Consider the following 71,943-nt stretch of genomic DNA (forward strand, 5'->3'; position numbering starts at 1 on the left):
AAGACTCTACACCGTCTTCCTTGTTGTTCAAAACTCAATACTAAAAATTATCTAGACTTTAGAGAAACCAAATATGCAAACCAAATTAGCAAGCTCTATGTGTTTCTTCATTAATGGGTGCAAAGTATATGATGCAAGAGCTTAAACATGAGCACAACAATTGCCAAGTATCAAATTATTCAAGACATTTTAGAATTACTACATGTAGCATTTTCCAATTCCAACCATATACAATTTAACGAATAAGAAACTTCGCCATGAATACTATGAGTAAAGCCTAAGGACATACTTGTCCATATGCTACAGCGGAGCGTGTCTCTCTCCCATACAGTGAATGCTAGGATCCATTTTATTCAAACAAAACAAAAAACAAAAACAAACGGACGCTCCAAGCAAAGCACGTAAGATGTGACGGAATAAAAATATAGTTTCAGGGGAGGAACCTGATAATGTTGTCGATGAAGAAGGGGATGCCTTAGGCATCCCCAAGCTTAGACGCTTGAGTCTTCTTAGAATATGCAGGGGTGAACCACCGGGGCATCCCCAAGCTTAGAGCTTTCACTCTCCTTGATCATATTGTATCATACTCCTCTCTTGATCCTTGAAAACTTCCTCCACACCAAACTCGAAACAACTCATTAGAGGGTTAGTGCACAATAAAAATTAACATGTTCAGAGGTGACATAATCATTCTTAACACTTCTGGACATTGCATAAAGCTACTTGGACATTAATGGATCAAAGAAATTCATCCAACATAGCAAAAGAGGCAATGCGAAATAAAAGGCAGAATCTGTCAAAACAGAACAGTCCATAAAGATGGATTTTATTGAGGCACCAGACTTGCTCAAATGAAAATGCCCAAATTGAATGAAAGTTGCGTACATATCTGAGGATCACTCACGTAAATTGGCTTAATTTTCTGAGTTACCTACAGAGAATTAGACCCAGATTCGTGACAGCAAAGAAATCTGTTTCTACGCAGTAATCCAAATGTAGTATTCACTTTACTATCAAAGACTTTACTTGGCACAACAAAACACAAAACTAAGATAAGGAGAGGTTGCTACAGTAGTAAACAACTTCCAAGACTCAAATATAAAACAAAAATACTGTAGTAAAAACATGGGTTGTCTCCCATAAGCGCTTTTCTTTAACGCCTTTCAGCTAGGCGCAGAAAGTGTATATCAAGTATTATCAAGAGATGATGAATCTTCAGTGGGGTTTGGAGTTTTCCCAACCATGCATAGTATATTAGATACATAAGTTTCAGCGGCTCCCTTTTCATTAGTCTTGGGCTTGCTACTCTCATCAAACAAATTTTCAGGAACAAGCCAAACATAGTTATTTTCTAGCGCTTCATTCATTGCTAGGAGCTTACATGGTATTGGTGCTTTGATCTCCCCACCATCATTAATATTATTAGTGTACCTTACTCTCTCCATGTCCATCTTTTCAAGGATACTAGCAAAATTAGTATAAGAACCAAGCATCTTATATTTACTAAAGACCTTTCTAGCCTCTCTTGCTAAACCACCAAATTCTCTAAGAAGGGTTTCTAAAACAAAATCTTTCTTTTCCCCTTCTTCCATATCACCAAGTGTAAGAAACATGTGTTGGATTATAGGATTGAGATTAACAAATTTAGTTTCCAACATGCGAACTAAAGCAGCGAGCAGCAATTTCATAAGTAGGAGCAAGTTCTACCAAGTGTCTATCTTCAAAATATTCAACGGTACTAACATGATTGAAAAATTCTTCTATATTGTTTCTCCCAACTATAGACCCACGTCCTACCGGTATGTCTTTTACGGTAAAATTAAAAGGAAACATGTTGAAATGACTAAAGCAAATGCAAGTAACTAATTTTTTTGTGTTTTTGATATAGAGTGCAAGACAGTAAATAAAGTAAAGCTAGCAACTAATTTTTTTGTGTTTTAATATAATGCAGCAAACAAAGTAGTAAATAAAATAAAGCAAGACAAAAACAAAGTAAAGAGATTGGGAAGTGGAGACTCCCCTTGCAGCGTGTCTTGATCTCCCCGACAACGGCGCCTGAAATTTATTGCTGGCGTGTAGTTGACGTGGGAGTTAGAAATCTTTGTGGTGTAACTTTTCTTCGGTTCCCCGGCAACGGCGCCGGAAATTTGCTTGATGCGTGTAGTTGACACGTCCGTTGGGAACCCCAAGAGGAAGGTGTGATGCGCACAGCGGCAAGTTTCCTCGATAAGAAACCAAGGTTTAATCGAACCGAGTAGGAGTCAAGAAGCACGTTGAAGGTTGATGGCGGCGGGATGTAGTGCGGCGCAACACCAGAGATTCCGGTGCCAACGTGGAACCTGCACAACACAACCAAAGTACTTTGCCCCAACGAAACAGTGAGGTTGTCAATCTCACCGGCTTGCTGTAACAAAGGATTAACCGTATTGTGTGGAAGATGATTGTTTGCAAGAAAACGATAAAACAAGTATTGCAGCAGATTTGTATTTCGAGTATAAAAGAATGGACCGGGGTCCACAGTTCACTAGAGGTGTCTCTCCCATAAGATAAAAGCATGTTGGGTGAACAAATTACGGTCGGGCAATTGACAAATAGAGAGGGCATAACAATGCACATACATGTCATGATAAATATAGTGAGATTTAATTGGGCATTACGACAAAGTACATAGACCGCCATCCAGCATGCATCTATGCCTAAAAAGTCCACCTTCAGGTTATCATCCGAACCCCTTCCAGGTATTAAGTTGCAAAACAACGGACAATTGCATTAAGTATGGTGCGTAATGTAATCAATAACTACATCCTTAGACATAGCATCAATGTTTTATCCCTAGTGGCAACAAGACATCCATAACCTTAGAGGTTTCTGTCACTCCTCCAGATTCACGGAGACATGAACCCACTATCGAGCATAAATACTCCCTCTTGGAGTTAAGAGCGAAAACTTGGCCGAGCCTCTACTAATAACGGAGAGCATGCAAGATCATAAACAACACATAGGTAATAACTTGATAATTAACATAACATAGTATTCTCTATCCATCGGATCCCGACAAACACAACATATAGTATTACGGATAGATGATCTTGATCATGTTAGGCAGCTCACAAGATCCAACAATGAAGCACAATGAGGAGAAGACAACCATCTAGCTACTGCTATGGACCCATAGTCCAGGGGTGAACTACTCACTCATCACTCCGGAGGCGACTATGGCGGTGAAGAGTCCTCCGGGAGATGAATCCCCTCTCCGGCAGGGTGCCGGAGGAGATCTCCAGAATCCCCCGAGATGGGATTGGCGGCGGCGGCGTCTCAGTAAGGTTTTCCGTATCGTGGCTCTCGGTACTGGGGGTTTCGCGACGGAGGCTATTTGTAGGCGGAAGGGCAGGTAAAGAGGCGGCACGAGGGGCCCAGACGACAGGCCGGCGCGGCCAGGGCCTGGGCCGCGCCGCCCTGGTGTCTGGCCACCTCGTGGCCCCACTTCGACTCTCCTTCGGTCTTCGGAAGCTTCGTGGCAAAATAGGACCCTGGGCGTTGATTTCGTCCAATTCGAGAATATTTCGTTACTAGGATTTCCGAAACCAAAAACAGCAGAAAACAGACAATCGGCTCTTCGGCATCTTGTTAATAGGTTAGTTCCAGAAAATGCACGAATATGACATAAAGTGTGCATGAAACATGTAGATATCATCAATAATGTGGCATGGAACATAAGAAATTATCGATACGTCGGAGACGTATCACACGCCGACGGACGGGATGAGGAAGAAGAAAGCGGCAGCGCAATGCACTGGAAACAGGTAGTCGCGTATGCGTCTGGTGGTGGCGGCTAGGGTTGCGCAGAGTTTTATGTAGTGCGGTTCGGGAAGGTTGTGGGATGCAGCCCACGTCCGAGTCGGCACAGCCACGATCCAGAAAAACCGGAAGGCAAAACGGCTGAGTAAACAACAAAAAGATAAGCTCGGCTCGGCGAGATTCCCGCAACCCGCGGCGCGGTGCGGCGCGTCGCGTCATGACGAGGCGGGCGGCGGAGGAGGAGGAGTGCGCGAGGGCTCTCTCTTCTCACTCACTTACTAGGACTAGAACAGCCCACCTTATATACCACTCCAACTCTCTCCCAACTAGCAATGTGGGACTAAACTTTAGCCCCCACTAGTGCTGCCACGATTTTTGGAATGGGCCATGTGAGTTTCAAAATTTGATAATCGGCCATGGGCCAAAGGCCATGCGCAAAAATTCCAGCAGAAACATACATCAGTCACTTTGTACTGAATCAGGTTTCAAATGTATCAAATTTCTACTTTTCTATAGGAGTTTCATATATGAAAGAAGAATTCGGCCCACTTAGAGACTTCTATAGGAGTTTCTATCGTCGCCATTTGAGAAACTTCTGCCTACTTAGGGACTTCTAAGTGAATCGTCAGTTTTTAGTACCTTAATAATAATACACAATATTGGCTATCATAAAAGGCAACCATTTCCATCACTTTCCTTAGGTTTTTTCAGTACGTATTTTAAAGCTTTAATTGCAAAGTGCTGCTAACTTAATTACGTATGAGTGATAGTACCCTTTCTTTGTTGGACTTGAGAAGTTTATTTGTATTCCATCCCCATAAATGTTGAGTCTCACCACGATTTCTTGATGTGTTTAATTCCTCTTTGTGAAGATGATTCAAGGGTGGAAGCCGACACTGAGTATCTTCTTAGCAGGGAAACTATAATTGGATTTCTGAATCTGTTGCTTAGAAATTTATTTTCGCAAAGCAATGAAATTGGGTAAAAAAAAACAGAACTGGGGCCATCTCGGATTTTGTTTTCTAACTTTCCTGAAAATACCAATAACTGGTTGTCGATTGTTCTTGCATAACTGAAACTTTTCTCCGTGATTTGTGTGAATCCGAAAAAACATTTTGAAAAAAAAATGGATGTATATGTTTCTGTTCAGATTCAGGTTTTCCAGCTATTTTTTCCCTAGGGTACCCACGTATTTTTTTAATTTGTATTTACTTGGCTATATTTATTTGACCCATTTGGGGCAGCATTAACAGATGGATATATATGCGTGTTCTTTGTGTGACAGTGAGGACGAGCACCAGAAGATGGACCCTCGAGATGCCACCAATTTCTAACACCCCAACACTGTTAGTAACTGCAAACTTATTCATTGTCAGATCAGTACAGGTGCTAACAAAAGAAGTGTATATGCTCCTGGTTGGTGACATATTTCATTCAAGATTTTTTTTGTTAAATGGTCTAGGTTGGATTCCACTGGAGTCAGTGTCTTAGGGTCAAGTAAGGACCCTTTTAGACTAAATATGCCTCCTGACAGTTTTTTTCATTTCTTAAATTTACTTATTAGCTTAGAGCATGTCCAACGGGTGCGGCAAATGTTTACAGCGCGTCGGAAGAGAGGTATAGCGCGCCGAAATTTTGCGCGCCTGTTGGAGATGCTCTTACTTACATGCTTGCAAAGAGGGGTATAAATAGTGACATGATAAATGCGCATTCTGGTCATCGGGTGTACTACATAAAAGACATTCCTATACCAGCCTGTTTGGTTGAAGGGAAATAGATCTAGGGAATGAGAATTAGAGAGGTATGAGACTTAAATTCCCATGGGAATTGAGGAAGGGGAAAGGGAATTAATGGAGGCAACTCCCGCGTATCTATATTCACTACAAGGGGGCTGGTAATTAAACGGGGAATGGGAATTGAATGTAAGACTAGTCATAGTGGAGAGTAACTTAGAGTAGTAACATGCACATGTTACTACTCTATGTTACTACCTTCATAGTGGAGAGTAACATTTGTGTGGTGTCATGCAAATTAATATTTATTATGTTGTAGACTCATATTGCCTTGGAAAGTGTGATGTTATGGTATAACATAGCTAGTTACCATATCATTCTCTTTCATCATTTATTATCATGCCATGTCACCAAAATACCTTGAGATGTGTGATGTTACTACCTATGTTACTCCCACTATGAGTAGTCTAAAAGAAAAAACGCTCCACTGAACACACGTTGATCCAGATCTATTATTCACGTTTCTATTTTTTTCTTCAGTCGCAGGTTCATGCATTGTTTGATCGATGCATAGAGACATAGAGTTGCACCTCTCGTGTCTTGGTAGCTGGTACTGGATTGATGCTGCTGCCGGCTGGCCGGCGGTGGCCAGCCTGAACGGCGACTCCCACCTGTACGATATAGTACAATATCACTTTAATGGTGTTTAATTAGGATAGATATTATAACTATTTATGTGCCTACAATCACGCAACAACCAGGAGCAAATAACTCCCTCTCGAGTTCCCTCTAGCAATTTTCATCAACACCAAACAGGTGAATGGGATCAACCATCAATTTCCCACATGTAATCCTCCTAGAAACTCCCACCACTTAACTCCCCTTTCCCTTCCCTGATGTTGCCAAACGCGCCATGTTTTGAAATGGATATTGTTCTCTCTTTGATCAGGGATTTTTATATGAAAAGAAGTGAAGTTTGAAAAAGGGAACGTAATGCTCAAACCGGAACTGCTAGAGGAACTAATTTTCAGTAGCACAAATAAGGGAAACATGTAAACCACTATGCACATGTTGTTATTCTGTTTCTTATTTGTTACTTGAGAGCAAAGCAGTGTATTATATCTCCTAAATGCACCTGATGTTGTACTCTAAATCTGACAGGAAGCATATGAATAAATAATATGTGGTAAATTCCTTCTCAGCTGTAGTAAGAAACTGCGTTGAATGCGAGTAACCTAGATTGTGGCTTCATGAGAGTTCTTTTAATATCTTACAGACTTTTTTAGCTACCCGAGTATATGCAGTGTCATTCTGCTGTTGAACTGCCAACTTCTTTCTTCATGTTTTGTTGTATAGTATATATTTACTAGAAAAGAAAAATGCATCGGTACTGCTGATAACTCGCACGGCATTGTCAAGCTCCAAAAACTAGCATGTATTATCATTGTGTTATTCCATTACAGAACTGGACTGCATAATGCACTGCATGTACAATCAGCAATTGCGCTCCTCTTGATACCCAAGTGTTCTGGTGGAGTGTCACTACCATCTCTCTTTCTGGCTCCTCTTGATACTTAAGTGTTCTGGTGCATAATGTACGCATGTAATTTGTGGCTCGAGATTTGGTAGGCATTAACAGATGAATTAGATAGACAGTACATGTATCACATGCAGTTCCATCCTGTTCAAAATGCAGCTCTTCATTTGTACTGAATTGGAGCCAGTACATAATTCCTTTATTCATAATAGACTAGTAGTGCACACTGAACCACAATACTTACCACAAGTCTTCATGATGTTTCCAAAGCTTCTGGATTGCTTGCCAAGTAGTCGTTGTTTAGCATATTACTTCGGTACCTCTTTAGATCTTTATTTTAGAATCTATGTTCGCTACTTAAGGCTTTAGGTCAATATTTTTTTGTTGCAGCTCTGCTTGGCAAATTAAATTTCCAATGAGATCAGAACATCTACATTGTTATATTGTACATGGTTTGTTTTCTTTCTGAAGTATAGGTCCATCAAAATACATTGTCATTTGGTGTTGTTTCAGATCAGGGACAATGTTAAAATATTTTGTACGAACATAGTACTTTTTTCTGCTAAATAGTTTTACATGTTAGAGAATCAATAACTCGGGTTTGCTCATTCTTTGCTTTGTCTTGCTGGATTTTACTCAGTTAGGTGTCCACCCCAGATTGATAAACTGAAATTATATATGTTTCTTTCTATACATAAGTATGGTATGCTCCATCTTCTATCCTGAGGTATGGATTGTTGAGTAGGCTGTGACAAATCTACAAACAGTTAAAATCTGGTGATATGGCTGATCCAGTAAATGCTATTGTTGAGTATATTGTTACAATCGATCTGGTAATGGCTGATTCAGTAGTACATGCTATTTACTTTTGTAGGATCACTAAACGTGGATTGAAGAAATTTCTATCATCTAGGATTTGGATTCAAGGTACACAGGAAAGCTTTAGAAAGGTCTGGAGCTCTCTCGCTCCTTGTTCATCCCTCTCTTATCTTTAACAGTGAGGATTTTTTTCTTTTACATTTTACACCCTCTACTATTTACTAAACTACACCTAAGTACACATACACATACAAACACAACTCTACACTCCCCCTCAAGATGGGGCGAAAACATCAAAAAGTCCTCTTTATTCGAGGCATGCCGCAAAGAGAAGCTTGTATGTGACGTGTGTGAATTAGCTAAACACACACGAACTAATTACCCTAGTAGTTGCGAGAGGAGCAAAGTACCTTTTGAAGTCGTGCATTCAGATGTTTGGGGTCCTTCAAGCGTAACTTCTCTTTTAGGAGAGCGGTGGTATGTAACTTTTATTGATGGATTTAGCAGGTGTACTTGGTTATATCTGCTGAAGCACAAGTCTGAAGTGTTGTGTGAATTAGCTAAACACACGCGAACTAATTACCTTAAGGACTGGGATGAGGGTGCCCAAGTCTACAGTGTAGAAGAAGTAACTCATCTTTAGACGTGGCATACTTCGTGTTAAGTGCAAGTGGAGCTGGAGCATTATCGAGGTAGTACAAGCCATCATGTTCAGTTCCAGTTCGAAGAACTCTTCCCGACTCCAGATCCTGAAACATACACCATGTAGGTTCAAACCAAGCTCCACAGTTTAGAGACTTACTAATTGAGCTAACCGACAATAAATTCACAGGAAAACTGGGAACATGTAGCACATGACTTAATGGCATGGATGGTGTACATCTGATGGTTCCACTACCCATAATAGGAGCAGAGGTTCCATCAGCAATACGAACTTTTTCCCTCCCAGAACATGGTGTATAAGATGAGAATTTTCTTGGTGAGCCAGTCATGTGATTTGTAGCCCCTGAATCAATTATCCATGAGAGGGGCGGATAATTCTCACCTTCTGTACTCCCAGTATTCGAAATTTCATTTGAACCTTCAGCAGAGGCAGCCATTAATTTTGCCTTGAATTCCTTTAAGGCTTGGGCAATTACCATGGGTGGTTGTCGCTCGGCAGATGAAAAGTGGACAATGTCTTGTTTCTTCTCTTGATTATGGTTAGCATAAGACTTGTTCTGTTGCCTCCGCTGCCAACTAGGAGGAAAGCCGATCAGTTCGAAACAAATTTTCTTAATGTGACCAGGCTTGTTACACTGATCGCATATCACTCTACTCTTTCGTTTGTAACCAATATTCGTGGTGTTCGCCTGATCGTTCTTCTGGCCACCATATGGACGAGATTGACTGAATGAGGACAAAGCAGCACGTGTCTCTGCATTAACTTGTTGTGCTAGGCGTGTTTCTTCCTCCAGGATACTTGCAACAGCCTCCTCCAAGGTAGGCCATTCTGGTATAGCCATTATCAGCTGGGAGCGTAAATGGAACTCTGGATTCAGGCCATCAAGAAAGCTTTGAACAAGTAATGGTTCAAACCATTCTCGGAGTAAAGGCAAGTCCCTTGGATCAAATGGCTTAAATGGCCTGAAGAACTCCAAGTCTCTGTACAATTTTTTGAGTTCACCCGCATACTCGGTTACTGACATTTGTCCCTGCCTAATACGTCTCATCTCCTGTAGAATTTTGGAGACCTGCATTTTGTTGGACTTCCCTGAAAATTGCTTCTCGATGTCCTTCCATACTTCAGCTGCAGACGTGAGATTTTCCACTTGTTCTCTCACTATCTTGTTCATAGACCCGAGTAACCAAACCATGACCCGTTTCTGATTTTGTTCCCACTGTTCGTGTGACACATCTCCTATCTTCTCATTTTCCTCCAGTAAATTTTGTAGACCATGTGCTCCAAGAATCGAAGTGGCATTTCTATTTTCTGGCCCAGCTAAAGTAATCACCTGGACCAGTTAACTTGACTGGATTTGGTTCCAGAGTAATTTCCAAAGTATCCAACATACTACTTGGCTTTGTTTGTGTCTGTTCCATTAACTGAGCAAGCATGCGCTGCATACTCTCACAAAATTGCTCAATCCCAGAATCAAAATTCTTGTCACCCATGGCTCTCAGATCAGTATGCACAAGAAACAAATTACTAGAGTACCGGAGCTACCCTAGCTTCCACACACAAGCAGAACGGGATGAACTGCAACTGGACTGAAAGAACTCCTCTTCACGAACCCTCACGAACCAGGACAACTGACCTCACTGAAGCTGCACGAAGGCGGGGCTGGATTCGCTGGATAGACCTCAGCTTGATGGAGAAACAACAGCCTGAAGATGGCCCTCCTCAATGGTGGAGCCGTACGAAACAACGACGGCGGCGCAGCTCACATATGATGAACCTCCGCCGTGGCACCGGTCGATTCGATGCGATTCCGCACAGGAATTCACTCCGGATCAGAGTGCTCTGATAGGATCACTAAACATGGATTGAAGAAATTTCTATCATCTAGGATTTGGATTCAAGGTACACAGGAAAGCTTTGGAAAGGTCTGGAGCTCTCTCGCTCCTTGTTCATTACTCTCTTATCTTTAGGGACTGTCTAATCATCATCTAGATGAAAATACAATTCGGTTCAAGTCAGATTTCCCCTACCCCATTTAATCCCACGTTCAGTTAGTCAGTCTTTCCCGTCAGTCGATGCCCTCCCGAAAAAAACAGCTGGCAACGATCAGTCCCACCGCCAAAAAGACCAGTCCGGTTTTTTTCTGGCTTTTATTCCTAGGCCTCTAGGCTTTTATTCCTGGGCCTCTAGGCTTTTAGACAAGCACGTGAGAACCAGTCCTTCCAGGCCTAATCTAACCACTACATCCACGTCACCACGTCTTCTTCTTCCTCCTCACAAAAACCCCCTGGCACACCAGCGACGGCAAGAAGAACGAGTACACAGTTCAGAAAAAAAAGAAGAGGGGGAAGAGATCTAGAATATAGATCCACAAAACCGATGGAGGGTAATGAGAAAACTTACAGCAATGTCGATGCAGCTGGGCAAGGATTTGCCCCTCCTTCCTCGTCAGCACAGGCATGTGAGCCCTCTCCTCATCCTGCTACTTTTCAGATTTCCACTATCTCTCATAACCAGCCTCTCACTAGATCTCAGTTTCTTGACCACAAATCATGTACCTCTCCAACACATTGTCTTGATCTGCATAATTCTTGATGGTCTTAACACAGTGACATGCATAATGTTGAAAGGAGTAGAATAGCATGTTTCAGAGAAAAACAGTAGAATAACTCATGGATATAAATGTGACAGACATGCATATCCATTTAACTAAATTACTAAGAATTTCATAGACTATGTAACTGAGAACTTCTCCGTTCCAGTAGACTCATGGATTATCTTTTCATAGACTATGTTGAAAAAGAGATTTACTAGAAAATACTGAGAAGAATAAGTCAAGTAGAGTCACTGACATAAACCAGCAGGTAAACATTTACTAGACATTAACATGCAATTTTGTGTTATATGCAAACTTCTAGTCACTACATTGCATAACTGTTTCAGAAAGCCTCTCTTTCCTCCTCAACCTGATAAGGTGGTCAGCAACTCATGGAATTATGTTCTAGTGCCCATGGTAACAAACAGCAAAAGCATCTACTAAGATAATCCAATATGTGCGTAACAACAACTGGATAATATCGAGACTTTACTTTCCGTAACAAGCAACTCATCGAAATGGCTAATTGCACAAAGGGAAGAAAGCCGCAGGTACTAAACAACATCAAACTAACTGGGTATCAACTAATGAAATAGAAGTAAGATACCACTGATTAAACAAGACAGCAAAAAAAAGCTATGAAACTGTGCTGACATAGAGCAATACTAAAATGGTCCACACATTCGACAACATGTCTAGCCAAAACTTCAACAGGTTCTCAGAATACATGAACAGTTTCAAGTTGCCAACATAAAATAGATTCACCATAAAATGACGTTTTCATCCCATGACAAAATAGAAATAAGTAAGCATTACTGGTCCTAGCTCAACAAAACCTGCAATTGAGATCTTACACACTGACAACAGCGAGAAACACAGTGACATGCCAAATAATCCTACACAAGCAACAAACTAACATGGAGATCTTACCTAAGAGACCTAGAGTCAAAGAGAAAAACTCACACGCCGAGGCACATGCATCCATGGTCTCTGAATATTTCCGTTGCTGTTGTTGTTTGATCCTCAGGCCAATGCTGCAAAAAAGATAAAACAATAATAGCTGAGAAAAACCTGTGGATCATACACGCATAAATACCGAAGGAGGTGATGCAGGGCAATGTGTAAGGAATAAAAGGAGAAGCAGATGGGAAAAATGAGTGAAAAGAATAAAGAGAGATGGAGAATAGATACTTAGGACTGAGCAAATGGTAAACACGTCATTGGGAAGCTTGCTTAGCATGTCCCCGTTTGCCGCTCCTTCTTCCTTTATCTGCATTTTAATTACCAGGGGAGAAGAAAAAAGGGTCAATGGGCACATATCAGTTGGGGAATAAACAAGAATAAACAAGGATAGTGCCTGGGACTACTCCTTCTGCCACTGATCTAAAAATATGTGAATGATATTATCATTACAACATTTTACACCGAAAAGTTCCCACCCAAGTAAGATCACACATGGAAATGAACAATCCCTTATTGTCTAGAATTCTTGGGTCCCTTGCGATCAGCTCCTAGAATGGAGGTTGCAGAAAACCTATCTTAGAAGAGCACTAAGCTCCCAGGGTCGCGCGCGTTCCTGGGAGAGCCGCAGGTCACTTTCGTGGGTCCTACCTCGCGTGCTGCCGTGTCGTTGCGAGTCGGCGTTTGGAGTGGTTCGGCGTCACGTGTACGAGCGAGAGAACCCTCGCTCAGAAGTCGGTTTCTTTTCCTTTGACTGGGCCTTCCGTCGTCCTCTACTTCTTCTTTTCTTCGGCCTCGCGGCGACTTGGACTCGCTCGGTTTCTTCTTTTCGTTCTTGGAGCTGCGGCGTTGTGTGCGGGCGGGGGTTGCGGAGGTGCCTGGCCTCTGGTGGTGCGTCGGCTTGGGTTGCACCGCGGTGGCCGCCCGCATCTTCCGTGGAGGCTGTTTCTTCTCGCTGGTATGTTTCTCTCTCTGTGATGTTTCTCGATTTAGTGTCCAGTGAGATTCAAGTTTATTCCCTTTGTGTTTTGGATTGGTGATGCGTGGATCCGTTTCTTGGGGATTTCTTGGGGATTGGGCAGGTCTGCGTTCGTTTGGTTCATGCTTGCTGTAGATTCAACGTTTTCGTGCCGCATTTATCTGCCGTTCTTGCCGGTCGCGTTGATTTATTGTGCTCATAGTTGTTTGGTCGCGTTTGTGCATGTTTTCTAAGGATTTGGGTGGGTGGGTTCGGGGTTTGATTGATTGGAGCCGGCGGGCTCTGTTATTGCTTTGCTGTTTCTTCAGTTTCGTGTTCATGCAACTCTGTTTATGCATCCATGGCTGCTTGTGATTTCGCCGGTGCGTACTGTGAGGTCTGATGTAGACTTATTGGTTTAGTTGTTTAGAGTTGGATTTGGAGATGTGCTTAGTTCCGTCTTTTTTATTCTTTGTCGGTAGAGGGATGTTGAAGAATGTTGCTTGTACATGTAGAAAATGAGAATTTAGAGGTAGACTGAGAGAAGAAATACTGAGCAAATAAGCTTATAAGACTGAGAAACTGAAGAAATACAAGAATAATAGATATAACTGAGAAACTGAGATATAACAAGAATAATAGATATAACTGAGAAACTGAAGCACTGAGATATAACTTAGGAAGAAAATGAGAAACTGAGGAATGAGGAAAAAAAGATGACTCATCTCATGCCTTGTAAACTAAACTGAAGACTGAGAAAAATAGATGACTGAGATATTTAACTGACAGAGGACTGAAGAATGACAGTACAAAACTGAGGGACGGAGAATGAGCGATTAACTGAAGAATAATGACTAAAGCTTGAAAGACAGAGATAACTGAATACTGACATGGCGGAGAATGAGTGACGGAGAAGGAGATGTACAATGAGTGACAGAGGCTGAAGAAAGGAATAATGAGGTACTAGCGCTGAAAAACTGAAGATGAATTGAGCTTGATATGAGAGCATTGAGGACTGAAGAATGACAGTACAAAACTGAGGGACGGAGAAAGAGCGATTAACTGAAGAATAATGACTAAAGCTTGAAAGACAGAGATAACTGAATACTGACATGGCGGAGAATGAGTGACAGAGAAGGAGATGTACAATGAGTGACAGAAAAATGATAAAACCAATGACTAAAACTGACAAAAGCACAAGCAGCTGTCCATTAAGAGACGATTATGAATTCACACCTTGAAAATATATGTAACTCCTGTTTCTCCGATTTTCTTCACTGTGTCCATCGTCACATTTCCAGATGCCTGCAGTTAAAAAGACAAAACCAATGCCGGAGAAATTAAAGACAGAGGACAGAGATAAATGAAAAAATAAGGAAGCCCACTATAACTAAGCAGGAAATGAGAGGCCAAAGCTGTGGTGCCTATATAGAGAGTCAATAGTTATAAATTTCCGTTCAGATACAACTGAGGTTATCATGTTATGTTCTGACAATTTAACATGTTGTATTATGCAGGCGGGAACATTCTTATACTCAGGTACCTTGCAAGCACCAAATGATATTGAAGATGAATTCTTCACACATGTATGCATCATTCGTAAAAAAATTAAAATTGACAAAAAAAAATTAGATTACTTACAACTATATTTAATTTGTATTTAATTTGTTGCAGGAAGGGTTCTCATACACAGACTTGCTACTTGGAGGTATAACAAACAAAGAATCAACGCCTACATTCTTTGGACAGGATGATAATCCATGGGATGTAAGTGTGTTTGACAACATGAATCTAGAAAACGTAATGAATAATATTATCGCCTTGTGCAATAAAAATGATGCTTTCCACTATATTAATATTAACATGCTCATACAAAACGTACGCAGGTTCATGCTCATGGGAATAAAAATGAGTTCCAACAAATGAATGAAACACCAGATGAAGGCAAAGAAAAAATGAGCACATCTGAGCCAACCCAGGAGGGCGAACAAATCAACTCAAACATTGACAGTGCAAGTACAGCGCAAACAACCCAAGATCCACAGAAAGACATAACTGAAGATGATATAGGAAACTTTCTGTCAAATGAAAAGCTAGCTGAACAGGGGGTACAGATTGAAGAAGATGTAAGCAAAGATAATGATAGCCAGCTCAAACCTGACATTGGAATGGAATTTCAAACAAGAGAAGAAGCTCAGAAGTTCTTCAACTTGTATGCATACATAGTTGGGTTCTCCATAAGTTGTGTTTCATCTTACCGTACTACAAGCAAAAGAAGGAACAATGAGGTCATAAGGTTCACAATGAAATGTAACAAGTACGGAAAAAATAGTGAAGCAGAGACTGAGCAGGTAGTGGCACAGAGGCAAAGCATAGTGATAGCAAAGACAGATTGCAAGTGGAAATGGTAGTCAGTGAAAGAAATGGGATGTGGAGAATTACAGGACTACAACTTATACACAACCATCAACTATGCCCACAGAGCAGATTCTTCAGGTCGCACATATACATGTCCGACGGTGAGAAGGAGATGATACGAACTATGAAACACTGCAATATGCCTACTCGTGACATGGTAGCTGTTTTGGCATATATAAGAGGAGGAATGGCTCAACTGCCATACAACAAAAGAAAAGTGAGCAACTACAGCAATAGCATAAACAGAGAACTGACAAACAATGATATGATGCAAGTCTTGGAATGGTTTACTCAAAAAAAGAATGAAAATCCAGGTTTCTATCAATCAATGGATTTAGATAAAAAAAACAAAGTTCGTAGTGTCTTCTGGGCAGACGCAAGAGCAAGATTGTACTATGATATTTGTGGAGACTGCATCAGCTTTGACACGACATTCCTAACAAACAAGTACAATTTGCCGTTCGCACCATTTGTTGGTGTGTCGCCCCATGGAAACACATACATATTTGCATGTGCATTCATAGTGGATGAAAAAGAGGAGACATTTCTGTGGCTGTTCAACCAATTTGTACATGCAATGGGTGGTAAGCACCCCAAGACAATAATTACTGACCAGGATAGAGCCATGGGGAATGCAATAAAAGAACTTTACAAACAAGCTATACACAGGGGTTGCTTGTTCCATATAAAGAAGAAAATTGATGAAAAAGGTGGTCCACTGTTTCAGGCAAATGAAGGCCTATATGAAGAATTACAGGACATTATTGACAAATATTTGACAGTTAATGAGTTTGAAACGTTGTGGCAGGCAATGATAAATGAGTACAATGTGGGACATGTAGAAATATTGCAAAACTTGTGGAAATCAAGGCACAAATGGGCTCCAGTTTACTTCAAGAAATCCTTTTTCCCATTTATTCAGACAACAGCTAGAAGCGAAGGGACAAATGCACTGTTTAAGAGAAGCGTAGGGGCTCAATTCAGCATCACAAGCTTCCTAAGAGAGTACCAGCGAATAATGGATGATATACATGCAAGAGAGGACGAGTGTGATCACAATGTAATTACCAAAAAAGTTCCTGAGAAGAAATTCCTCACTAAGTACTACATTGAAAGGCAAGCACATGATCTATACAATATTTCAATCTTCAGAAAATTTCAGAACGTACTGAATGATGTTACAAGGTTACAAATAACGGAAGAAGAGAAAGGCAAGAAGTACTGGTTGGTTCAGGCACCTAATTACCCAATCAAAGAACACAAAACACGAAATTACCTTGTTCTGGTGAATGAAGAGAACCATGATTACTCATGCATCTGCTGCAAGTTTGACAAAGATGGCCTCCTTTGCTCACACATCTTGAAAGTTATGCTGCATTTACAGATAGACAAAATACCGGATAAATACATCATAGAAAGGTGGAGGAAGAAGTAAAAAAAGGTGTTAGACCATGTTCTTGCCCCGACACCAAATGAGGATAGCATTGTTTTAAGATTCAATGTTCTATCAAGGTTATTGGGACACACAACATCAAATGGTTCGAAAAACAAAAGAAAATATCAGTATTTGCTACAAGAGATACCAAGGCTAGAAGCAGAGATGGCGAGGATGGACAATGAAACTGAAAAAGACTCAGCTATAGGACAGAACAGTTCAGCAAGAACTGTCGTCAACTTGGACCCTACATCTGAAAGTACATCAAACATACGCGTACTTGATCCAGATGCTGCTGGTACAAAAGGTCGTCCTAGGTTGATGACTATAAAGGAAAGAATCAAAAAGAAAATGTTCTACACCTGCAGCCATTGTGGTTCAACCGAACACACGAAGAAAAAGTGTCAACAGCTGCATTTGGTGTTCAATCTACCAAAAAAGACTAGGAACAGAAAGAAAAAGCACATAGGTATAGAAGCTGATCTATATTGTTATTATGCAGATATTAAAAACAATATATAATGCTAAAATTATATTAACATTTCTTACTGCCAGGTACAACAACTGAACCCCACAAATCAAGAAAAAACAAGACGAAGGCCAGTGGATGCAATGATGACATAAATCAAATGTTCCAGCCAAGTGTATCTTCAGTGACAAGCACGAGGGAAGACTGAAGGACTGAGATCAAATGATGACCAGCAAGTGTTGATCAAATTATTATCAAACACTATGTAGCATCGAATTGTGTACGAGTTGCATACGTGGACTATTTAAGATTTAAATTATTGTGTTATGATACTAGCAAAATACCCTGTTTGATGTTGGCTTTGTGGAATTATTGTGTTTTAAAAAAAGAAAGTGCATGAGAGACGAGAAAAAATGAGCATAGTACATGCATTACAGATAACAGAAAGAGAAGTCCTGAAAAGAAGAAAACATACCAACAATAGCATGATGCTTCATATGCACTTCTTTAACACAAAAAGCTATGTTCACTGAAAAGTGTGAAATGATACTGTCATCTGCTTGCAGATGAGGCAGCTCCTAACAAAAAAAAGCATGCAAGAAAACAGAGATCAAAAATGGCATTTGAAGCCATGGAAACTGAAAATTGATACTTGCATCAGTGAGCTCGCCAAATGATACTTACATCAGTGATCTTGCAGAAGAGACAGCTCATGAAAGAACATGCATCTCCTATTTTCAGACACCGAAATGTGAAAAAATATGATCAGAGTATAATTAACCAGAGTCTAGGATTGCAAATGAAAAAATACAGAGATACGGATGAGCAGTTACCCGTGTCGGAGGCCGTCGTTCTAAGCCAGCAGGGACTCAACTAACTGCTGTACAAAACCAAGTCCTGACACCGCAAAGAATTTAGAATCAGCACCAGTAACTAAGGAAAACTAAAGATGTGAACAGCAGTGACGCAATTGCTAAGGGGGAACTCCAGAGGACCATGTACATCACCTGTTCAAACACCACCATTCGAGGAGCCAGAACTAGAAGAGACACCATCCTTGTGAACCCAACTCATGAAGATGGACCAACCATAACTGAGTAGCTTGTGATAGAATCAGCAGAAGAGAGCAGAAGTGGAGCCACTGAAGGTCAAGAGATGACTCAAAAGCAAAGTTGCTAGGTTGGAAGACCACGAAGCAGAAGAAAAAACGACAGGAACTGAGCCATATATCCTGTAACCAGAACCTGCTAATGAAATGAGATACAGTGAAGCCACTGTACCTCAAAGTATCTCACAACAAAAAGCATTGTTTCAAAAAACTGAAGAGTCTGTCCAAGAAGAAGATGTGACAGCAAGAGAAGCAGTTTCTGATACCAAAAAAGAAGTGCAAATCTGGAGAAAATATCCAACCAAAGCAGTGGAACTATTATTGGAGAGGAAGCTCAAGAGAATTTAGAATCAGCGATAGTAACCGAGGGAACTAGAGATGTGAAAAGCATTGATGCAAATTGCTGAGGAAACTCCAAAGACCGAAAATACTGAGCATGTCGAGCTGCATGACAAATGACCTGCCAGCAGAAGAGGTGAATGATACTCAAGACACAGAGATTGCAGAAAAATCCAGATTGAGTGTGTCGATCTCACTGAAGACATAAAAAAGCAAATGTTCCACCTTGCAGACTAGGCAGCTCCTGACAAGCATGCAAAAGCAATAGAAACAAACTGCTGATATAACACAGGTGCAAGTGCCAGAAAATAGAGGATATCAAGAATAGTGAAAAAAATAGACTGAGATGTATGAATGTATTTGAAAAAGCTATTTGAAAGACGAAAGATGAAAAAGTGTGGCCCCTCCTCCTTAACCCGGGCTTGGAACCGGCTATCCAACTTAAGCATAGCTTAAGAAAAATAAATTGAATAGGCGGAGTTACCCACCCCTCTACTGACTAACCAAAATTAAAGTAAAACCTACTCATTACCCAAAATTTAAAATCATTACAGATAAACAAAAAGTACAATCATTATGGAATTGCAAAAAAAGAATTAGTAAAAGATGCATAGAAAGGATATACAGTTGCAACTAAAACAATTATTTGTTTAATATTCATAAGTTTTGAGATGCTATAGAAAGCATATCAAACAATAGATGTTTTGCTGGGGCATGTACAGGGGATGAGCAAAAATGAGTTCTGGAATGTATAAAATCACTTCCGCCCGAAAATAGAGTGACGCATACAAACACAAATGAACAGACTCAACCAGTTCTCGCCAAAGGGAAAACACATTTGCCTCATTCAAGAAACGACAAAGATGTCGTAGGTTTCCCAAGAAGAAGCATAGGATGATCATAAATCAGCTTGGATGGAGCTGGCGCATGAAATCCTCCTTTACAAAGTGAATAACAAAACAAAAAATGTCAGTATATAATGACCATTTACATTATATTCATAACAGACAGGAGACATAAAAAATGTTTAGATGGACAAACAGATTGTACCTTATCAAAGAAACTTGTAACTACATTCTGATCAACTTTATTGCCTCTGTGGAAGAAAAGGCTATTTGCATACTGAATACGAATATGGCATACATCATTATCAGAGAAAAGTTTGCGGAGATCCTTAGTGGGATCAAAAAGCTCCATAGCTTTCATAGTCATGACACCACAATTATGGCTGCATTACAGAACACCCAAGAAAATCAGCATAACTGAAAAACATACCACCATTAGAGGAACAAGTATACATGATTGAAAAAATAACTTACGCATTTCCCTGTCGTGGCATGTTAGGAAACATCACTTGAAATTTCTTAAAGTCAGGTTCATCAGTATCAAAAATCTTCTTCCATAGAATTGCAAAATTCTTCATCTGTACATATACATGAATGGTTACTAAGTTTGAAAACAAAAGAGCAAGTAGAACTTAAAACAAAAATTGGGATCAAAAAAACGTACTAAAGGTTCTTGTACTGCTAGCTGATATTCAGATTTCGGGCCATAGAATGAATCAAGAAAAGCAAAAAGCTTCCACTTGAAATCAACCACAAATGTAAACCAGTGTTCCAAGTGACATATAGGGAAAAAAAGCTGCATAGTAAGAGCATAAATTCATTCTGATTAAATGGAAAAGAACAAATAGAGCAATAAGAAAAATAGACATTTATATAGTAAAGTGATGCAACATACTCTATCAGACAAATCTAGCCTCTTTCCTTTACTTGCTGAAGCAGCTCCTAAGAATGAAGTGCGAACAATGTTCTCATGCAATGAACTGGAAAAATCAAGTATACTTTCCTGTTGAAAAATAGACTATTAATCATAACAACATACCCCAACATAAGAGAAGAAATTATGACATTCAAGGGGTTCAAGATTAAAAATACCCCAACATAAGAGAAGAAATAATGCCTCCCAGATTTGGTAGGATGCTTATCCTCAAAAAGCTTTCGGCAAAAGCAAGGAATAAGAAAGTTATCAATATGACCATCAGGCATCAGTGTTTGACCCAGTGACACAAAACTGCAGTGAACCCCATGGTATACAAGAGCATAGTTCCTGTTTCAAAGAAAAAAGGAATAAAGCTAGAATGTAAACAAGTGCATTTACCAAAACACATTGGAAAGAATAAGGAGATAATAAATGAGAAAAATGAAGAGAATATTTACTTCTGAATTCGATTAGTATATGCCAAATCCACAATTGCACAATAATGCATGATGTCTTCATCTGATACTGGAAAGCGTGAATTCTCGGGTAATGGAAAGATCAGACTGTTCTTAGGCTGCAGACATATAAACTTATCGTTGGTTGATTGTCTGCCAGTGTTATGAGCAGTCATATCCAAGTTATGGTCACCATCTACTAATGAATCAACAACATCTGGAGCTTCACAGTTGCGCGCTGCATTCTGCCTTGAATAACTGGCATGCTTCATGATGCATGTTGTTGTTGTAAACCTCCTCAACATTCTGCGAAAGAAGATTTTGACGATCTTTGAAGTTTGACACACCAGTGATCTTAACCTCATGTGCTTTCCCAACCTATGAAGAAAAAAACGAACATGAAAATGACACGTGTCAGTCAAAAAAGGATAGAAAGTGAGAATGATAATACATAAAGGACACCAAAAATGATTAAAACAAAAGATAAAAAGAGAGAGTGTGGCAGTACCGATTCTACTTTCGGTGTTCTGTCACCAATGTGGATAGTAGTTTGCTCATTTCCATTTAATATCTTTGAAGATAATTTATTTGTTGCAGGTTTCTGCACAACCTGACCAGCTTCCTGATAGCATAAAATGAAAATTGAAGAACATTTACTAAAACCTAAAAAATAATTGACGAGTTTCAAAAAGAAAAACAGAAGTGGAAAACACAAACCAGAAATGCTTTGGGTGTTGTATCACCAACAGGTATAGGAGTTTCTTTACTACCCAAAGATTTTTTTTGACATAAGTTCGCCATTTCAAACTTCCCTGCTACCTTACTAGTTTCCTGCAAAAGAAGGTATCAAAAAATTAGACGCAAAAAATCGTATATAACGGCAAAAATCACTCCACATAAACTTAAAAACAACAAAAGGGGCAATCCAGCTTACCTTAGCAACATAACACGGTGATAAATTCATACGCCCAATGGGAGATACTAGATCATCTTGGCTTAAGACAGGAATGCAATCCTCAGGCAAATTTATTGTCAATCTCGACTTGACCTTAGCTACAGGATTGTGTCCTGGAGCTGAAATTCAATAAGATCGTCAAAATCCATGAGGGGTTTATGAAAAAAAGAAATCAGGATTTACTGAAGTGGAAATTCATGTAAATCCCACTTGCAAGTCGACATTGGTTTGTGGTCAAGTCGAGAAAATGAAACTGAAGAAGTAACATGGATTTAGGAAAAATCAGAAAAAGTTTAGCAAAGAAAGTAATGATATCCCATTACTGAAAAAATGATACTACATCCGTTCCAAAATAAGTGTCACCAAAGTAACATAGAGATTTTCCCTAGAACACAATTCATATTTTAAAAGTGTAGTCAGAATGAATGAATGAATTATAACCGAAGAAATAAGATGAGACTAAGAAATTAGTTTCTCTTAATTCGGTTGCTGATTGCCTAAACTTAAATTTCCGTTATGGGCACCGGTTGAAGTTAAACTCAAGTGCGGAGTTTTGGCAACAGAAAGATATATGAGCTTCTTTGAAGCAGAGACACTGACTGACACCTCCCATCATACACTTTGTGTCATTGAAACAATTTTTTCAAACTGCAGTCTGACATTACAGACCTGACTAAGGAAAAAAGCTATGACTTACTGATGCTACTGTAACTAAAAGATAGTAAAACCATGACTTATCCCTGAATCATTGGTTTGTGGTCAATTCATGAGGGATTTATAAAAAAAAAAGAAATCAGACAACTAAAGTGGAAAACAGAGAATATAATCATGAGATAAAGCATTAATAACCTGAAACAGTGGAATTCTTATCAACGGGCTTCTTAGCAACACCACCTGGAGTATCTAAAATAGAGAAAAAAATAAGAAATAAATCTACAAAAAGAAACAAGTATCTATCCACTACATGGAACACAAGGTACTAAGGAAAAATATCAGTACCTAAAATACCCATGTCGGACTTCATCACACCACTACTCTTGTACCATGGATGAGTGTTTGCTAAGAAATGAAGAATGTCATGAACAAGTATCTCTCTCTTGTTACTCGTGTCTAGACAAAAAGGATCCTGACTTTGAACAATATCCAATATACCATCTATTGTCTGCAGATAAAAAAGAAATGTGTGTTCATTCTATGACAAAAGGGGAGAATGAAGGAAAGGAAAGATACTGACAATATACAGAATAAAACAGTAGAAAAATCTGGATCAAGGTAAGAACAAAATGCAGACAAAGTCATGCCAAATTTATCATGAATGGATGCCTTCTGCCTTTGAGACATAAACTCACAATTGGTTGCATTAAATCCTTGGTTCATAACATTGACTGCCTGCAAATGATAATAAAAATCATATTAAAAACAGAAAGCTAAAAAAAGACAAGTGCATAGAAAATGTAGAAAACGGATAAAATTGATTACCCCCAAGTAACATTCTTCAAGATTTTTCTTCATCCGCCTCTTTCCAAAACATCTTCTGCTTTTGCGATCTAAATCAGAGTACACTTTGATCATGTCTCCACGCCATGAAGCTGCCCTAGGAAATCCAGTGCCAGCAATATGGATGCCAAAATCAAGACAATCCAGATAATAAACCTATAACACATGTGAAGATAAAATAAAAAGAAAATTAAAAAAAAAGAACAATGATAATAATGATGAGGATAAACAATATATTGACACAGTAAGAATACTCACTGCAAGTGCATACGAACAGAACTCAAACACCTTAGGATTCCTTCCTTTCAATTGAGCAAACTTAGACATTATAGTAATTCCAAACATGAGATGCTTGTAGACAAGCTGACAAACATCAAAACATCTGGATCTTTCAGGATTACCAAGCTGATCTATAAACCTTGTGTCCAAATGATCACTAGCAGAAGGGCACAAAAAGCAACATATAGCAACTTGCATGAAACAAACAAACACCTCTTGATCGCTTAGAGTCTGCTTCGAGTTTAATTTGTTGCCAAAAAAGGTGATATGAGGGACTTCTGATAAGTGAAATAATGATTTGATGAAATCCATTCCAGCATCACTATTTTCGACCAGCTCATCACCAGCATTTGGCAAACCAAGAACAAGATGAAAATAATCTTTTGAAAGATATATTATCTTGTCATCAACAATGATTTGAGAACAATCAACATCAACGGACCAAGCAAGCCAACGTATAAATGATGAAGGGTATAAGTCTTGGAAAGACAGAGGAGACAACCAAAACCAAATTTCTCAATGATAGCACTCTGCTCCACAGTTAGCCGATTCAGAACTTCGAGGAAGTACTTGAAAGAGTAAACAGAGAAACATTTCTTATCAACTCCAGAAAACTTCGGCCTTTTATTCTGGAACGAAGTAGATTCGTTATCAATTAGAAAAAATAAAAAATACAAAGAATACTTATAAACCAATACTAATTGCAAAAAAAAAGAGATGTGGAAAATAACAACACCTCTGCCCACATATCAGAATCCCTGCAAAATTTAGAGAAGTCCCTCTTCAAGCTTTTAATAGCCTACAAACAACAACAACAAAAAAGAAGTCCTTCATCTGCCCAAAGCAAAACAAGACCTGAACACTATTTAAAATAAAAATTTGAGTAAGAAGAATTTAACTTATAACTTGATTTAAACAAGACAATGTGTGGGTGGAGGGAAATTGTGAAACACGACTGACAAATCAAACAAAGGCACAAACCCAGTACCTGTTTGCTAAAAAATTCAAACAAAGCATCATCCAAGTGACTCTTCCTCCTCACAACACCAGTACCCTAAAATCAAAAAATAAAAATAAAGCATCAGACCCCATTCAAAAAATCATGACAAAAGACACATTTGTGTTATACAAAAAAAAATCGACTCAAAAAAGTTGCATATATAACTCTTACATCTTCACTGGAAGAGCTTTCTTCATCATGAACACAATCGGATGAACTACAGTTTGACATAACAGCCAAACGACGGTAATCATGCCCCCCCCTGTTACGAAAAGCAAAACAGAAACAGACAACGTTACTCAGTGAGAAATAGAGCCATATAAGATACAAAAAAATAGAACTCTAACTCAACACTACATACATCACAAGTTATTATTTTGTACTAAAAAACTCGCAATGAAACCAGGAGTAGGTCATGATAGATCAAATTACTAGGTTCATGTGATCAAAAAACTTCTCTACCTCTACCAGCTCAACCAGACAGAGAACTATTTACCGGCATCTCAAGACAAGCAAGAACAATTGTAAATTGGCATGAACTATTTACCAGCATCTCGAGATATACAAACTTCAATTGTAAAGGTGCAAAAGGAGATGACCCAAGCAACTTCACAAATTGAGGCAGAGAAAATATTGGAATTGAACAGTAGTGTTTGTTCACATGATTTCAAACTATATTATGATAAAATGATTTAAAGTCACAAATCCCATAGTAGAAACTAACACTTGCTGTAGCTTCCGAAAAAATTACACCACGCAGACAACATCTAAATTAAATGAAACCAAATAACAACCAACAGGTTCCACAAAAACTAAGCAATCAAAAGAACAAAAGTCTAAAGTTTAAATGGCCGCATCGTTCATGAAAAGACCCACATGGGGGAGAAACTATATACAAGGATTAGTTATCCATAGCTACATCCAGTACATAGCAGATCACTCCAGCGCAGTTCCATCAGCCATCTCCACCTGAGTGGTGCAGATCGACAAATTTGTCTTCTTCAAAGGAGACAGACCGGGAGATGAGGCGAGCTAATTATAGATGAAATGACAAAATGTCCTACCTAAACCCTCATATGATCTCTACACATAATAAAAAAAACCATTCTAGTAGTTCACTGACTTATGATACTGAGCATAAGTAGTTCACTGAATTATGATTCAGACAAAAATGAGTAGTTCACTGAATTATGATCCTGAGAATAAGTAGTGGTACTCTATGAGTATTGGTACTACATATAATTCGATTCAGACATGGCAACAAGAAAAAAAAATCCTAAGACCCGCCAATAACACCAACCAAGCACTACACAAAGATGTTTGTAACAGTCCCAATTCATAACACGAGATCTACATACCACATGACTGCTTGCAGAATTAGAGACTGAGAGAAAACGAGGAAGAGGAAGTACCCATAACGCTGGCGACGCAGGCCCCCACCGCCCATGGAACGAGGAAGAAATCGAGCGGCCTCGTCCTTGCAGGCACGGGCATGGCGGAATCCACTGCATCCCCTCCCCTTGCGCAAGCCCATACCACGAGCCACAGCTTCACCTCCTCCAGATCCTCGACGCCGGCAGACTCCACCGCAGAAACAACCCTAGACCACGCCGAGAACCCCCATCACTAAACTGGATCGAGCTCACTCCCGCAAGCAAAAAACAACGAGCCACAGCTTCACCACCTCCGGATCCTCACCGCCTCAACGCCGGTATACTTCACCACCTCCGAATCCTCTACGCCGGCAGACGAACCCTAGTCAAACGCCGCCGAGAATGCCACCGAGCTCTCCCGAGAGGCAGAGACAGAGGAAAGGGGAAAGACAACGAGAAAAATGAAAAGAGAAATGAAAAGGATAGCTACGGACAAGAAGGGCACGACCCCCGAAATTCAAAATGAAAAAACCGACCAGAAAATACCAGGAAAAACCGGAGGGACTAAAAACCGAATCTGACCTGAGCTGTGCGATTGAGAAGAACGGACGGAGCACAGACTTTTGTCAAGATGCGTGTAAAGATAAGAATGAACGGTTACGGATCTGACCTGAACTGAATTGCATTTTCAGCTAGCTGAAAAATAGAAAGTGTGTATCTTTAACAGTGAGGATTTTTTTTCTTTTACATTTTACACCCTCTACTATTTACTAAACTACACCTAAGTACACATACACATACAAACACAACTCTACAACTTTCTAAATGAACACAGCAATTTCCTTCTCAGAACCAGATAGGCATAGCAACGGGAAGGCATGCTGGTTGGGTGACACCACGTGGATTCTGAAGGATTTTGTTTCACAGTTCTTCTAAAGTATAATATGATACTGAAGAATGAATCTTGGTATCTAAGGGCATGTGCAATGGTTGATAAGACTGTCTTATCTTAGTCCTGCCATGTAAGCTAGATATAACAATAAAACATGATCTACAATGAGTTGTTTTTTAGCTTATCTTTCGTAACGAGACATCCTAAATTTATGGTGAGAGAGATTGTGCTAAGAGAGAGATGATCTCTTAGCTAAGAGAAGGCAAAGTCTTTTTTCATCTCTCTCTTTCCTCCACCTCAGCGTTTATCCTACGTGGCACTGCTAAGATATCACCATTGTACATGCCCTAAGGTCTTTTGAATCGAGAATCTTGATTAAATCTGGTGCAAACTTACCACTGGTTAATTTTCTTATTTGTGGCAAGTATAGATTGGATAGACCAGATGCTGCAGGTTACTAAGATAACTATAGGCTGATAGTTTGTTCCCAGTCAAACTCTGTGTTGTTTAAATCAACTATGTTTATCTTGATTTGTTCACTCATTTTTGTTACCAAAACGATACACCACAGTGGAGGAATGCTGAAAATTCCAAACGAAATAGTATCATACAGTATACACAACATGTCTGGTCCTAACAATCACTTAATTATCTTGATTTTGACAGGGGACAAATGCCAAAATAAGGAATGAAGAGGACGGAAAACGGATGAAGTGCTAAACCGAGTGTCCAGAGGGCATCAACCTACTCGGTTGCTGACTTCGGTGCTGCGCTTGCTAGGCCACTACGTCTGCTAGCTGGTGGTTCGGATTGGCCACGTGCCAATGGTACCTCTGAACCTAGGTTGTTATTTTCTGATTTCTGCGTCAATTGATGCATGTTGTTTCCCTTTTTTGCAACTAATGTGGCTGTGGATGGATAATGCAGTGCGGAGGTCCAATGGAATTGATTATCTGCGTCCATGTTGGATAGAATGTGTGAGCTCTGTTTGCATGATTTGTTTGTTAGTAATAGTATTTCCGATCTGTTCGATTGCGTGAATCATGGTTCAGGCCAAGGGAGCGATAACCATGATATGTTGTTTCATGTGCATATTTGATCTAAGATCATCTTAAAATGGTTTATGTACATTGTGAATGAGTCATAGTCGTTTTAGTTCAGTCGTGTCTATGTCCAGTGAAGTGCCTAAAGCTTCAGCTTTTCAGTTCAAATGTCAGGTTTGTACCAATATTATGTGCAGATACAATTCGGCCAAAGGTGTATAGTTTGCACGGAGTAAGTTAACGACACAACAAAAAGCGGCGCGGCAAACGCGTGCTAGGCCCTTCTAGTAGTATACCTATTTGTAGATGCTTAAGGATATCAAAGAAATGGTCATAGGGTTTAACATTTGCTAAAACAATATTTTACATTAGTAAACCACATTTTAACATTTCCAAAGTTCTAACTCGTCCTATCTTTAATAAACAATTTTATCAAGTAATATATGGCTCGAGGTCACATAGTTCAACTAGCCAAGATGAAAGTTACCCATGAAGGACACACGAACACAGGGCTTTCCCCAAAATCCCACCTATGAACGACACACAGACATAGGGTTTGAAATTCATTTTATGTTTAGGAAGACAAAGTTGACAAGAAACATCTTTAGGTAAAGTTTACTCAGCTTCGCCCTTAACCGTGGGCACGGCTAATCGATTAGTTGTACACCCTGCAGGGCTGCCACACTTTCACCACATGGCACAACCCGAAGGTTATGCCGAGGTCTTTCCCAAATGACTAACTACTTATTTCCAGGCATGCCCGTTCCAAAATAGACACAAAGTCTCATACCGATGACGGTCCACAAGATAATCAACCAAGCCAGAGCCCATATGACACGTGGTTTCACGAAATAACTGAGCAATTCTAAAACATGAATTTGTTCTTTTAGGGGTTCCTGGGCGGTGGACCCAACCAATTTGAGCACAGAGCTCCACACGCGATGACCCATCATACCACTCCGCCCAGGATGAAATAATTTTACATTTTAATTTGGTAAACACATTTCACAAACCATTTCCATTTCATAAACATTATTTCATTTGAACCCCCCAACGGATTTTATTTTAGCATGACTAACATAACTATATAGTTCAAAACTTTACTAGAACTTACCTAAGGTTAAAAAGTGGGTGATAATTCCTACAATTTATTTCTACCATAGGACATAACTACATAAACCATGGCAATTTCAAAAAATATTTGGCTCACGAAATAAAACTATCGCATGCATTCCTACTTTCATAACCAAAATAGCATAGCAAAAATAAATGGGACAGACGTGTAGATGTAACTTGCATTTTTTTGATGAACTATTAACTCTTCGTTGTCGTCGAAATACTCTCACGATAAATCCCCATAATCTATACGCGAAAACAATCGAATAAAATCCAAATGGAAACATAAGAACCAAATAGAAATACAAATATTACAAAACATGAATATATTTATAGAATATGATTTGAAGCATAATTCTATGGATCTAGTCCGAGTAATATGTGAATTTGAGCTTAGGAAGAGGACTGGCTGAAAAAGAGTTCGCGAGTATGTAGGTACTGAGACGAAGAGAAGGCCCTGCCAACCTTGGCATGTGTAGAATTCATGACCGGAATCTGGGACGACGGTAGCAGCGGCGTGGCGAAATTCGCGCTCCGGGAAGCTCGATTCGAGGCGGCGGTGTGGGGAAATGTGTGCAGGTCTAAGGGAACTCGCGGCTCCTTTTATAGGCTGCGGGTGCTAGCGGCCGGGGCGGATTGAGCGGCGAAGGCCGGTGTGCTCGCGGCGGTTTCTCGGGAAGATAGAGACTCGGAGGGAGACGGATAGGGCCCCGCCCCGGTGTCGAGGCCCATCAGGCTAGCCATAGTGCTAGTATCATAGTTAGTATCATGCATCCTAGGTCCACCAAAAAGGCTGATGTGGCAGGTAATTATGGATGAGAGAGAAGATTAGAGTATCATAGGTAGATACTGTATCATAGCACATATCACAAGAAAAGTTAGTATCAAATAAATCCTGTACACAAATTTGTATTGGGATTCTACAAATCAATTAATATAGCAAAACTATAATACTAGTCTATGGTACTATGCATTATGGATCTAGTATCATATAAAAGTATCATATGCATGATACTACTATATGATACTACCCACTATGGCCAGCCTCAGGCCATCAGGTGCGAAGGGAGGTCGGGGGAGACGCGCGCGCATCGCCGTGATTTCTTTCAGTTTATTCCCGTCTCAGCTCATGGAACGACCAAAGGTAGGAGATGATCGTGGGGCCCGGCTGTCGGTGGGATAGAACAAGCTAGAAGAGAGAAAAAAAAACTTCTCTTATTTATTTATTTATTTTTTATATTTCCTTCATATACAAAGTTTTATAAATCCAAATTGGGTCAAACAAATTAGTCATTTAAGACACTTGGGAACATATTTCTTGTCCAATATAAACATACAAAAATAAATTTATGCATTTTACCCTATATGGCTACTTATGTCGTTTTACAAAAATAGGTTTTGGGCTTTATATAATGTCCCAAATCAATTCAGCCAATTTTATTTATGAAAATCAAAGTGGAGTTAAATTATAGAACATAAAAGAACCATTTTAAAATCCATATGAAATGAACAAGTCATATTATCTTCTCTCTTTTTATAAAAACATTGCAACTAATATTGGAAACAAATCAAATAAATATAAGTTGGATTTGTATAAATTTTCCTCAACAAAAATATATAATTTGGATAGTCATATTAATCAACTCATGTGTAATATTTTGAGCATGGTTGAGAAAAGTTTACCGAGTCATCAAAAGTTCTAATTTCTTGAGAAATTTCAACAACCACTAGCAAATCAATCAAGTTATTTTAATTAGTTTAACATACCAACATTCTTAAAATTTTGGGATGTTACAGTTTCTTCCCTGGAGAGGACGGATGGCCCTGGCGTGACGCAACCCGCGTTGTGCTCCCTGCCGCTCTGCGCCCAACCACTCGATGATGGGACAAGGCCTTGGCGTCCCATCAAAACGCTATGACACTTTTCTCCCGTTGAGAATTGGCTCGGCCGTGCGTTCCCTCACGTATCCGTCCGCCACTTCTGGAGTCCCCTTGAGATATGTATAAAAGGAGGATTCAACGCATAGTAGAGTTTTGAGGCATGGGGAAAGAAGGAAAATAAAGCTGTAGCGGAGGTGAAGGAAGGGGGAGTCTCAGCTCCTTGTGTATGTTGTTCAAGCTAAACAAAATCAGACATGCATGTTGTAGGGGTTTCGCGTCCTACGCTCTAAACCTGGGCAAAAATCATGTTTTTCTGTGTTGTACTTGATCCAAGTCGCAATGGCCAGCGCCCATTTACCGAACAGAGAAGGGGTTCAGTCCCTGGTGTCCTCCTTCTCGTGGACGCGATGTCTGGCATACCAAATAGGGGGCGCTCATGTTGCATTAGGATCGGCATCGTCGGCAACCATGGCTCGGAAGCGCAAAGCGGACGCCCTGAGTGCCCTAAAGGGAGTGTGCACGCGATCGAAGACCACCTCCCCCGCTCCATCGCGGCATTTGGATATAGGTCCCCAAGAGCAAGAGGTAATTACACCACATCACACTACGGGAGAGCTCCAGTCTGCCGACGGCCGCCAGCCGTCGGCACAGCAAGAAAGGCCGTCGGCACAGGCTGTGCCGACGGTGACCGTCGGCGTAGCTTCGTCGGCATAGTTCCGGTCGGGGACTGTCCGATCACCGTCGGCACAGACTGGCCGTCGGTACAGATTGTTGTGCCGACGGTATAACCGTCGGCATAGTATTTCAAAATTTTCAATTTTTTTTAAAAAAGATTAAAAAAATATTTTGAAAAAATATTTTTTTTATTTTTTTTCAATTTTCTTCTTATTCTTTTTTACTTGTTAATCTTTCACAATCACACTTACACTTAGTACATCTAATCTTAGGTCAAATTGCACTTGTATTCAAACTTCCCAATTGGTCACCCATCCTCACACTACTCCTGTCCTCAAAGACGCTTAACTTCTTGGTTCTCTTCGGATGAGCTTCCATGAAAGAAATGATGCCCTTGTTGTTAATACTACCATATCAATCATATTAACCCTTTGACAGATGCTTGCCACATCTCTATATTTTTGAATTCTAAACAATTACTTAAGTAAACAACAATGAATATATATAAATAATAATAATATAGAATTTGAAAAAACAATTAAATGATTTATTTTTTGTCTTTTTATTTAATATGGAATAATTAATATCATTAAATATAAATTTGGCAAATAATATGTCTAAATTGATCAGAAAAATAAGAGGAATACAAATATGACATCCATATCATATTTTGAACCTACAATTTAATTTACCCAAAAATCATGAGCAATAGATCAAGTACCTCTAGTTTAAATCTGGTTAACTTTATCGAAAATGAGGTGGGAAACGGCCTTGGCATGGCATAGTTTGCCGAAATGAGGTCATATTTGGCACGTGTGTGGGTCCTAGGATGGGAAGCAAGACCCCAGACGCGGATTTCTATTCCGACCCACGGGCGACCATATTTTCATTTTTAGCGTGCCCAAACGGTTTTTATTTGTGAAGCGACTACATGGGGCGCATTTTAGTATGACGTGAAACCTCCGTGCGATGATAGTAGACCACCTACGCACCACCTATCACATGGCATGTACACGCGTTAGCTATTTGAGAACCCATGCAGCTTCCGGTGGTGTCCCGCCGATTCTGGCCGGAAGCCGACCGGATTTGAACTAGGGCTCAACTATCCGTCACTCCGAAATTCCGGAAAAAATGTTTTTAGTTCTACAATGCATCATTATATGTGCTAATTTTTGTCCGTTTAGTTTGTTCGCGAATGGGTGCACCCGCACGCCCGGTACGGCGATACCGCATGTCCCGCGGTCCCTGTTTTGGCCAGATGGCAATTTGAGAATCCCACGGATCCGCATGGCGTCATTTCATATGTCATGGTAACTATTCCGTTTGTCAAAAGTGGGATACGGCAATTATTTTGAAAAACTCTTCACGAAAAGGGCTATCACGTCCGGAGTTCTATGGATTTCAGGGGAAATGAGGTGGGAAACGGCCTCGGCACGGCATAGTTTACCGAAACGAGGTCATATTTGGCACGTGTGTGGGCCCTAGGATGGGAAGCAAGACCCCGGGTGCGGATTTCTAATCTGACACACGGGCGACCATCATTTCATTTTTAGCGTGCCCAAACGGTTTTTATTTGTGAAGCGACTACATGGGGCACATTTTAATATGACGTGAAACCTCCGTGCGATCATAGTAGATCACCTACGCACCACCTATCACATGACATGTGCACGCATTAGCTTTTTGGGAACCCATGCGGTTTTCGGCGGTGTCCCGCCGAATCCGTCGTAAATCGACCGGATTTGAACTAGGGCTCAACTATCCGTCACTCCGAAAATTCCGGAAAAAATGTTTTTAGTTCTACGACTCATTATTATATGTGCTAATTTTTGTCCGTTTAGTTTTTTCGCGAATGGGTGCACCCGCACGCCCGGTACGGCGATACCGCAGGTCCCGGGGGGCTGTTTTGGCCAGATGGCAATTTGAGCGAAGTCAAAAAATCTCACGGAGCCGCGTAGCGTCATTTTATATGTCATAGTAACTATTCCGTCTATCAAAACTGGGATGTGGCAATTATTTTGGAAAACCCTTCACGAAAAGAGCTATCACGTCCGGAGTTCTATGGATTTCAGGGAAAATGAGGTGGGAAACGTCCTCGACATGGCATAATTTTCCGAAACGAGGTCATATTTGGCACGTGTGTGGGCCCTAGGATGGTAAGCAATACCCCGGACGCGGATTTCTAATCCGACCCACGAGCGACCATTTTTTCATTTTTGGCGTGTGTGAAAACCATGAAACCTCGAACATTATAGCTCATTTATAATAAAATTTATTTAGGTATTTGAAATATTCCATTTTTGATATTTTTCTATGATAGATCTTGTTTTTCTGCAAAATTTGATATATTATACTTATTTTTCTCAGTTAGAATGATTTAGTTATGCTTTTTTGAAGATTGCCGTTGAGAAATAGGAAAAAGCTATGCCGACGGTTTAACCGTCGGCACAGTTCTGTAGTGGAAAAAAAAAGAAAAAAAAGTTGTGCCGACGGCCAGACTGGTCCTGTGCCGACGGCCAGAACTGTGCCGACGGTGACCGTCGGCACCTCCAGCCTGTACCGACGGCCAATTTAACGCCGACGGTCATCCTCTTCGCCGCGCTCCGGAGGCTACTGTGCCGACGGCCCCGACATTTGGCCGTCGGCACATCGCCTAGCCGTCGGCGTACGGCAATTCTCCCGTAGTGTCAGTTGTATAAATGATGCCCTATTTTGTGCTATTTAGTCAAGCAGGATTCCACAAAATAAGTATGCTCTGGATTATGGATGGCCTTATCGTATACGCGATGACTGATTGGACATCAGAATTTCATCTAAAAAAAATTGGACGTCAGAATTGATGTTGAGGCTTAGACAAGAATATGCATGTCGCCTAGATCTATAAGAGGGAAAGTTAAATCATACTATGTTTCACCTAGTTCCTATATAATGCCGTCTGAAGCGAGGATGCCCACAACAATACTATGTTTTACCTAGTTCCTATATAAGCTTCTCTTTATTTTGTTATTTTTTCTTGTTTTCCTCCTTTATTTTCTTATTTTCTTTATTATGTTTTGGTCTTCCTTTTATATTTTCATCTCTGCTCACGTTTTCTTGTTGTTTTGTTTTAAATCACAAGAGTACTTTTACCGTGTTATAAGTGAACATTTTTAACCCCGTGAACAATTATTGTGATTTGACAAAATATTGTTCTCTCATATGAACATTTTTGAAAAGTCAGGAGCGGTTATTCATAATTGCACAAACAGTTTTTGAATTGTATGAATATTTATTTTAAAGGTTTTGAATAATAATTTTAACCTTGTGTGAACAGTTTAATTTGTAATATAAGATATATTTCTCCAAATTTAAGACTATCTATTCTAAAAATTAATATATATTTTTGAATTGAAAAAATATTAATGGGCCATGCCAGATGCGGCCCATGATAAACAAACGTCAGGGTGTCAGGCCCCTATTTGGCGCTTTAGGCGTCATATAGGAGCTCCGAGCTAGCTTGGCTTTTGAGACCTGATTCTCCGGTAACCAATTCTACATTTATATAGCTTACTGTTGGCCTTGTCTAGCTAGCTTGGCATTAGAGCAGCCAGGCCAAAGAAGGTTTCAGTTTTTGGCATTGCAAATTGTAAACTTCAGTTCTGCTTTCTCATGGGTCTGGAGGAGGACCTACCACTTCAAAAAAGACCATTATCAATAATATGTCCAGGGTTTTTCAAATTTAATTGTGTTGACTTCTATATTGTCTCTTGAACATGTCAGTAATAGTGCTCCCATTCTCAGTGTAGTAGCGACCATTTGTCAGCGCTATGATAAGATGCATCGCACACCTAAACTCAAAATACTCCTAATTTAATTTTGAAAAAGAGACATTGCAGTGTTAGGACATTCTCTGCAACTGCAATATATGATCAGTCTAATTCTTATAAATGAAGTAGTCCTGCCTGTGCATCTGCTAAAAGAAATCAATAATATTCGTACACCAATAAATCACAACAATATGGGACGTTGTTTCAGAAAAATAGCTATATTTGAACATACTTATTTTTCTATCTCATCATGTCGTGGTCAGAAAAGGTTTAAACAATTACAAGCCACTTGATACATGAGGCTGAAAGGTTCCTCTTATTTCCCAAGATGACAGGACAAAGAGATCTTAATTTGGCTTGGTGACCTCATGAATAGCGTTTGCCAAGTAGGCGACATTTCCTGTTGTTACACCAGCCATGCTGAAGGAGAAACACCAATACAATTAGGCACACGTCATTCATCAGATGCAGAGATCTGCTTCCCGAAATCAGAATTACAAATTTTCTTAGATAACTCCATACCTTATCCTGCCATTACGAGTCATGTATATGTGGAATTCTTTTGTTAAACGATCAACTTGTTCAGGTGTCATCCCACTGTAGCAGAACATGCCAATCTGTTCACCATAGTAAAGCATTCCTTTTATATTACAGTTATTAACCACCGCCAATGAAATGGCATACCAAAATTCACATCAAATCATAATTGACAATAAATTGTGTCACATACAAATCCCAAAGTAAATTCAAAACTGAATTACTGTGATGCAGGATGCAAACTCGTAATAAAAGTGTTGTTCAAACAACAGATTTTTCCAGTACCAAAACACCTTAGAACTTAGAAGGTTGCAAGGTCAGTGATGTTCCCGCTATGAAGCATAACACTAGTTTATTTTTTCCCCAAAGGTTATATGCTGTGTCAAACCAACAATACATTGCGCCCTTGGCGGTAGCAATATTTAGTGCTATGTATTCAACGCCATACATCCCAGTTTTTGTGGGAACCATTTACCCTTTATATAGAGAGGTAACACTGTTTTGATGAATCAGCAACTAAACTCCATTCTAACGAGGGCCACTTACATGCAATGTGCAATATACTAGCATTTACATGTGGGCAGTGAGGTGCCAGTGCCACAGCCTAAACGATACTTCCTCTGTTCCAAATTATAAGATGTTTTGCTATTACCAAAAAAAATAGCCTATTAAAACATGCTATAATCTGTAGTAGAGGTAGCACTGGAAAAGATGCCGATGGGGGTTTACCTGATTAGTAATATGTTCCCATGATAATGGTGAACCCAACTTTTCAAGATTTTCCTTTAGTGCTTTCCGCATTCCAATGATGCGATCAGCCATACACTGACACAACAAAGAATAGTTAAAACAGTACAATGAATCCATCAGTTTAATAGTTATCAAACGATTCAGTAATACTTTTACTTTGGAAGTACTCTAGACTCAAGACTTAGGAAGAAGAATCGTGCAGATTACCTTGACCTCTTTCAGCCATAATGTTTTCAGGGCTGGATCACCAAGGATTGTGGAAACAATTAGTGCGCCATGCAGTGGTGGGTTACTGTACATAGGTCTGGCAATCTGTTGCAGTTGGCTCTTCACGGCAACTGCTTGCATCTCATCGTCACAGAGAATACTGAAAATGCAGTTAAAATAAAGCAGACCAGGCCATGGCTTAGGAAATACATGAGTTGTAGCTTATAGTGTCACAAAGTTTGTTTGAGCGAATGAATGGGAAGGGGGAATGTTCAAACTAAGTCGAATGGGATACTTGAGAAATCAACGGCTAATACTGGACTTTCAAGGATAAACTTACTCTTCAAGAGCATTTAATAACATAGTCTACTTAAAGCACTAAAATCCTATACATAGTGCTCAGAAAGTAAACATGCATGGCATCATATCATCAATACAGTGACAAATACTGGTAAACAACCCGATTTCCATACCGACCACAAAGGCTGACATGTAGCTGGAGAAAATAGAAATTAAAAGAAAAGGTAGGCAGTTGAGAAAAAATAAGTTAATTGTAGTTTGGAAGAAATAGGATAATTATCATGGAAAATTTAGTACCTAAGGCATCCTGCTCTTTGGCCATAAAGTCCCATGTTTTTTGCATAGGACTGTGCGCATCCAATTTGATGCCCATCTTCAAGAAAGATCCGAATTGCCTTGGCATCTCTCTCAGGGTCACCACTGGCAAATCCTTGGTATGCCATGTCAAAGAATGGGAAATGGTTCTTCAACTGAAAAGTATGAAAGAAAAATACATCAGCATGCACTCATAAAGAATATAAGAATACTACTGTTCAGCTTCAGAAAAAACAGAATATAAGAATACTAGAATAGCACGTTGCTATTCTGCAATTTGTCGCCATTTGCACCTTGAATTGATGAGATATCTCTCTCCATTGCTCCTCAGAAGGATCCACCCCAGTGGGATTGTGAGCACATGCATGAAGCAAAAAGAAGGAACCATCTGGAGCATTCTGACAATTGAAAGAAAAACATAGCTCTGAATTAGTTATAGATAAGGAATTGTCAACAAGACAGTCCCCAACAAAAATGGAAGGTTTTTCTGTGCCCAAATTTCAGTTAGGCCAATTATATGAGTACCATTGTTAGAGAAATAGCTAAGAATACTGCATCCTTGTAAATAAATTTACAACCTGTGCAAATTACCTTGATATCATTCATGAGGCCTGCAAAATCCAATCCTTTTGTGTCTGGATAGTAGTAGCCAAATGTTCTTTGCGGTACCTGGGCGTCCCTCCAAATATTGTGATGACTGCAGAAGTTCATAGATGTTTGTTGAATGGCGCCGTCTTAAGGATGCTTAAAGAGAAACATTTGCTAAATAAGTGCGCTAAACTTAATTTGGTGAATTTTTTTTTTTGATAACCCATAAAAATTGGTGACATGGCATGCATGGAATGTGCACAAGTCATATAAGATATATCCCAACTTACTTTGCCCATGTAGGGGTAGGTATGTATATCTGTGAATCTGGCAAGAACCGTTTCTGAAAATCAGCAAAGAGGCGACATGCACCAGTCCCTGAAAGAGTCTGCACGGCTGCAATCCTCTTGTCCTTGATGAACTCGGAATCCTCCCCATAAGCCAACTTGAGTGATTCATCGATCATCTTCGCGCTTCCTCCCATCGGAAGGTACTCCCTGATTTACAAATTCCACCAGGAAAATATGAGAAGAACTAACCAAGTGAGCCCATGTTTTTCATTCTTGGAAATTCTGAATATAATCCTCTGCAAAATGTCAAGCTGCTGAACAAATATACTGAAAATTCCAAACGGTGTATTAGAATCAAGGTTTTTTTTTTTCTCGGTTGCAAAAAATATACCGGTGGGCACCGGTATTACCGGCTTTCGGAAATATTGGTCATAATACCGATTGGGATTTGTCACACGAATGTATAAGTTTGAGCAAATTATATGAATATTGGTATATTTTGTCGAGTATAAAGTTTTCACGGTGGTAACCGGAACAACAGGCTTTTGGCGAGATTTCGGAAATGTTGGCCTGATTACAATCACTCAGCTCAAAGCGTGTCATGATCCTATCAATAAAGTAGCCACGCTGGCTGGATATATTTGTGGCGAAAAATGTCCCAGAAACAAGTAGAATTGAGCTATCACAGTAGTGCTGGGCAATGTCAATATGTCATCATGAATAAAGCTTGTGGCTACGTCAATTCATCAGGACCAAGAAAACTGCTCCCACAAGCGCATTAATGCCTTAATGGGGGGGAAAAGTAGAGGTGATAATACAGAGCAAAGCTGGACAGCGAGATCTCACATGTTGGTGCTCCCGGCGATGCGCCGCTCCGCCTCGCGCACGCACTCCAGCACGACGGGCTTCCCGTTGTCGTCCCGGTACGCGCCCTGCGAAATTCAACCAGAGATCGTTCCCCTGCGATCAGCATATGTGCAGCCGGTACAGGGCAAGAGACAGCAGGCCATGAGAGAGAGAGAGAGAGAGAGAGAGAGAGAGAGAGAGAGAGAGAGAGACGTACGACGCCGACGTTCACTTTGTCCGGCGAAGGGTCGGCGAGGAAGGCCTCGGTGACGCCGAGGATGGGGTCCTTGGCTGCCGGCTCCACGTGGCCGAACAGCGATGCCATGGAACTCGACGCCGGCAGGAGCGGCCCGCTCCGCCGTTGCCTGATCGCCGCGGCGGCGCGAGACATGGCCATGGCGTTGCTGAACTACTTGGCGGGTGGCGTGAGAGCTTGGCTGGAGTTTGTTGCTGGAGAAGAGGAGTGATGCGAAGGTGGCTTGGGTCGTGGGGAAGCGGCACGTACGGCGCCAGCTGCTGCTGCTCCCGCTTTGTTGCGTGACGCTTTGTTGTTCTGTTCCGGGGCTTTGTGGCCTTGTGGAGTTTGCTGCGCCGTGAGGACACGCCAGTGATCTCATGTGCGGCTGCATGTGGGGCCTGGTTGCAAGTGTGTCGGTTGCTCTGTTGTCTGTTCCTTGGAACTCTCGCGAAACCGTATCGTTCTACTGGTTTCCAAGGTACCCAGTTGGTCCCACACACAGTCACACTTTACTCGTAACAACTCAAGCAAAATTTATACACATCGAAAACAAATGCAACCTATAAATTTACACCTCCAATAAACAAAGGCAACTGAAATTCCTAAACTGAGCAAGGTGAGTATTATTTTTCAAAACACATATACACACAAATCTTACCGCACCCACACAATACTTGCTGAAAGTTTGAGCTGTGGAGTCTCATATATAGATTGGACATGTCACCACATATGTCTTTTATTTTGTTTGTTGTTCTTGGGTGCTGTTGTGCAACTAAATTCCTCTGCACCTATTATCATCAAGCCATTCATTGTAAGAATTTGAGACAGCGTTTTTTCCAGAAATAATATGCCAAGAACATACGGGAGAAAGAGAGGGAATGATCCAAAAAAAAAAAAAATCTAGGGTTTTCCCCCTTCGCTAGCAATCACTAGTAGAAAAAAAGCTTCTTGTCCCGGTTGACAATGGGCTCTAGTCCTGATTATCCAACCGGGACTACGAAATCGGGACTAGAGATCTCTTTCTTTAGTCATGGTTGTCCACAAACCGTGACTAAAGGTCTCCATGTGTTGAGTGTGATCGAGCGCTGCACTGGAGGACCTTTATTTCGTGTTTTACATTTATTTTATTTTTAATTTTTCCAGAATTTATTTGAGTTATTTGACTCCGAGGCCCTGAAGGGGCTCATTGCCACGGAGATGGTGCGAGGCCTGCTGTGCCTTGACCACGTGGAGCTGCTCTGCGACGTCCGGGCGAGCTTTTGAGCCAAGGAGAGGCTCGAGCTCGTGCACGGTGAATTGTGCGGCCCGGTGGCACCGGCTACACCAGGACAACGACGCTACTTCTTGTTGCTCGTCGAAGACCCCTCCCGCTACATGTGGATGATGGTCCTCGGGAGCAAGGGAGAGGAGGTAGACGCCATCAGGCACGCGCAGTTTGCTGCGGAGGCGGAGTGCATCCGTGCGTGCTACGTACTAACAACAGTGGCAAATTTACGGTGGGTGAGTTCGTGTCGCTCTACGTTGATGAGGGCATCCAACGCCATTACTCCGTGTCGTACAGGCCGCGGCAGAACGACGTTATCGAGCGGCGCAACCAGACGGTTGTGGGGATGGCTCGGTCCCTTTTGAAGCAAAGAGGGATGTCGGCTGTCTTCTGGGGAGAGGCGGTGGTGACGACCATCTACATCCTAAACCGAGACTGCTTGGATGAAGGAAGCATCAAGGTGAGCTACATCAACACCACGGATCACCTGGCGGACCTGATCACCAAGCCTCTTGGGAGGATCAAGTTCCTGGAACTCTGCTCCAAGATCGAGACGGTTCAACTTTCCCACAAGATGATGTACAAGACTTAAGGGGAGAATGTTGGATAAGTCTCTCTACTATGGTCTTTGTGGAGATACTGTTGCACATGGTCCTTGTGAAAGACTGGCTGCAGCACACACATGATCCTTGTGAAGGACTGGTTATTAGGATGGGATAGCATCCTTGACTGCTTTTAGAGGCATCAAGTACTGCCAGTCAGCAGAATTTTAGACTAGCATCTAGAATATGCTCAGATGGCTTGCAGCCTATAAATATGTATCCCCAACCTCTCAGGTTGGCATGGCATTGTGTGAGAAATAAACCAGAAAATTGCCCGAACTCCTAGTGTCGTCCTCTCACTCGATGAGAGTAAAATTTCAGCGACTAACATTATATATGCGCAAGTCCAAATGGCTGGAAACAGATGAAGGAGGTGACAACTTGCAGAGTTGGACTAACGTTAGCAATGTTGGTCTAAGGAAGGGTTTAGATGTAGTGGCATCCACCAAACATGGCTCGCCAAAATAGGTGGCACTTCTGTAGAGAACTTACCTGGTGGCAGCCCAAAGATTGATTCTCCCCCGCTTAACTATGAGCGGTTTTCTCACTGTAAGTCTGGTATTCACAGGTTCCTGACTATTAGACTAAATTCGGTGGCTGATCATGTGGTGCTCTCATCTCAGACTGCTTTCATGCAAGGTAGATACATCTTAGATGGCGTTGTCACTTTACATGAAAAAATTCATGAGATGCATCGCAAAAATTTGAATGGGGTAATATTCAAAATCGACTTTGAAAAAACCTACAATAAAGTTAAATGGTCCCTTCTTCAACAAGCACTCTGGATGAAAGGTTTTTCTGATGTGTGGCGTGCTCTGGTTAATAACTTTGTTTTTGGAGAAAGTGTTGCCATTAAAGTCCATGATGACATTGGTAGATATTTCCAGACAAAAAAAGGTTTGAGGCAAGGCGATCCTCTATCTCCATTGTTGTTTAACATTGTGGCGGATATGCTTGCTAGCATAATTGATCGAGCGTGCAAAAGTTGATGGCCAGATTGAAGGGGTAGTTCCTCATTTGATTGATGGGGGCCTATCTATCCTTCAATATGTCGATGACACAATTTTATTTATGGATCATGACTTGGAGAAAGCAAGAAATTTGAAGTTAATTCTTTCAGCTTTCGAGCACCTATCAGGTCTTAAGATTAACTTCCATAAAAGTGAATTATTCTGTTTTGGTGAAGCCAAAGACGATGCCAACCTATATGCCGAGTTATTCGGATGTGGGCTTGGATGCTTTCCAATTAGCTATATCGGTATCCCGATTCATTATCAGAGAGACTGAGATTGGATGAATGGAAAATTGTTGATGAAAGACTTCTGAAACGCCTGAGTAGTTGGAAAGGAAAATTATTATCCCTCGGGGGAAGATTAGTTCTCATAAATTCAGTACTGATGAATATGGTGATGTATATGATATCTTTCTTCCAGATGCCCATAGGAGTCTTGCATAGATTGGATTATTTCCGATCAAGATTCTTTTGGCAAGGGGATAATGAGAAAAAGAAATATCGGTTCACTAAATGGAGTGTTGTATGCGACCCAAAAGATCAAGGTGGACTTGGTGTCCATGATCTCGAAGTTAAAAACAGGACCTTGCTAGGAAAATGGCTGGCCAGGTTGCTAACTGAGGATGGCATATGGCAACAACTACTACGGAAAAAGTATGTGGGCTCAAAAGCAATATCTCAAGTTCTTTGGAAACCAGGAGATTCACATTTTTGGGCTGGCATTATGGCAACTAAGAAGCATTTTTTCCCTTTCGGCTCTTTCTCCATCAAATATGGGTCTAAGATAGGGTTCTGGGAGGACAGATGGTTGGGTACAACTACTCTTCGAGAACAATATCCAGCCTTGTACAATATTGTTTGATATAAGAGAGATTCATTACAAAAGGTGATGGAAGATTCTCCACCTTCTATATCGTTCAGACGTGACCTTATTGGTACCCGACTAGCTACTTGGAATGAATTGCTACAAAGGTTAGCTTCAATCCAGTTGGTTCAGGGAGCCGATGAATTCCGTTGGAATCTTATCAAGAATGGTATATTCTCGGTCAGTTCCATGTACAAAGCTTTAATTATACCTACTCAACCGATTGTCAATAATAAATCCATCTGGAAGATGAAAATACCGCTCAAAACGAAAGTCTTTGCATGGTATCTTCGTCGGGGTGTGACTCTTACTAAGGATAACCTTGCAAAACGCAACTGGCAGGGTTGTACAAAATGTGTGTTCTGTCATGAACAAGAGACAATAAACCACCTTTTTTCAACTATCCGGTTGCTAGGTCTATATGGTCAATCATCGAAATAGGGTCTACCTTATACCCACCTCGTAGCATTGCAAATATTTTGGAAATTGGGGTGGAATCTAGGTATAAAAAGCTTATTAGAGTGGGAGTGATTGCTGTCTTATGGTCGCTTTGGCTATGTAGAAATGACAAGGTTTTCAATGATAAAAATTCTTCTCTTTTGCAGGTTGTATACCGCTCTGCGGCTTTGCTCCGTTCTTGGCCCCCACTCCAACGACTTGAGGATCGCGACCTCTTTATGGAGGTGTCTACACAGTTAGAGAACATGGCCAAGGAGTTTATTTCCCAACATGGGTGGTTGCATAATCGATGGATTGAAGCCAATGTAGCATAGCCTAGTTGGCTATCTTTGTTTTCTTTATATATCTGTTTCGGTTCAGACTTGATATTCGAACGGCTGTGTGCATCTTGGTTATGCAGAGGCTGGGTGTAATACTTAACTTGAGTAATTAAGCGCCCTTTATCAAAAAATCATCTCTATGTTAGGACGTGATGCCCATATGAATGCTTATCAAACACATATTGAAGTTCCACAAATATTATCGCATTGATGAATTTCTATTATCCACTACAACTTTAAAGAGAGAGTAGACAAGTGAACCCATGAACCCCGTTCCAATTTTAATCATAAAAAAAATATTATCATTGCATTTACCTTACTTTCTATTTGCGGTAATATTTTAATCCGAAAAATACAAAAATATTTAGTTCACTTAATTGCACACAAAACCCAAAAACAACTATCTCTATTGCATTTATTTAGTTCACTTTATTTGTTTAGTTTACTTTTCTTGTGTTACCTCTTTTATTTACAATTACTAATACGAAACCTTGTGCTTGACAATCATAGGGTGGAGTTGGGGACACAAGGCATTATCTTACTTTGCAAGATTGCTAGAAGAAGAGGAAATGATACGACTCTTTCATAATTTCCCGAGAGTTCGATATAAACTCTCGAGTCACCCTTGTGGGAAAATTCTTCGCTGACACAACACTCTGCACTTGGGGTCCCAACATCATCAACGGCAAAGCAGGGTCGATCCTCCACCGGAACAGGCCCAATCGTGTAGTGAAGAGGATCGGGGAGGCGTGTAATATCCCAGGTTTAGAGGCAATAAAATGAGAGAACACCAAAGTGTGCATTGCATTCATGCATAGAAAATCCGGGGGATTTTCGCGCTTTCAAATAAAACTTACCACGATGAATCGAAGTTTCACTTGACTTGTCTGGAACTCGAAGTAGATCATCAAGTCAAGCGCTATAAACTTCACTCGTGATCTTTGCTAAAACCCTGTTTTGGGTAGAGATGATTTGATCTATGGGCTAGATCATATAGAAGTAGTTTTACAACAAACAACACCTTAAGTAAGGATTAACTACAAGATCTTATAAAGGATCTCAACATGCCATTCCTTACAACAACACATGAATAATTATTCAACTATAAATCAAAGAACACAAATAAATAAGAAACTATTCTATACTTATATTATCCATGTTTTCTACTAAATAAATGTTCCTACCATGAGTAACATGGTATATCTTTTCAATTACAATAATTGAATCCATGTCAAGGACATTCATATTCATTCATCATTAACTTTGGATCATTCCAACCTTGTTTCCTAACTCATGCCATTAAACCTAGAGAAAAGAGAGAATCATTCATATGCTTATATTATGCATTGAATAGAACCTAGATTACTATTTAAACCTTATCCAATTGAGGTACTTGTTGATACTAACCAATGATACAAGAAATATAAGTCAAGTACTAAAACCCTAAACCATATTTGAATCCCAATTCAAATATCACTTTGGTTTATAAGTAGAACCCCGCCATACCTCATGCCTACTTAATACTTCAATTAGTGAAGTATTCCCAAAACTCTAAACCTTTCAAGTAGAATTCACCCTACATAAAATATGATGTCCTAACTTGTATATCATGGATCACAAATACAAACCAAGCCATTTATACTTAAGACTAGTGCCATCTCGGTGAGTAGAATGAAATCAATATTCCATTTTACTTTGCTATCCAAATACCTTGTTTAGTGAACCAAATAAAATAGAATTCATAGAAGTAGTTGAGTTAATCATAATGAGCTTAGGATCTATCTTAGATAATTCAAGTCAGTAGTTTGCTAAGCAAGATTATTTAACACAGAGTGAAGTCAACCATATTCTTAAACCTTTGGAAACAATTCTTCACATAAAATCATGAACCAATCCATTTCCAATTCCATTTATTTTAAACTCTAGCTATAATTATAATATGTGCACAATCCATATTATGATGTACAAGTCAAACTTAACAAAGTGTTCACCAAGCACATGTTACAATTTTCAACCATTCAAACAGAGTGGTTCCTAAATGAAAGGAATAGAGATGAACATTTAAAACCATGTTCATTTCCAATTTAAAATACATTTCACAAGAACACCAAATTAATCAATTATGAAATGGTTGTTTATAAACAAAACAATACAACAGGTAGCATTATCAAATTGTTCTGCTATTAAAATATTTTAGAATCTGCAAAACAACACATAATTCAAATCAAGTTAAAACTAGTAAATAAAAACAGAAAAAGAAAACAGAAATTTGAAAAAGAAAATGGAGGGAAACTTACCTGGCGAGCCGAACAAGACCGCGAGCAGCCCATCACCACCACGTCCACGCAAGCCCACCAGTAGCCCAGCCCACGAACTAAGCACCAGCCCACCGTATCGATTCGCTTTAGGAATCGTGCGAAGAAGAAAGCCACCTTCTTCTTCTTCCCCGACGACGACAGCGCAGAGGTGAAGCCTCGGCCACCTCCTCGATGTCGATAAGAACAGCCCGGACCTCGTCAGACGTCCCGTAGCTCGACCGCGGGACTTTGGAATCCGTTGCCGTAGGATTATCAAGATTCCCGCCCAAAAACCCTAACCGGAACACCGCCGCATCCTGGACGCTCACCGCCAAGCATCACCATCGAACCGCACCGTGCTTGGAGCTATAAATAGGTCGGAGAGATCGCCACGGCTCGAGAAACCCTAGGCTCCCATCCTTATCCTCCCTCGTTTCCTAATTCTTCCTCTAGCCGCAAGTCTCTGTCGCCGGCGACCTCTATGGCACCGTCGATTGAGAGCATCCCGGAGTCCGTGCGATGGCTCGTTGGAAGCGCCGGGCCGCGTAGAGCATCCTCGGAGGATCGGAGCGTCAAGGGGAGCTCGGGATCAATCCAATTTCGCCGTTCCCTTTCTCGCACATCACCGGCAATGGTCAAATCAAGCTCAACTCCGGCAGTCATCGTCGTCGCCGACCACACCTTGAGCTTCACGGTGAGATTCCGCATCTTTAGAGCCCACTTTCGTTTCCGGCATCAACCGTAGCCGTATTTCGATATCTCGCCGGAGTTCATGGCCGCGGTAGTCCTCGTCGGAGCTAGCTCCGGTGGTCATTTCGGAAAGGCATCATCACCATCGAGTTTAGAATGTCGAGGAGGTCCAGAAAAACCTATTGGAGCATCCCGGGGAACCCTAAATCGGCGGCGCCACCGTGCCCTGGCCGCCGGCGGTTAAACGCCGGTGCGGTCAACAGCCCCAGTCCACTTTGACCAGTCGTTGCCTACGTGGCATCCGACGTGGAGACATGGCCCACCAGTCAGTCTCTGCGGGTTAGAACCGAACGGGTATGTTTAGTGTTTTCGTTTTATTTCAAATTCCAGTAAAATACTAAAACTTTGAAAAATTATATCAAATCCATTTCAACTCAGAAAATTATGAATAATATATCAAAATGCTCACAAAAATAAACTCTACCCAAATAAAATATAAAACAAAAATGTGTGTCAAAATAAAAATTCACTTATTTTTAAACCTTATTAATTATGCCATTTCAATTATTTAAAATACAATTTGAATTCAATAATTAGTGAAGTTTCAAAATTAAATATTAGCTATCAGTAACTAAGTAAAATGTTAGGATTAATTTTACTTATCATATTTACATTAACTTAATTATTAGTGGTAATCCATAAACCCTAATTTGCAAATTACTATTTTTATTTTCTTTAAATAGTAATAACTCAAGAAAATATCAAAAGCCAATATTATCTTGGTAATTCAAAACTTATTTACTTAAACATCTTTAATTAACAAGTCATTATTTTAAAACCTAATAATAATTAGGAAACCCTGATTTCTAATTAAACCCTAACTAGTAATTATTTTAATTCTTAAACCCTCTAAAAATTAATAGCATGTTAAAATGATTAATAACTTTATTCCAAGTACTTAATCACAGTACCAAGTATTACTTTAAGAATTGGATCATAATTTAGAAACCCTAGTTTTAATTTAAGTAAGACCTGGATCCCATTATTTCATGTGATCATTCCACCTTAGAACCAACTCTAAAACCCTAGATATGTGTCACATATGATCATGGGAGATTTACTTGACATATAGAACCCTATTTAGCAACAATTGGATACATGCTTAGGATCCACTAGCATAAAACCAAGTCACATGAGATTATCATTTCATGTTCCTATTCTTAATTAAAACCTATATGATCCACTAATGTCACCTAGGTAGAAACACTAACTTGTTAATTGAATTAGTACCATTGATCACCACTCATATATACCATACCATTAAGATCAACTTCAATCATTAAACCCTAGTAGAACCATAATGATAAACCCTAGTATCAACTTTGTGTAGCAAATCACATCACATGTTCCTATCCAACTAAACCTTACTTAGGAAATGATAAACCACTTAGCTTAGAAACTATTAGAGATTATTTGGTAAAGCAAATATGAAGTCATAGTAAACCCTAACTCATAGCAACACCTTGATAACCATCCTTTGATATGATGCTTAGGAGAAACCATAGTAATAAACCTACTAATACTTGCTACATGTAGATCACTTCTACTTAAGCATCAACCAGTCCTATTAGTAAAACCTAATAGCACTTAGCTCCTATTTAAAGTAGCTCATATTCTTATTTTAACCTGTTCTTCAAAAGTTATTCTTTTGAAGTACAAATGGCAATCAAACCTTAGAAGCCCTATCCTTCTTTGAAATACTTATTATCACTTAAACAACATGTTCTTCAAAAGTTATTCTTTTGAAGTATAGTATAAGTAATCATCAACCATGTTCTGTAGAACTTAAAATTAACAACTGTTCTTTACCTATTATTCCACCATTATTCTTTATGTGTATGATTGTTATGATGTCTTATATCACTTGATTATGATGCTAATATAACCAAACCCTAATAAGAACCTTGTTTGAGAACCCTCCTAAAAGTGCAACACACCCTAAAGAAATCTTTACAACTCATCCATCCTAAATCATCGAGATTAGGTTACGCTCGGGACGATTGCATCTCATATTATGCATTATAGCATCTTTGCCAGTTCTTTAAACATTATTGTCCTTACCGGACGATGATGGTATTTCAGCATTTGGAGTTATCACGTATCGAAGCTTTTGCCTGCATAATCTTGCAGTCAAGAAAGGCAAGTTCATCGCTTGCTCATGTCATTTGATTATTTGTATCAAACTATATGCAAAGTACTATACTTATCACTCATGCATTGAAAAGCAAAGTATTATTTTACAATTATGAATATGACTATGTGGTGGGCAATGGAACCATGGTATGTGTTGATATGGTGGAGGTTCCATTGCATGGGTACTACTCATCTAGGACTAAGTACCAATGCCGTCCAGTGATTCTAGCGCCGTACATATCGCGTTATCCATAAGATCTATAATGGCTCTGGGAAGTCAGTTGTATCTTTTCCCTTCTGCACGCCAACGGATCTGTAGAGCCGGTGGGGTGTTGGAGGCACTTCCGCAATAGGTTGGGATATCCTTTTAAATCCCCATCCATTAGTGATGATAAGCTCTACGATCTATGATGGATTGTCCGGAGTACACCATGAGTAAAGCCGTATTATCGGGGAAGTCTACCGGAGGTGTACGGTTGGACAAAAGGGTGGGTTTGCGGGGTCGCGGAGAAGGCGAGTGATTGGCTTGAATCTTATACTCGGGCCTCACACCAAAGGAAGTGTGGACGGGGACATACTCTCGGCCGGCAACATGGTTAAGATCTCTTGTGGGGTAAAGTAACGCACCTCTGCAGAGGGTATCAAGAATTGTGACTCGTCACTCCCTGTTCCGGGAAGGGAACTGCGAACGCGGCAGAAAGGAACTCCACGAAGTTCTAGTCAACTCGTGAAGACCGACGGCATAGTTTTAGAATAAAATAAACCTTTTGAAGAAATGTTTATGAAAACTTGCATTGGCCTATGACTTTCTGGTCTATGGCTGTAGCTAGTGCATGATACACCTATTTCCTAATATGATCTTGCTGAGTACGCTCGTACTCATTCTATCCCATTTGAACTCCCTTCTTAGATCAAGGCACCGAAGGAGAAACTACCGTGGAACTCGAAGACAAAGAAGTCAACTGCAACAAGATGAAGAATCCAATCAAAGAAGTCCATGGAGTCAACTTCTGCATCAGCTAGAGTGGAAACTTAGACTAGTAATAGAAGGGAACCTTTCCCTAATCCTAGCACCTAAGTAGCTAGATTTCTATAGCAAGCCAAGTAGCTCTTGAACTTGAGTTAGCAATAAGATAGACTACGAGTCGTTCTTCTGGAGCTTTATTTGAAGTTTTATCTCACTGTAAAGTAGGAGGTTGTGTTGATCTTATGTAAACAGCTCGTGTGTACTTCTATAGACATACATTGGACTCGCATATGTTTCTAAGGCGGCACGAGAGACACCCATAACGAGATCTAGGGTATCCACCACCCGACGTCCATGCACTTTCACCTCCGGTCATGGCACCGCCGAGAGAGGATCTCCGCCGCCACCCCGACCAGGGACGCTGCTCGACGACTAGCCGGCCAAACCTGCCCCAGCGGCCATGGTCGCCATCCCTGGCGATCTCCACCCCCAAACTATGTTTGGCGGCTGGGCCAGCCGCAGCGGCAAGAGTCGACAGCAGCGGCAGCGAGAGGAGCAGGCGCGGCGAGGGCTCTGGCGGCGCGATGGGGACGCCCCTGGTGTCGCCCTAGGGTGCGACACACTGGGGTACAAATGTGTGTTTTCAGTACCTCATGCCTGTCAAGAAAAGAAAAGATAGAAGGTCATGCGTCGTGTCTGTTGTCGATGGAGCGCGGCCGTAGGGGTTCCTCTTGCATCGGCCGCCGCCTTCACTCATGTTCGGAAGTGGAAGAAACATACAAAGATCCAGCAGGAAAGAGGACTGCGGGGCTAACCTGGAGTATTGTGCAGCTTAAAAAAACGAACATCACGTGGCGTGAGTAGGGGTGGAATCGAGCCGAGCCGAGCCGGCTCGTGGCTCGGCTCGAAGAAAATCGAGCCGAGCCTGGCTCGACTTGTACCAAAAACGATTTCTGAACAGAGGCTCGAGGCTCGGCTCGAGGGCTCGTCGAGCCGGACTCCTATATGCTACAGCCACATTAAGTGCGCCTTGGGTGAAGACGAATCCTTCCCCAATCTCATCCCATCGACCTCGCTCTCACTCAGCTCCGGCGCGGCGCCAACGCGGAGCAGAGCGGCACCTGTGAGAAGGTTTGGTGATGATTTACTACAGTCCCTAAGACACTTTGTTGATGCGTGCTCCTGACTCCTAAGGACGCGAAGCTGGACAACAAGGATCGGCACCAGAGTCCCGCGACGGCTCGCAGGCGCAGCTGGCCGGGAGCAGTAGGGGCGGGAACTGGTGGCCGTCACTGCAGAGCATCTCCGAAGCAGCGGCCGCGGGCCAGAGCAGCAGCATCTCTGAATCCACTGCAAGGTGCGAGCTGATTGCTGGATTAGCAATGCCTTTTTTCCCTTCGTTTTCTTCTTTTATTTTCTAATAATTAGCATAAAGCGCTTGAGTCGGGGACCTACCCGAATAAAAAGAATTTTTCATCTCTCACGGCTCGTGTAGTAATTGCCATGGCGAAACTGTAATGAGTGCTTTCCTCGCAATCTCGTGTGATGAACTTTCGCCCATTGGCACGGCGAAACTCACCTGGAGACATTAGCCTGCAACGGTTTTCCATGAGTACCAGGAAGGAAGCGTCCAGACAAAATGCTCTCTGCCGTTGCAAAATCATCAAATTTGCATGTATGTTGGTGACACTTCCTATTGGACTAAGACACTAAGTGCATGCATTCCTGTGATGAACTTGTGATATATATTGTCGTTACGGTATTTTGTGGAACTTGATAGACAATGCTACGGATGTATTTATGCTCAGTTGTTGTTTATAGTTGTGAAATGGTATATTTTTAGCAAAGATTGTGGTGATATTATTTATTACATCCGAGCTTCATCGAGCGGGTTTGTCGAGCCTCGAGCCTTGATCGGAAGGTTTAGACTTGGCTCGTTAGACCTTCGAGCCGAGTCGAGCCCGAGCCAAGTCCTATCGAGCCCGAGGCGAGCCTCGAGCCTTGAGCTTTATGTCCACCCCTAGCGTGAGCGGAGCAGTCAAACACTATGGACAATGAGGTGACCATCTAAATAGAAGTTGGGAATATATATATATGGCGGACATCAACTTTGGCTAATGCCACCTCGTCGTCATCGAAGAGGAGGAATGCTCTGCTCATTCCTGAAGAAGTCACGTGGATCCACCATGGCTTTCACGGCGGCGAGCCTCTCAAAGTTTGCCTTGAAGTATGGCTCGCCCCAAGCTCTAGCCTTCACGTAGCCGTTTTCGGCGCCATTGCTGCAGTAGTCGTCGTTTACACCGAGGTCAAGGTCTCTGTAGTTGACGTAGGCGCCTCTGGGGTTCTTGGACACGTACGGCTCCATCTCCTGATGCAGATCCCTGATCCAGCCCATGTGCTTCTCCGACGCCTCCGTCCCGTTGTCCCACCAGAACCCGTAGTACTGGACGTTGTAGAGAGCTCGCCGGTGCGGGAACGGCGTGGCGGACGGCGCGACGCGGCCCATCTGGCCGCCATAGGGGTCGAGGATGAGCAGCCCTGCCCCGTCCTTGAGGAACCAGCTCCACGTGCTCTCCCACGCGTGCCTGGGGATGGGCTGGTGCACGAAGTCGGACTTGGCCTTGAAGTACCTGTCCGGTTTGGTGCCTCTGTCCAGGAGCAGCGCCGCCGGCTTGCCCGTGCCGTAGAACGCGAAGTAGAGGACGGACTCGATCCAGCTCATCTCTATGCAGTCCTCCCACGTCACGCCGAGCTCCGGGAACGTCCTGGCCATCGTCGCGACGAGGCCGGTGCGCCTGCCGAGGTACAGGGACTCGAACTGCGCCTCCTGGTTCTGCACCATCACTCGGAGGATGACGTCGCGGGGCAGAGCCGGTGCTACGTGTTGCCACTTGGTGAGGAGATCGCTGGCAGATCGGTTTCGTGGCCGGTGGACGGTGAACACCGTGACGGTCGCCGGGACGCGCACGAGCTGGAGCTTCCAGGACACCACGATGCCGAAGCTCCCACCCCCGCCGCCTCGGCTGGCCCAGAAGTGGTCCTCCCCCATGCCGGCCCTGTCCAGAAGCCTCCCCTCGGCGTCCACCACGACGGCGTCAACAACATGATCGGCGGCGAGGCCGTGCTTCCGCATCATCAGGCCGAAGCCGCCGCCGCTGAAGTGGCCGCCGATGCCGACCGTCGGGCCGATACCGGCGGGGAACCCGAGGCGCGCGCTCTTGTTGGCGATGCCGTAGTAAAGCTCGCCTAGCGTGGCTCCCGAGTCTACCCACGCCGACTTCCTCTTGACGTCGACGCGGATCGCGCGCAGCGCGGCCAGGTCGACGACGGAGAAAGGGCATGCCGCGTCGATGGAGCGGTAGGACAGGCCCTCGTAGTCATGGCCGCCGCTGCGCGGGCGCACGCGGACGCCGTGCGCCACGCCGCAGCGCACGGCAGCCTGGACGTGGGAGGCGTTGGTAGCCTTGATGATGACTAGGGGCGTCGGGGTGGCCGGCGTGACGAACCGGAGGTTCTTGATGGAGAAGTCGAGCACGGACGGGTATGAGTCCGACGCTTGTGTGTAGACGATCCCCGGAGGAATATGGACGGTGAGGCAGCTTACGAAGCCGGTTGTGTTGGTTGGCGCCGTAGCCATGGCCGCAGCCGTGGAGATGGCAGTGCAAACGGGGCGATTTACACAAAAATAACCCAAAAGTGGAAGAAAAGCACAGACTAACCCTCCGGCGAAACTATTTCACCAATCTAACCCTTTTGTGTGGCGCCCCTCCCACGGGCGCCACACATGCCCATGTGGCTCCCCTCCTGCCGGCGCCACTGACCCAGCCGACGTGGCGCCATCGACGCTGAGCTGGTGTGCCCATCCGACGTGGCAGCATGTGTGGCGCCCCTCCCAACGGCGCCACACATGCACTTGTAATCCCCCAAAACATACTGTGGGACAAATCCTCTGGGACTTAGCCGTTTTGCGAGGCTCGATGTGTGGCGCCGATGCCACGGGCGCCACACTAGCATGTGTGGCGCCGATGCCACGGGCGCCACACATCCACTTAAGTGTGGCGCCCGTGCCCGCCCCCAGCCCGACCATCTTCTTCTCTCGTTTCTTCTCCTCCCTCCCTCTCTCCCCCAAGGCGGCCGGCGGTTCCTCCTCCTCCCTCTCTCTCTCCCCCAACAAATCGGCCACAAATTCATCAGATCTGACCGGCCAATCTCTTCCCCATCCATTCCTCAAGGTAATCCCCTTCGAATCCCTCACTTTCATCCACTAATTTCATAGATCTTGTTAGATTTGCACATGAACCCTAGACATGGAAACTAGATTTGAAATGGCTATGTATGTGTTGAATGTGTATGTGTAGGAACCCTAGATATGTAGGAACCCTAGATATGTAGGAACCCTAGATATGTAGGAACCCTAGATGTGTTGAATGAAATTTTACATGTATGTGTTGAAATCCTTATGTATGTATGTGGTGAAAGGCAAAATTGGAGCTTAGCAAATGCATTCTATTGTCTTACATATGTCTATTATGTGCCTAGGAATGGTATGTCTTACGAAATTCATATGTGTGATGTATTTGGATATGAACTCTCATGTATGCGTGATGTATATGTGATTCGAAAGTTAGATATATTCTCATGTATTCTTGATGGAATAACTCATATTTGTTAGGAATGTATGTGTGATGGCTTATTTGGATATATTCTCATGTATGTGTTGCTCATATTTGTTATGAATGGCTCATAATATGTTGTATGTGTTGCTCATACATGTAGGATGGTGTGGCTTCTGGATGAAGAGTACGACAGGGAGCACCGGGCTGTTCATATGACGGAGAGGGGAACGGATCTTCACCCTTTGAAGATTCGTTACCATGGCACACCGGATATACCTTATGACGAGAGGTACACGGAGTTCATCCGGCCTACCGGTCTTATGCCGTTCATATCCCTTGTAAGCCGTGGGGGCCACACATGAACCCTCGGCACTCACCGCCCTTGTCGACCGGTGGAGGCCGGAGACTCACACCTTCCACTTGAGGGCCGGCGAGATGGCCCCTACTCGCGAGGATGTTTCCATGATCCTTGCACTACCTATTCGGGGCGAGCCACCGTGTATGAACACAGCTTCGATGGGTGGCGCGGACGGATGGAGGACCTTATTGGCGGGGCTCCTCCGCCGCCGTGAAAATCCAAAGGAGAGAGTTCCCGCCGGCGCGTCTTTCACTTGGATCGAACTAACTTTGCGGAATGCCCCATAGAGGCCGACGAGGACACTCGGAGGACGTACGCCCGCGTGTACTTATGGTACATGATTTCCAGGACTCTCTTTCCTGACAGTGGGGGTAAGCTGGCCCATTGGTGTTGGCTGAAGGCGCTTACGGTGTTGGACGCCAGGTGGAGTTGGGGAACAGCGGCACTTGCCTACCTCTACCGGCAGGTGATGATTTGTTTTATGTACTATTTTCCTATAGTAGTGCGCTACACAAAGTAGTAACCAAATATCTTATGTACGCAGTTGGACGAAGCTTGTCGCAGGATCGGGAGCAAGACGGGTAGCGGCGGTATTGGTGGATGCATGCTCCTACTTTCCGTATGGAGCTGGGACCGCCTATCGGTTGGGCGTCCCAGTGGTACTCAACGAGACGCCATGGCCTCATTTCCCTCACTTTCCGATCGGGAGCCCACTTGGGCATACCTTTGGGACAATGTCTCGGAGATGACGAGCGATCCAATGATCATGTACGAGGCAGTACACTCTGCGGAGTTGGACACTCTTACCGCTGAGCAGGTAACCGATCACCGCGTAGTTGCAATCCTAGTTTTGATTGATTCTACCGGCATCTACTAAATAATTGTATGCTGCAGGTGGAATGGGAGCCATATGGTAGCTACTACCGTATTGGCGCGGCGATGACCGACCTAAACCCCAAGTGCACGGAGGAGGCGCGGTTCGGCGTATGCGCTGCCCACTCATATGCATGTGGCTTGTTGAACACCACCAGCCGCAAAGAGTGATGAGACAGTTTGGGCTGTATCGGGAGTGCCCACCAATGTGGCAAGACACGGACAAGGCGCTTCACGAGTAAACTTCTGGAATCATGCGATGGAAGATTCTTGATAGAAGAGGTACAAACTAACTTGTTGATTCTTGCAGGCTTGATAGGCAGCGGCGAGAGGAAGATCACAAATTGGCCGATCCATCATAGCGGCCACATCACGGCGTTCCAACACTGCTTGGAAGCGGCACGGAATGCTGACCCCGAGCAGATTGTGCCTCACGACTTCACCGCTTTCAACAACTACCTCGAGTGGTTCCATCGGAACACGCGTATCGAGTTAGTGAAGCGCGCGTATCGTCGAGGAGATCTTGGACGACCCCATCCATTTCGATGAGGTTGGGCAAAGCCGAGCACGACACTTTTGCTCGCAGAGGGAGATCGACTTCTATTGCTTCCGAGCTGAACTTCGTGGTAATGGATTCTCTCACTAACTAGTACATCATCTAGATTGCCATGTGCTCGCTTAAATTGTGTATGCTATGACGGTTACAGCGGGAGGAGATCCAAAAAACCGCTGAGGAGTGCGAGACTATGTGGGACCAGAGCCACAGAGATGAAAAGCCTGTTTCACCGTTGCGGAATTTCATTAAGGTATGATCACCAACTTTGAATGTACACTATTATGTTCTGGTGGCTTTGTAACCGTGAGTTCCATGACGCAGAACACTGCACGAAAGATGCGGCGGTTAGCGAAATTGCTAGGTTGCCGCGAAGGCGAAATCCCTACATCCTCCTCTTCGAAGAACATGTATGGACTATTTTGTTGCTGTGAAACATGTTCTTACTAATTTCAACTTTTGTAATCTCATGTGTTCATGTTTGTGCAGATTCCTCCTGAGGACGACCTAATTCTGAGTCAAGCCGTACTTCCGAAGCGTACCTCCAAGCAACGGTCAGCTTACCAGTTGAAGCCAAGGGGCAAGGCTCCAAACCGGTACACTCCGGAAGATTATGTCAACCGAGGAAAGAAGGTTGTCACTGAGGAGGATGACGGGCCGCCGCGGAGATCAGCTATGTCGAGGATGAGGAACGACGAGCCGTTCTCTTCAGAGGAGGAGGAGGAGGAGGAGGAGGAGGAGGAGGAGGAGGAGCAGGAGAAGCAGCAGGAGCAGCAGCAGCAGGAGCAGCCAAGGCAGCGGACGAAGAGGATGGCCGTCCGGAAGCAGCCCGTGAGGACGACACGTCGAGGACGACACTAGGATGTGCTCCGTGTTGTTGTGAACTATATCTTCATAAGTATCGATTTGTGAACCCTATGTCATTTCGAACCATGGTGTGTAATGCTACTTGTTGTTTGAATCTACGTGCTACAATGTGACCTATGAAGTGTTATATGTGTTTGTCATGAAATTGCTACTTGTTGTGTCCAATGTTGTACTCGTAACTGTTGGAGTTTGGTAGGATTTTTCAGGTTTTTAACACAATTCAGTGTGTGGCGCCCTTCACAGTGGCGCCACACAGTGCAGTGTGGCGCCCACGGCATCGGCGCCACACATGCCAACCTATATCAACTATTGGATCGAAAACATCCAGGGGCTTCGGACGATAAGTCCTTAGCCGTTTTCGCGAGGCTCTATGTGTGGCGCCCGTGGCATCGGCGCCACACATGCTAGTGTGGCGCCCGTGGCATCGGCGCCACACATCGAGCCTCGCAAAACGGCTAAGTCCCAGAGGAATTGTCTTACGAGTATGTTTTGGGGATTACAAGTGCATGTGTGGCGCCGTTGGGAGGGGCGCCACACATGCTGCCACGTCGGACGGGCGCACCAGCTCAGCGTCGATGGCGCCACGTCGGCTGGGTCGGTGGCGCCGGCAGGAGGGGAGCCACATGGGCATGTGTGGCGCCCGTGGGAGGGGCGCCACACAAAAGGGTTAGATTGGTGAAATAGTTTCGCCGGAGGGTCAGTCTGTGCTTTTCTTCCATTTTTGGGTTATTTTTGTGTAAATCGCCTGCAAACGGCGAGCAGTGCAAATAGGAAGCTTGGAGCTGTGGCCATTATGCGTAGCTTGGTTTGAGGACTGACGAGCCAAGAGATGGTTGCATCTTTTAAACTAACAGGTCGGAATTGGAAGTAGGCCAAAATGCCAAATCACTTGTCGGAACCACTAGGAGTGTACGATGTATTCCTAGTACTTCCTAACTATTGTACTTCTAACTATTGTTTAAAGTAAATTTTTAAAACTATGACCAGCTTTCTTTTAAAAATATAGCAACGTTGATTACAACTTATTGGCATAATATGAAACTAGATTTCAAGATGAACATAATGATACTAAATAGGTGTTATAAATGTTGTCACTTTTTCCCCAAAAATTGGTCGAACTTTACAATACTCGATTTAACACAGAAACTAGATGTATAATTATTTGAGGACAGAGAGAGTACAATATAACTTTAATAAAAAAGTTAATAACATCCATTTCACCCATCTTAATTAAATACAATAATAATAGTGTAAACATCTATTTTATTTAATAAGTATATACTATGAAAATATATTTTAGATTGGATCTTGTCCCTCCGTTCTAAAAACATGTCTCCATGTTGTCTAAATTTGCATGTATGTACACACGTTTTAGTGTGCAGATACACATAAATCTAGACAAAGTTTAGACATCCTTTTGAGGACGGATGAAATATTAATTGTGATGTGGTATTATACATGACCGTATTTTGGTCTATATCATTAATCAAACTTACTATAGGTTGACTTTTGATAGTAAGTATTTATGTTTTTTTGCGAAAGACAGTACAGACGCGGACGCTCAAAAAAATGTACATACACTCACCTATATAAACGCACACACTTCCTATTAATGTTAACACCTTCAAGAGACTATGTCCAAGAAACCGATCCGACGGGTTTTAAGATAACGAAGTCACCACAACGAACATCATCTCCCACTAAAAGAATATTTTTCCTTTATCAGACACCAAAGTATTAAACCAAGAGTTTGAACTCTAGTGAGCTGGGGGAGTCCAAGAAACCGATTCGACGGATATTGATATTGACGAAGTCACCACAACGTACATCGTCTTCCAATAAATAAATATTCCGTCTTTATTAGACATCAAAGTGTCAAACCTAGAGTTTGAACTATGGTTGGCTGGGAGTTCCGCTGCCTTGCCTACCATCGAGCAACAAGGTGGTTCTTATGTCTTTTTTTTATCGATATGCGACTTGCTACTTGTTACTTCGGCTGGTATTTCCTAAGCTTCGTGATCCAATTCTTTGCCAGTGTGTTATTTACTGTAAACCAAAATTGAATTAAGTGTAATTTAATAAGTTTATGTGACAAATCTTTATGTACGCGTATATATGCATTCACATGTACAAACGAGGTGCTGCTCCCACTCGCACGTCCATGCAAGGAGGCACATGACGATGTATCACCCAAAACCTCATTTCACAGGCAACGACACCTGCCGGAGTGACGTCAACAATAACGTTAGCCATGTGCTGACTAATTCCTTCACAAAATTATGAAACACATTTGAAACATAATTGAAATATAACTGATCGAAACACGATTTTTTTTTTTGAAACAAACTGTAGTGACGTCAGCAATGATGTCATCAGTTTCACTTTTTGTCAGACTGTTTCACAATATTTTTCATGTATCACTTTAGTTTCATAAAAATTTCACTTGTGTTTCAATTATTAGTTTTATATTAGAAAAATATCAAAAACCTAACCAATCTCAAAGCAGAGAGTGGATAGTAGATGTAACACCGGTACATACAGTTGCCTTTAAATTCGTTGTGTTCGACGTATCACTCCACAAGCGAGTGTACATAGACCCGTAGTCCGGGAGTTGCCATGTAGGGATTTAAGTAGGTCATCATTGAGGTATCTCTAACCCCTCTAGTTCAAAGTTTGAACTAATTTTTCTTAAACAACTCTGTCATAGGAAAAAGTTAGTTTATTTTTTAAATTAAGGAGTATTCCTTATTGCTATGACACAGATTTGTTTCTTGGCTTGAACACACCCGAGACCAAGTCAAGCGGAGAACACGAGAGTTAGCTAGAGTGACGTTTTCGTTAAATAAGATGAGTTAGTTAGTGTGCTGTTTCTTTAACCACAAACTACAAATGCCCATTTGTCATGTGAAAGATAAGGGAGGGCCAATGTGTCTCTGGCTTTTTGTATAAATAGCGAGAGGAGGCCGTTTGGGTAGAGGTGTGCCAGGAGCAGGCCATACTTAGCCAGGATCACCACCATGAACGTGGAGAGCGGCGGCACCCAGCCCACCAATATGAAGCACGAGTACACATGGACGTGTTGTGTCGTGGGCGTGTCGTGGGCGCATCGAGCGCGAGGAGTTCCGTCACTCTGTTCTCGTTGCCTTTGAGGGCAACAGCCTCAGAGAGACAGTTGGAAACTGACAGATATTCACCTGGAGGGAAGAATGGTTGCGAGACACACCACCTCTCACAGTCCTTGTCACCGACGGAGGCGGCGACGCCCTTCTCCTTCCCTCGGCTCTTGGCGTGTGGCATTGGCGGCGCCATCAGTCCAAGAGGTGGGTGAAGGGAGGCTGAGGAAGACGAATTGGGCGGAAGAAGATCTGGCTCAAGCAGGAAGACGAAACAAAAGTGTGACGGTGGAAACAGTCGAACAAACCGCTCCGACGGTTTAAATAGGCGAGGTGTCGGGGGACGAGGAGCGGTTCCCCTCTTCGCGCATTAAGTGTCGCGCATTTCCTGTGGCACAGTGAAAGGACAAGTCCCACCATGTTGCAAGTTGCCGCCTTTGGTGGGCCCGAGGCGCATGGCTAAGTCCATATTTACCACGCCCACCTCCTCGTTCCTCCCGCGCACTCAAATACACACAAGCTATGGATCTGCGTTCACACAGAGAGCCAAGTCGCGGAAGATTCCCGCTGGTGACTAGACCCACATGTCTACTTTAGGGCGTAGCTGGCAAGCCGCGTGCCCGGCCATGGTGGAACCCAGAAGCGAACCTTTCCGCGGGTGAAAAAGAAACAAGGTTATCGGCCCACGGCTGGGGGCTAATGTCGATGTAGTGGGAACAGGGGTACCCACAATGCCTGAAGCGTGGGTGGATACGTTGATCAAGATGATAAGACATGGTGCGTACCACGCCTAGCCAGAAGAAACATACAACATAGGAAGCGGTGCGCCAGGTATAAATTAAATACCCCCAGAGAGCGTCACCACAGAGGCGTTGATAAGAGCGTAGAGACCTACAAGATCGACGCAAGTTGGGCAGGGGAAGCTCATGTGGCAGAGCTTCTCGAGGAGCTCCCCTCAAGGGATTGATCTCTACGCACGCTTCTATTCCTGTAGACAGTGTTGGGCCTCCAAGAGCAGAGGTTTGTAGAACAGCAGCAAGTTTCCCTTAAGTGAATCACCCAAGGTTTATCGAACTCAGGGAGGTAGAGGCCAAAGATATCCCTCTCAAGCAACCCTGCAATTACGATACAAGAAGTCTCTTGTGTCCCCAACACACCTAATACACTTGTCAGATGTATAGGTGCACTAGTTCGGCGAAGAGATAGTAAGATGCAAGTGATATGGATGAATATGAGTGGTAATAACAATCTGAAATAAATATGGCAGCAAGTAAACATGCAGTAGAACAGTAAATAAACGGTGATTCGATATTTGGAAACAAGGCCTAGGGATCATACTTTCACTAGTGAACACTCTCAACATTGATCACATAACTGAATAAATAAATACTACTTTCTCTACACTCTCTTGTTGGATGACAAACACCATTCATTGTGTAGGGCTACAAGAGCTCCCTCAAGCCGGAGTTAACAAGCTCCACAACATTCGGTGTTCATATTTAAGTAACCTTAGAGTGCATAATAGACCATTGCAATTATACCGAGTACTAACATAGCATGCACACTCGTCAACAATAGCTATGAAAGGGGAATAGATCGCATCAATACTATCATAGTAATAGTTAACTTCATAATCTACAAGAGATTACAATCATAACCTACGCCAAGTACTACATGATGCACACACTCGTCAACATTACATCATGGAGGAGGAATAGACTACTTTAATAACATCACTAGAGTAGCACATTGATGATATTCAACTAGATCACAAAGCTCATGATCACATAAAGATCACATGGGAGAGAGAGATGAACCACATAGCTACGGTACAACCCTTAGCCTCGGGGAGAACTACTCCCTCCTCATCATAGGAGACAGCAGCGGTGATGAAGATGGCGGTGGTGTCGATGGAGATGCCTTCCGGGGGCACTTCCCCGTCCCGGCGGCGTGCCGGAACAGAGACTTCTGTCCCACGAATCTTGGCTTCGTGATGGCGGCGGCTCTGGAACTTTTCTCGTATCGTGGCTTATCGGTATAGGATTTTCGCGACGGAGGCTTTATATAGGCGGAAGGGAAGCCTCGGAGGAGTTCTGGTGCAGCCACACCAGAGGGGGGCGCCCCCCCCTTGGCCGCGCCGCCAGGTGGGGTGGGGCCCCCAGGGCTCCCCTCTGGTCCCTCTCTGGCTCTCTGGAAGCTTCCTTGGAAAATAGGACCCTGGGCGTTGATTTCGTCCAATTCGGAGAATATTTCCTTTGTAGGATTTCTGAAACCAAAAACAGCAGAAAACAGGAACTGGCACTTCGGCATCTCGTTAATAGGTTAGTTCCGGAAAATGCATCAAAACGATATAAAGTGTGAACAAAACATATAGGTATTGTCATAAAACTAGCATGGAACATCAGAAATTATAGAAACGTTGGAGACGTATCAAGCATCCCCAAGCTTAGTTCCTACTCGCCCTCGAGTAGGTAAACGATAACAACAATAATTTCTGAAGTGACATGCTACTTACATAATTTTGATCATACTATTGCAAAGCATATGAGATGAATGAAGTGATTCAAAGCAATGGTAAAGATAATGACTAAACAACTGAATCATATAGCAAAAACTTTTCATGAATAGTACTTTCAAGACAAGCATCAATAAGACTTGCATAAGAGTTAACTCATAAAGCAATAAATTCAAAGTAAAGGCATTGAAGCAACACAAAGGAAGATATAAGTTTCAGCAGTTGCTTTCAACTTGTAACATGTATATCTCATGGATAGTTGTCATCATAAAGCAATATAACAAGTGCAATAAGCAAGTATGTAGGAATCAATGCACACAGTTGACACAAGTGTTTTCTTCTAAGATAGAAGGAAATAGGTAAACTGACTCAACATAAAGTAAAAGAATGGGCCCTTCGCAGAGGGAAGCATGGATTACTATTTTTGTGCTAGAGCTTTTCATTTTGAAAACATAGAAACAGTTTTGTCAACGGTAGTAATAAAGCATATGTGTTATGTATAAGATATCCTATAAGTTGCAAGCCTCATGCATAGATTACCAATAGTGCTCGCACCTTGTCCTAATTAGCTTGGATTTACATGGATTATCATTGCATAACATATGTTTCAACCAAGTGTCACAAAGGGGTACCTCTATGCCGCCTGTACAAAGGTCTAAGGAGAAAGATCGCACTTGATTTCTCGTTTTTGATTATTCTCAACTTAGACAACCATACCGGGACAACATAGACAACAGGTAATGGACTCCTCTTTAATGCATAAGCACTCAACAACAGATAATATTCTCATAAGAGATTGAGGATTTTTGTCCAAACTGAAACTTCCACCATGGATCATGGCTTTAGTTAGCAGTCCAATGTTCTTCTCTAACAATATGCATACTCAAACCATTTGATCATGATAAATCACCCTTACTTCAGACAAGACGAACATGCATAGAAACTCACATGATATTCAACAAAGGTGTAAAAGTTGGTGGCGTCCCCAGAAACATGGTTACCGCTCAACAAGCAACTTATAAGAAATAAGATACATAAGCTACACATTCTTTACCACAATAGTTTTTAAGCTACTTTCCCATGAGCTATGTATTGCAAAGACAAAGTATAGAATTTTTAAAGGTAGCACTCAAGTAATTTACTTTGGATTGGCAGAGAAATACCATGTAGTAGGTAGGTATGGTGGACACAAATGGCATAGTTTTTGGCTCAAGGATTTGAATGCACGAGAAGAATTCCTCTCAATACAAGGCTAGGCTAGCAAGGTTGTTTGAAGCAAACTCAAGTATAAAACGGTACAGCAAAACTTACATAAGAATATATTGCAAGCATTATAAGACTCTACATCGTCTTTCTTGTTGTTCAAACACCTTCACCAGAAAATATCTAGACTCTAGAGACCAATTATGCAAACCAAATTTTAACAAGCTCTATGTAGTTCTTCATTAATAGGTGCAAAGTACATGATGCAAGAGCTTAAACATGATCTATATGAGCACAACAATTACCAAGTATCAAATTATTCAAGACATTATACCAATTACGACATGCAGCATTTTCTATTTCCAACCATATAACAATGAACGAAGCAGTTTCAACCTTCGCCATGAACATTAAAAGTAAAGCTAAGAACACTAGTGTTCATATGAACGAGCGGAGCGTGTCTCTCTCCCACACAAGCATGAATTTATTCAGAGAATGAAAATAGAAAAACGAAAATAAAAGCACACAGACGCTCCAAGTAAAGTACATAAGATGTGACGGAATAAAAATATAGTCTCACTAGAGGTGACATGATAAGTTGTTGATGAAGAAGGGGATGCCTTGGGCATCCCCAAGCTTAGATGCTTGAGTCTTCTTGAAATATGCAGGGATGAACCACGGGGGCATCCCCAAGCTTAGACTTTTCACTCTTCTTGATCATATTGTATCATCCTCCTCTCTTGACCCTTGAAAACTTCCTCCACACCAAACTCAAAACAAACTCATTAGAGGGTTAGTGCATAATCAAAAATTCACATGTTCAGAGAGGACACAATCATTCCTAACACTTGTGGACATTACCCAAGGCTACTGAAAGTTAATGGAACAAAGAAATCCATTCTAACATAGCAAACCAGGCCCTCCCTCGCCCGTACCCCTCTCTTCCTCTCCCTATACCGCCGCGCGCCGCCGCCTTGCCAACACAGTGAGGTAAAAGTGTAGTTTCCCAACACCAACGCTTTTGACATAATTGATACACACAAGTTTATGTTCGAAGCCGAGGTTAGGAAAGAGAAGTGTGATTATCTGTATAAATTTCTTTCAACCGCGATGGAGGAGAACGCCCACCTAGAGCTGCACATGAGGAACATGCATAGAATCTAGGCCCACATCTATGGTTTTTCAAACGAGTAGCTTGACATGATGGCATCTATGCCGACGACCATATTTTGCCGATAACCTACCCTAAAAGACCCTGCATACCCACATGAATGCTAACATCCAAGTTTTGCTGCCGGACATGTTTTTGTTCGTCATGTCCGCCTATATGCCTTTGACCCCTATATCGTGTCACTTATCTATGTTTCAAACAGAGCGCGAATTCAATTTTTCGAGAAATACATGCGGTAGAGATATTATTTATATGTATATTATCAAACACTCTATATTCCGATTAAAATCCACATCTTTTACCTCTAAATTACTGTTATAAAATTTGTTTTAAAATTTCCTTCCATATGCAATAGTTGTGATGTGATTGCACGTAATAATATACTATAATAGGAAAGCTAATTATATTTTCCCTTCCATGTACAATACATGTACCCTATATGCCCAGGGCCTCTAACGGGCATGTCGACATATGCATATCGCCATCACGCTTCCGTCAGTAGCAAAACTACGGGGCCATGTGGCAGGAATCTATGCCGGCAACTATGGTTTTGCCGACGGGAAGTCTCAACAGAATGGCATGTATGCTGGCGACCATATTTTTCTGACGGTATGTCCCAAAAAAATCCTGCATAGCCAAATGTGTGCCAACGGGCGAGGTTTTGCCGACGGCCAGGTTTTGTTGGTCTCCATTTTGGAGCATTAGGCATGTCGGCCTATATGTCGATGGTCCCTATATCGTGTCACGTGTTTGTGTCTTAAATAGAGTGTGAATTTATTTTTTCCGGCAATACCTGAGTAGAGATATTATTTTTGTAGAATACTACCACTATAGTTTGATTAAAATCAATGTTTTATGGCTAAATTACTGCCATATAATTTGTTTTAAAAGTTTCCTTCCATATAAAATAATGGTAAAGCGACCGTTCTTAATAGTATAATGTAAGAGCAAAGCTTTAAAAAAAATGTAATAGCAAAGCTAATTATATTTTTTCCTTCCTTTGTCCAATACACGTGATGATTTTTTGTGAGTGGAAAACATGTGATGGTACTTTTACATGTAAGCCTCTAGACTAATCCTTTTATTTTTGTTTTCCACGAGAGGTGGTACGTACCAAATGATGTATGTCCATAAAAATATTTTTCTATATGAACGTAAATCTTTAAATCTTGTCCCTTAAAATTATAGATCTAATCGCTAAAATAATTTAGATGATGTGGATGAACATAGTGTCTCTATTTAAGACCTCTATATTGTGCTTTTAGTATATAAATTAAAATCAATGTTTTTTAAGGCTAAATTACTGCCATATAATTTTTTTTAAAAAAATTCCTTCCATATAAAATAATGGTAACGCAATCGTTCTTAATAGTATACTGTGAGAGCAAAGCTAATTATATTTTTCCTCCCCTTGTACAATACACGCGTGATGATTTTTTGTGTGTGGAAAACACATGATGGTACTTTTACATGTAAGCCCTCCAGACTAATCTTTTTATTTTTGTTTCCACGAGAGGTGGTACATGACAAATGATGTATGTCCATAAAAACATGTTTCTATATAATCGTAAAATCTTTAAATCTTATCCCTTAAAATTATAGATCTAATCGCTAAAATAATTTTGATGATGTGGATGAACATAGTGTCTCTATTTAAGACCCATGTATTGTGCTTTTAGTATATAACTAGCATGTGGCCCTCGCAAATGCGAGGGCATCATTTTTAGTGTGTTGGATTTGTGTCAAATAAATTTATAGTTTTTTAGATATTCACATTTAGTGGCAAGGAAATTATACAGTTTTATTGTTACATTTAATGTAAATCTAAATATACTATCGCTTGTTTGCAACATATAGTTTTGTGTTTAACTTTGTGGTGAGTTGTGATTATATCTAGAATAGCAAACTAATGACCATATATTTTTTATATATAAATCATGTTAAATTACTACTTAGAACAAAAATTTATACAGACTAAGCCATCAATTTTTATGTGATTTTGCATTACTCCTTTTCGTAAAGAAATGTTATGTTGGATTACTATGCCAAATTTTGTCTCACGGATGAAGTTATCTCCTTGAGTATAGTGTTATGTTAGCGTAAAGTTCTACTCAAATCCTGGTAAAACTCATGCGTGCAATTAGTGACTAAAAAGAATCTAAAAAGATGTTGATTAGATTTGGAAGTTTGAAAACTAATGCATACACGTACTTGGCATGCAAGCTCGCATGTTGCATGTACACACCTCGATGAGACATGAGAGTGCCTGCTTGGCACTAGTGGAAAAGAGGCCTTTCGTCCCACCCTTTAGTCCCCGTTTTGAACCAAACCGGGACCAATAGGGGGTATTGGTCCCGGTTCATCATGAAAACCCTTTAGTCCCGGTTCGTTTGGACCCTTTAGTCCCGGTTGGTAATACAAACCGGGACTAAAGGGTGGTCTATGGGGCAAAACCCTTTAGTACGAACCGGGACTAAAGGGTTTTTGCCTCCCCATGCACCTCCACCCCCCCCCCCCGTGGATCGCCTTTTTTAACACTGTAAAATAGAAAAGAAAATGATACAAAATTCAAAAAATAAAATGTTTTCGGATTCTTGTATGTTATGCAACCTACTATTAGGGAAAATTAAAAAATTTGAATTTTCACTTATTTCGCAAAAATGTTTTGAAAAATGGTAAAACCGCAATAACTTTTGCCTACGACGTCGAAAAAAACGTATAATATATCAAAAAAATCCTGGGAAAAAGTTACATCCGAATTCACCGGGGTTTACCCGGTTAGCCAATTTTTAGATTCTCAAAATTTCAAATGAAAATATGAAAGCAGGAAGATTTTAGTTTTTGCCAGAAATTCGGAATTTTATTTTTTTAAATTTTTTAAAATAATAATTACATCATGCATAAAGATTATTATTACTTAACCATAAAGTTAGCCAATTTTTTAGATTTTCAAATTTTCAAGTTTGGCAAAAAAATATTAAAAAATAATAAATTAAAAAAACAATTATAATACAAATTTAAAAAATTATAATTATAATACCATTACCACAACATGTACGTTATTAGTTTTGTTTATTAAAATAATTATTTGGAATTCGAATAATAAATAAGTGTGACATCGACCAACATGTTAATAGGATTGATATGATACTAGTATCACAACATGCGCGCGAAGCACTTGGAAGCGGGATGGGAAAGGAACTTGGAAGTTAAGCGTGCTAGTCTTGGAGTAGTGGGAGGATGGGTGACCGAGCGGGAAGTTGGACCACGAGTAAGTAATTTGACTAGAGATTAAGGGTAGTTAGAGATTAAGTGGAGTTAGAAACTAAACTAGTTAAATGACTGAAATACTAGAAATTCTGAAAAATAGGAAAAAAAAGAGGAGCGAAAAATAATTGGGAACCAAATAGATAAAAAAAATAACGAAATAACCTTTAGTCCCGATTCGTGTTACAAACCGGAACTAAAGAGTTTTTTCCTCGACGCGCGCCAGCAGCCCACGTGGCGGGACCTTTAGTCCCGGTTTGTTTTACAACCGGGACTAAAGGGGGGGGGGGGGACCTTTAGTCCCGCCTAATTGATCCCGGTTTGGAAACCGGGACTAAAGGCCCAAATGAACCGGGCCTATAGCCCCGTTTTCCACTAGTGTGGACCTACACCAGGTACATGGGTACGTGTGTGCTCGCATCTGCTTATGTGCATCACATCGAAGCAGCTTCCTTGCATGAAGAGTATCATCGTATGCTGGTGAGTAATCGATCTAGCAGTCAGCGGTCGGCATTAAGGATGACCAGACCTAGTCTATTTATATTATCAAATTTCAACAACTTTTTTGTATAAAAATATTGTAAAATTGAGCTATTATAGACTCCATGCGCCCATCGCCTCATAGTAAGCTGTAAAAACAAATACCAACTTACACATTCTTTTATTTTATTTCTTATTTACAAAGTGATACATGCATTCCTCGTCCACAGATATATACGGTATAATTATATTATCTAATTCCAAAAAACTCAAATAAAATAAATTAAGCTATTATGGGCTCAATACAAAGAATAGCTATGGGGTTGTTACCTCAAATAAAGTAGCAAAAAAAAAAAAACTTAGTCACGTCCATTTTATTTATTATTTAAAAATTTATACACAAATTCTTGTATCTAGACATATATTTGTAAATTTTTAATACCGCGGTATTGCAGTTTTAGCTTCGTATCGTGATGATTAACCGCGGTCAAGATTTCCGGAAATTCTAGATGGCAATTTATGCATGAAACCCGAATATATATATACATGTGAATAACTATCTTACAAAAATATTTAAATTGTTCATAGTATATATGGTGAATATATATTTTTTATTCCACATTTTTTGTGTTTGAATTAGTTTTGCTTCTTGTACTACTTATATATTGCCCCAAAAAAACTTAAAACATTTATGTGTTCGTATGTATGTTGAGTTGCTGGGGCAAAAGATCACGTTACATGCTTCTGGAGATGATACCATCTGGACTTCTTGACATGTCAGACTAAAACCGTTATGTTCGGTGAGGTTTCTCTTTTTTTTGTGTGTATTCGTTTCTCTAGAATTCTAATTATGCACGCTACTGCATCTAATTGTTTTCTTATCGTAGTAGTACTTCTTTGTGTGGTACCAAGGTACGTGCCAGGTGAACTCACAATATATTTTTTACGCAAACTCGTATTATCCGGCTTGAACCCAAAATATTGTTTGCATAGCGTACTTGTTAGACTCGGACCATGTATCTGTTACACATGGACTTGACAATAATAAAGTTACGTAATCGGCTGTTAAATCCTAACCGTATATTATAGATCTAACTGCTAAAATAATTCTAATTATGTGGATTAACCTGGTGTCTCTATTTTAAAAATCTGTATTTTGCTTTTAGTATATAACTAGCCATTAACCCGTACACCAGTACGGGCTAGCATTTTTATTACTTCTTACATGCCAAATTTTTTACGAATTACAAATAGCCGACAAAATCTAATAATTTGTGGATTACTTTATTGGTTTTTACATGGAACCATTGGAGCTATCTTCCTTCTATGTATTTTTTTATCTAATTGTATGAATTATAGTTACTCTTTTTCAATCTTCAATTTTTTTTCACAATGTTATTATCTATTTAAGTATAGTGGCAAGCGACATTGGTTTTAGGAACTATGTAAAAATATTATTTTACTTAATATTTTCTGCAAAGACATATTATTTGATAGAGCATAGTTATTCAACACCCTTTTTCTATGCATTTTCTTTTAGATAATTAATATAATTTCTTAAGAAATTACTTATAAAAAATTATGTGATTTTACATTCAACAATCAGCAATTTATCTACAAATACTATAATCACTAACCAAAAGGTCCTGATTTATTTTCTAGAATTTTACAGTCACACATAAAGTTATAAAAAAAAGTTGAGAGATTGGTTCTTGGGCAGCTTTTTTTATCAAATTATGTGCAGTGCAAAACTGTATGTATATTTGATAATATGCAAAGAATCGTACTCTCCATTCTCCGAAGAAGTAGTATCTAATTCACCCATCAACAAAAGCATCAAGCAGAAGTGGCTAATTAATAGAAACCTATACGATGCAATCAAAGTTTTTCGATGGTTTAGCATGTACTCCAACACCGAATGATTTAATTATTACTTCGCATCTGCATAAATCTGATGTACTCCATAAGTTCTCAAAGAAATTTACGTTTGGATATATCTTATGTTAAGTATTAGTTTTGACGAACTCCCTAATAGAAGGACCAGCATTTACGATTTTTAAATTAATATCGCTAGATTCATCTTGACATATAGTTCAATAATATATTTATTTGATGTCACATATATTTACACGCAAAAAACAATATCACATAGATTGCAATTTTTGTGTAAAATTTTGTTACATTTGAAAGGATTTGACCTCTAAAAAATACGTAGACTTATTCGCGGAGTAAGGAAATATGTGAAAATATTTCCCGGACACATAGGAAGAGCTTGTTAAACCAACTCAATAACTCTTCACATAGTCAATTCGTGGCACAACAATTGATATCCTGTCATACTGAGCGTTGAATTTGTGTTGCAAATTTTGTTAGCACATTATTTATGGGAGCACAGAGAGCCAGTAAAGTTTCTCCAAGGAACATCTAGTTAGAATTTATACTTTTATTTTCCAGAAGAAAAAAAAGAAAAAAATTATATTTTTATGGCATCCGATGCGGGTATTAAAACTGTCTATGTGAACTTCCACCCATAGTTATTTTCCTAAATCTTCTTTTCAAAGGCACGTATCCGGTCAGGTTTCTCCAAGGACTATTGTTAGGTGTAGTAAACAATTTGAATTCC

General features: G+C 41.3%; 6 protein-coding genes across 6 annotated transcripts; all 6 read right to left on the minus strand.

The window, feature by feature from the left end:
• Positions 1-8,476: 8,476 nt before the first annotated feature.
• On the minus strand, positions 8,477-9,848 carry LOC124683626. Its single transcript, XM_047218107.1, has 2 exons — positions 8,933-9,848; positions 8,477-8,636 (listed from the first exon to the last, which is right to left on the minus strand). The coding sequence occupies exons 1-2, from the start codon at positions 9,741-9,743 to the stop codon at positions 8,599-8,601; spliced, it is 849 nt and encodes a 282-aa protein (XP_047074063.1). The 5' UTR covers positions 9,744-9,848; the 3' UTR covers positions 8,477-8,598.
• Positions 9,849-19,465: 9,617 nt separating this feature from the next.
• On the minus strand, positions 19,466-21,313 carry LOC124683628. The gene is made up of 7 exons (XM_047218109.1): positions 21,051-21,313; positions 20,769-20,940; positions 20,572-20,679; positions 20,341-20,472; positions 20,151-20,254; positions 19,882-20,059; positions 19,466-19,769 (listed from the first exon to the last, which is right to left on the minus strand). Exons 1-7 carry the CDS (start codon positions 21,221-21,223, stop codon positions 19,737-19,739), a joined length of 900 nt encoding a protein of 299 aa, XP_047074065.1. The 5' UTR covers positions 21,224-21,313; the 3' UTR covers positions 19,466-19,736.
• LOC124683627 lies at positions 21,273-23,161 on the minus strand. Its single transcript, XM_047218108.1, has 6 exons — positions 23,002-23,161; positions 22,852-22,905; positions 21,982-22,121; positions 21,765-21,878; positions 21,556-21,669; positions 21,273-21,425 (listed from the first exon to the last, which is right to left on the minus strand). Exons 1-6 carry the CDS (start codon positions 23,024-23,026, stop codon positions 21,273-21,275), a joined length of 600 nt encoding a protein of 199 aa, XP_047074064.1. The 5' UTR covers positions 23,027-23,161.
• A 125-nt stretch (positions 23,162-23,286) lies between these two features.
• Positions 23,287-26,254, minus strand: LOC124683629. The gene is made up of 7 exons (XM_047218110.1): positions 26,191-26,254; positions 24,950-25,040; positions 24,767-24,832; positions 24,515-24,577; positions 23,758-24,407; positions 23,482-23,655; positions 23,287-23,391 (listed from the first exon to the last, which is right to left on the minus strand). Exons 1-5 carry the CDS (start codon positions 26,223-26,225, stop codon positions 24,174-24,176), a joined length of 489 nt encoding a protein of 162 aa, XP_047074066.1. The 5' UTR covers positions 26,226-26,254; the 3' UTR covers positions 23,287-23,391; positions 23,482-23,655; positions 23,758-24,173.
• A 9,431-nt stretch (positions 26,255-35,685) lies between these two features.
• On the minus strand, positions 35,686-39,809 carry LOC124693425 (aspartate aminotransferase, mitochondrial-like). Its single transcript, XM_047226905.1, has 10 exons — positions 39,615-39,809; positions 39,398-39,483; positions 38,552-38,758; positions 38,265-38,370; positions 37,967-38,071; positions 37,656-37,828; positions 37,059-37,218; positions 36,831-36,926; positions 36,087-36,181; positions 35,686-35,984 (listed from the first exon to the last, which is right to left on the minus strand). The coding sequence occupies exons 1-10, from the start codon at positions 39,792-39,794 to the stop codon at positions 35,912-35,914; spliced, it is 1,281 nt and encodes a 426-aa protein (XP_047082861.1). The 5' UTR covers positions 39,795-39,809; the 3' UTR covers positions 35,686-35,911.
• A 12,626-nt stretch (positions 39,810-52,435) lies between these two features.
• On the minus strand, positions 52,436-53,941 carry LOC124658431 (berberine bridge enzyme-like Cyn d 4). The gene has a single exon (XM_047196769.1). It carries the CDS (start codon positions 53,939-53,941, stop codon positions 52,436-52,438), a length of 1,506 nt encoding a protein of 501 aa, XP_047052725.1.
• Positions 53,942-71,943: the final 18,002 nt, after the last annotated feature.

Source organism: Lolium rigidum, chromosome 1 (genome assembly GCF_022539505.1).
Source record: "Lolium rigidum isolate FL_2022 chromosome 1, APGP_CSIRO_Lrig_0.1, whole genome shotgun sequence".
Lineage (NCBI taxonomy): Eukaryota > Viridiplantae > Streptophyta > Magnoliopsida > Poales > Poaceae > Lolium > Lolium rigidum.

Bases quoted from the DNA above. Each gene is read 5' to 3' on its own strand.
- LOC124683627 (XM_047218108.1), bottom strand. From the start codon at position 23,026: ATGAAGTCCGACATGGGTATTTTAG. The intron at 22,122-22,851 runs GTTATTAATGCT...ATTGAATTTCAG, and splicing joins TAAGAATTCCACTGTTTCAG to CTCCAGGACACAATCCTGTA. The intron at 21,879-21,981 runs GTAAGCTGGATT...CTTCTTTTGCAG, and splicing joins CACCGTGTTATGTTGCTAAG to GAAACTAGTAAGGTAGCAGG.
- LOC124683626 (XM_047218107.1), bottom strand. From the start codon at position 9,743: ATGGTTTGGTTACTCGGGTCTATGAACAAGATAGTGAGAGAACAAGTG. The intron at 8,637-8,932 runs GTGAGAATTATC...TGTATGTTTCAG, and splicing joins GAATACTGGGAGTACAGAAG to GATCTGGAGTCGGGAAGAGT.
- LOC124683629 (XM_047218110.1), bottom strand. From the start codon at position 26,225: ATGGGCGGTGGGGGCCTGCGTCGCCAGCGTTATGG. The intron at 24,833-24,949 runs GTAAGAGTTATA...TTTTGATTTTAG, and splicing joins AAAGCTCTTCCAGTGAAGAT to GGTACTGGTGTTGTGAGGAG. The intron at 24,408-24,514 runs GTGTTGTTATTT...ACTTCGTTCCAG, and splicing joins ATTCTGATATGTGGGCAGAG to AATAAAAGGCCGAAGTTTTC.
- LOC124658431 (XM_047196769.1), bottom strand. From the start codon at position 53,941: ATGGCTACGGCGCCAACCAACACAACCGGCTTCGTAAGCTGCCTCACC.
- LOC124683628 (XM_047218109.1), bottom strand. From the start codon at position 21,223: ATGACTGCTCATAACACTGGCAGACAATCAACCAACGATAAGTTTATA. The intron at 20,473-20,571 runs GTATGTTGCATC...CTTACTATGCAG, and splicing joins GGCTAGATTTGTCTGATAGA to CTTTTTTTCCCTATATGTCA. The intron at 20,255-20,340 runs GTACGTTTTTTT...GTATATGTACAG, and splicing joins TAGCAGTACAAGAACCTTTA to ATGAAGAATTTTGCAATTCT.
- LOC124693425 (XM_047226905.1), bottom strand. From the start codon at position 39,794: ATGGCCATGTCTCGCGCCGCCGCGGCGATCAGGCAACGGCGGAGCGGG. The intron at 38,072-38,264 runs GTAATTTGCACA...TTCAATTGTCAG, and splicing joins GCCTCATGAATGATATCAAG to AATGCTCCAGATGGTTCCTT. The intron at 37,829-37,966 runs GTGCAAATGGCG...CATACTTTTCAG, and splicing joins AGATATCTCATCAATTCAAG to TTGAAGAACCATTTCCCATT.